The sequence below is a fragment of the Drosophila bipectinata genome, unplaced genomic scaffold, assembly GCF_030179905.1.
Source record: "Drosophila bipectinata strain 14024-0381.07 unplaced genomic scaffold, DbipHiC1v2 scaffold_176, whole genome shotgun sequence".
Taxonomy (NCBI): domain Eukaryota; kingdom Metazoa; phylum Arthropoda; class Insecta; order Diptera; family Drosophilidae; genus Drosophila; species Drosophila bipectinata.
Window position 1 is genome coordinate 64,108 of NW_027222817.1, and position 61,893 is coordinate 126,000.

Genomic DNA, 61,893 nt, shown 5'->3' on the forward strand with positions numbered 1-61,893 from the left:
TGAGCAAATGCAATTGACCAAACAATTGATAGTCTGTATCAATTGCAAAGGTAATCATACGGCCAATGCCAGAATTTGCCCAATAAGGCAACAACTAATCATCAAAAGGCAAAAAGCTAAAGAATTAAAAGAGGCTAAAAATATAAATAATAGCAAAATAAATCGTACCATTAAACATTATGCAAATATACAATCTAATATACCGTTTGCTCATTATTTAAGCAGCAACAACAGCAATCATCATCATCACCATCATCAATAATACCATTAACAATAACAAAACCTAACAAAAATAATATTAATATTAATCAACAACAACAACAACATAATAATATAAATAATATAAATAATAATCAACAAAAACAACAACATAATAATATAAATAATAATAATACAATTGCAGTTAATTTCAAACGTATCAATGATGATATTCGTGAATTATACGGCAAAGACTTAAACTCGTGCATCACATTGATGCGCAATTTAACAATTAAATACAATAATAAACAATTAACGACAAATGACAAAGGACAATTATTACTTGAATTTATATATAATATGTCAATATGAAATTAAAAATCATGGCCCTTAATGTTAACGGTATTTACACAATTCGTAAACGTACCGAATTTGTAAATTTCTTAGCCAAACATAATCCACATGTAATTGCAATAGCCGAACATCATTTAAATCCCAATATCATAATCAATTCAAAAACCCATAATATAATATATCAAACAACAAATGCCATACGACCAAATTTAAATAATAACAATAACAATAACAATAACAATATAAATAAAAATAAATATAAATCAACAGTTGCCATTTGTATAAGGAAAAATATAAATTATGAAATAATAAATATTAAACCACTAAAACATTTAGAAGTTTTAGCTATAAAAATCAAATATAAACAAAACAATAACCATAATCAAAAGAATAATAATCAAAATAATAATCAAAATATAATAATAGCTAGCATTTATAATAGGCCAAGAGATCCAATTGATATTAATGATTTTAATACACTTATGGATACACTAAGGCAAATACCAAATACCGATAATATCATCATTGGCGGTGATATAAATTCTAAACATCCCAGCTGGAATCTACCCGATAGAGATCCCATGCATATCAACACCAACGGTCGAACCTTATATAAATGGATTCTAGATAATCCAGATCTTATAATTGTTCCGTCCGATCGGCCAACAAGGCATACAATCAGGCAAAGGATGAGCTCATCCATTGATCTATTTATAACAACCTTAACGACCAAAATCGATATTAATACAATTAATAACGGATGCAAGACAATCGATGAATTCCCATCGGATCATCTCGCCATCCAAATTCAATTACAACTTAATAATCATAATTTAATCGCAAACAATAATAATAACAACAACAAGAAAGCAAAGCTAACTTCGGGCGGAGCCGAAGTTGATATACCCTTGCAGCTAAAACCAGATATATATCGCAAACATCGGATATAGTTGGCCGATCCTTATGATTACATCATAATAAAACCAATTAATTACAATAAAAAATCTAAAAAAAAGTCCCAAGCTTCTATCTTCAAAAATACGAAATTTAATATTTCTACCAAATACCATTTCCGATCGTTCAGTTATATGTCAGCTATAAGATATAGTCAACCGATCCTAATGAAACTTTGTAGGTCGGATTAACTGACCAAAAATAGAATGTGTACCAAAGTTGGGTCATTTCCGATCGTTCAGTTATATGGCAGCTATAGGATATAGTCGGCCGATCCTTATGAAATTTGGCATGTCATATTATTTTGCCAAAAATAGCTCTCATATCAAATTTGAACTCTCTAACTCTAAAAACACCGAAGTTATACCATTTCCGATCAATCAGTTATATGGCAGCTATAGGATATAGTCGGCCGATCCGGGCCGTTCCGACTTATATACTGCGTGCAAAGGAAAGAAGGGTGTGTGCAAAGTTTCAAGTCGATAGCTTTAAAACTGAGAGACTAGTTCGCGTAGAAACAGACAGACAGACAGACGGACAGACGGACATGCTCATATCAACTCAGGAGGTGATCCTGATCAAGAATATATATACTTTATAGGGTCGGAGATGTCTCCTTCACTGCGTTGCACACTTTTGGACAAAATTATAATACCCTCTGCAAGGGTATAATAATAATAATAAAGTAATATATCAATATAATAAAATTAATACAATTAAATATAATAAATTAATCCTTCATAATATCAATAAATTAAATATTAATAATATAAATAATAGAAATATAAATAATAATGAAATTGATCAACATATTAATAATATAACTAACGCTATACAAATGGCAACTGAAACGGACAAAGTAATACCTAAATTAAAAATTAAATTAAATCAATATAAACCAAATAAATATATTAAACCTAATCAGAAATTGGAAAATTTAATAAATAAACGCAATCTAATGAGACGATACGTCTATCGACATAAAAACCTAATTGACGAACTAATCGACAAAAAACCATCGAATACAATTGATTAAGCGTATAATCAAAGATCTCAATACACAAATTGAAAATATAATACAAAAGCAAAACGATAAGATAATATTCAATAAATTAGATAAATTAAAAATTAACAATTTAAGCCTCATTACCATCAAATATGACACTAACTAATGAACAAGCCAATAATATTGATATACCATTTAATAATAATACAAATAATAATATTACAAATAATAATAATATAAATAATAATAATATAAATAATAATAATATAAATAAATTAATATTAACTAATGAATTTGACAAAATTAATGCATTAGCATGGCATTTTGAACAAATACATAAACAAAGTTATACCATTTCCGATCAATCAGTTATATGGCAGCTATAGGATATAGTCGGCCGATCCGGGCCGTTCCGACTTATATACTGCGTGCAAAGGAAAGAAGGGTGTGTGCAAAGTTTCAAGACGATAGCTTTAAAACTGAGAGACTAGTTCGCGTAGAAACAGACAGACGGACAGACAGACAGACGGACAGACGGACAGACGGACATGCTCATATCAACTCAGGAGGTGATCCTGATCAAGAATATATATACTTTATAGGGTCGGAGATGTCTCCTTCACTGCGTTGCACACTTTTGGACAAAATTATAATACCCTCTGCAAGGGTATAACAATGGGTCCGGATCGTACCAGTAATTTCCTGCTAAAAAATCTCAATATATTTGTATTAAATTATATAACAAAAATTTTCAATCACTGTACAAACAATTCATATTTTCCAACCAGTTGGAAAAATATAAAAATCATACCCATTCTCAAGCCCAGAACGAATCCGACCCAATTAAAGAGTTACCGTCCCATTGCCATACTATCAGCATTGGCAATGCTATACGAGGCAATAATATTAAAACGCATTAATCAACATATCGACAATAATAATATATTAAAAAACAATCAATATGGTTTCCGTAAATTCACTAGCACCAATCATGCACTCTTAGCGGCCAATAATTTCATATACGACGGCATATATAACCGCAAGGCGTCCATCGCATGCGGTCTGGACTTTGAAAAGGCTTTCGATACAGTCTGGATCAAGGGTATCCTATATAAATTAAGTATAGGTTACAATTTTGATCCATCATTGGTCAGTCTCATATGCTGTTACCTCACCGATCGGACATTCTTCGTATCCTCTACGGATACGAATGAATGTTCGATCGTGAGGCATGTGACAGCCGGGGTGCCGCAGGGTTCTCTATTAGCCCCAACTCTATTCAATTTATATCTAGCCGATATACCCGAATATACCAATACCCGTACCACTCAGCTATTACAGCTATTATATGCCGATGACATACTTATACTATGCTCAAATGCCTCAATGGCACATGCACAAAACGCAATAAACTCACATCTAGATCAATTATCATATTATTTTCAATTATGGAAACTTAAAATCAATCCTAACAAATGTAATAGCATAATCCTCAAAGGTCCTAATATAAAACACATTTACAAAAATGCCAAACATTTTATACCAAAAATTTATATTAATCATAACGTATTATTGGAGAATAGAACCCAAATTAGATATTTAGGCATCACCTATGACACTCAGCTCAATTTTAATGAGCATATTAATCATCTACTAAATACCGTCAAAGGTAAAATTAAAGAATTAAAAATCATCTTCCAATTGCTAAAATCTACAGATTATAAAAATAAAATTACAATAATGGCATACAAAAAATTACTACAACCCCTATTATTATATGGCCATCCAGCTTGGATGAGCATTGCCTCGAAACAAATGGAAAAGATCAGACGTCTTGAACGTAAAATTATTCGTACAATTATAACAAAATACAATAATAATGATAATGACAATAATAATAATGACAACAATGAACCAAAACATAAAAAGATAAGCAATATAAAATTATATCACCGTACCAAAATCAAACCAATCGATATTAAAGCAATTAATATATTGGAAAAATATATAACAACTAACAATATCCCATACCTTATAATTACCCATTACAATTACTAACCCCCAATCATTATAATCATCTCAAAAACATACATAAAATCATATATGATGCTAACGATAAACTCATATTCTACAATCGTAAAAATAACTCTATTGACCCAAATCAAGGTCTAGTCTATGTTGCCAAACTATAAAATGAAATACTCTATATCCATTACTATACTATATCCTAAAAACTATACTCTATACTCTCTACTCTCTACTATAGAAATACTCTATACTATATATGTAACAAGTAAAAATATTAATAATTATTATTTATAACATAACAGCGGGTTGCTTTTAAGCGCCGATTTTTCCACTTCGGTATCGCGGGTTGAAAAGTAAGAGTAGAAGCCGTTTCTTTGGTTCACTGAACTTCTACGCTCGTTCTTTTGGTCGTTGCTCAATGAGCTCATTGCGTGGTACGTATTTTTTTTTTCAACAATGCACTAGTTTTGGTTTAGCACATTACAACTGTTATAAAAAAAAAAGCTTGTCTGTCGCTTTTAATAAATTGTATTTCAGTGTCTTTTCGCTTATATTGGCGATAATATAAGCGAAGTGAAGTTTTACCGGAGCTCGGACAAAGCACGTCCGCTCAGTTCGGTAGTTCGATCCTGAAATTGGAGGCAGAAAATATTTGGAAATTATATGGACATGCATGCAAGTAGGGCAAGGGCATGTGGGGCATATGATGGTACAGTAGAGCTTCGATAAGTGGACTGTATATGTTAAATTTTATCGGTTATATATTTCCTGGAATTGAAGGCAGAAAATATATGGACATGCATGCAGGTACGGATATATGTAAGGGCATGTGGGCATATGTTGGCACAGTAGAGCTTTGATAAGTGGACTGTATAATTGGGGGAACAGAAAAGTTATGTGGTGTAAAAAATGACACTGATTGAGGAAGATAAAAACAAATATTACGACAGCGGCGGACTGTTCGGTGAATTTGGAAATTCCGGAACAAATTCACACCGGTGGCCAATATTAATTATGCCTTCTTTTTGTCACCACACAATTTCACTGTTCACTTGCGAATTTTTCGCGGATTAATTGCACCAAAAAAATATGTATGTGCGTATGTATGTATGCGGATGCACATATGCCTCGACAGTTGGCAAGCGAATGGATAACGGAGAGGCCGAAAACGGCGAGGAATATGGGCAGCACACAAAACGGAGACGGATAGAAAAATTTGCCGAATTTTAAGATTATTATAAATTATTAGAAAATCTCAACCTGCCGTTGTGTCGGAAAACTCGGACTTGGAGTTGACACGGAGGGAAAAACAATCTTGCAGCAGTGTGAACGAAATTTAATGTTCGGATCACTGCTGAAGACCGGCAGAGAGATGGGGACGGAAAAATGTACTTATCTTTTGGCGGAACAATGCCGAGAACTGCTGGCAGAAGAAAATCCAGTAATTATCCGGCTCGAAGGACCAAAATGTGTAGGGGGCGTGGTTCCGCAAAAAGATTCCAGAAAAAATTAGAATGTTGAAATAAGAAGTCGGGGGCGTCTTTCGGATGGTATAACGCGGTCAGCTTTATTCGGCTGCTTACATGAGATTGACTTAAAAACTAGTACAAAAAGAGACGATCGACGACAACCAACGAGCGAGAAAGAGGGCACAGAGGGGCGAGTGTGGATGCGCTCTTCAGCGCGGGTGCGCTCTTTAGCGCGGGTGCGCTCTTCAGCGCGGATGCGCTCTTCAGCTGAGCGGCACGACGGCCCCTCACCTAAACAATATTGTCAAATGAAATTCATTAGTCCCAAGAACAAATTGTAGTTTATTTTTTGCGTTTTAATATGGTAACTAAAAGTTAAGTAAGAAAAGTTTATTGGTTATATGAACACATTCAGAATATAAATTACTAGCCTCAACGTATACCTTCGAGCTACCAGTGGAAAATATACAATCCATTTTTGAGACGAAAATGAATTTAGAATTTGTAAGATATGCAGAATGGGAAATAGATAAGATTTATTCAAATATTAAACATTTTAATTTATATTATTTTAGAAAAAGAATATTTTTTAGTACGAAAACAGTTTCTTAATGTCAAATGAAAGTTCATATTTTATCCAGGAAAGGGTCATTTTAAAAGCTATATTTAAGTATGAATACTTCATAAAAATATAATTACGTTTTGCATAGCTGGTAGTTGAAAGTTCAATTTAAGACTTTCAGTAGTAAATGAACAAAAAATACAACAATTTTATATTTTTAGATATTAAAATATTTAAGATATTAACATAAACGTGCACTTTCGGGTACCCAAAAAAAGTATCGCATCTATATACGGCAACTGAGAAAGGTTTATCTCAAATTTTGAATATTTAAGATTCAAACGCAATTAAAACAAACATTAATTTTATTATCATAAGAACAAAATAATGAAAAACAATTACACCCTTTGAAAAAACATTTGTAACACAAATGAACTGTGCCAAACACATAGTCAAACTGCTCTCCTCCTCGATTCTCATCCGAACAAGGGACTTTGGATGCGGGCTATTTTTTGCATAAAAAAAGTTTATTTTTGTGAATAAAAATTTAAAGAATGTCTGATTCAGCAGTAGCTACATCCGCGTCTCCTGTGGCAGCTCCACCGGCGCCGGCTGAGAAGAAAGTAGCAGCCAAAAAGGCAACTGGATCTGCTGCCACAAAAGCGAAGAAGACCGCAGCACCACCATCGCATCCGCCAACTCAACAAATGGTAGACGCTTCAATTAAGAATTTGAAGGAGTGTGGGGGCTCCTCGCTTCTAGCAATCAAGAAGTACATCACTGCCACATACAAGTGCGATGCTCAGAAACTGGCTCCTTTCATCAAGAAGTACCTGAAGTCTGCTGTGGCCAATGGTAAGCTGATCCAGACGAAGGGAAAGGGTGCTTCTGGTTCCTTTAAATTATCGGCTTCAGCCAAAAAGGAGCCCAAGCCGAAGCCTTCTTCTGTTGAGAAAAAAACTAAAAGCAAGAAGGTATCGACCAAGAAGACCGGAGCCACCACTAAGAAGGCCGCGGGAGCTGCCGACAAGAAGCCGAAAACTAAAAAAGCCGTGGCTACCAAGAAGACAGCTGAAAAGAAGAAAACCGAGAAGGCCAAGGCAAAGGACGCTAAGAAGTCTGGTACCGTTAAGGCTAAAACAGTAGCAACAAAAGTGAAGCCATCATCGGCGAAACCAAAGGCAGCTAAAGCCCCAAAGGCTAAACCAGCTGCATCCGCTAAGCCCAAGAAGACGGTAAAGAAAGCACCAGCTCCTACTACCGCAAAGAAGCCGAAAGCTAAGACCACGGCAGCGAAAAAATAAATTGTGATAATGTGCATTATAATTGTACAGTTTCGCAATCGCAATTTTAGATTTCGATATCTAAAATTACATTAAACAAGCCCTTTTCAGGGCTACAATACATTTTTTAAAGAGAAAAAATATCAATTTTGCTTAGCTTGACATTTTAGAAGAGTATCTTAATCCTAATTGGATTCAAAATAGCAATCGTAATTTTGAAAATTGTATTAATATAAGAATATAATATATTATATAAATGCTAATACAGTATAAATATAAATTCCATCCATCCTAATTGGATTTAAAATAGCGATCGCGAATTGGCTATTTATTATCAGAATATAATATAGTATATTAATACTAAAACAACATAAATTAAATTTCAGTTTCTTACAAAAACGATTTCGAACAATTAATTTATTTACTTTTATTGAAAAATGGGTGTCTTTGATGAAATAATGTTGTGGCCCTGAAAAGGGCCTTTTTTCGATCATTCTGCCCATCAAGCGAGAAATCTACTTGGAGCTTGTATACTTGGTGACAGCCTTGGTTCCTTCACTGACGGCGTGCTTGGCCAACTCTCCAGGCAGGAGAAGGCGAACAGCCGTTTGGGTTTCCCGACTGGTGATGGTCGAGCGCTTGTTGTAATGCGCCAGACGCGATGCCTCAGCAGCAATACGCTCAAAGATATCGTTCACGAAGCTGTTCATTATACTCATAGCTTTAGACGAAATTCCAGTGTCTGGGTGGACCTGCTTCAGAACCTTGTAGATGTAGATGGCAGAGCTTTCCTTCCTCTTGCGCTTCTTCTTCTTATCGTTCTTGGTTATATTTTTCTGAGCTTTGCCAGCCTTCTTGGCTGCCTTTCCACTGGTTTTCGGCGGCATTATTACTTCAAAATTCACTTCACTTCCACTTATACCAAAGTTTTAATTTTAATTTTAATTTTTATTGTCACAGATTTGTTACAGAGTTTCTTACTTATACTCTATGAGGTTAATTCTAAGGTTGACAAGTTCTTAGGATTATTATGATTAGGTTTACAAGTGTTTATTGCCCTGCGCTTGTTGCTTATCCGGGTTTTAAAGATTATAGTTTGTGTAATGTTTTTATTTTTAATATCATGTTGATGTTCAGTTGACTAGTGTTTATTATGAAGTAGATTGCGAGGGAAAAAAGAAAAACCTGGTGGCAGTTTAGATTCAGTTTTTATGTCTTACAGCTAGGGGGAGTATTTACATTAATGTGGGGGAGGGGGCTATTTACAGGGGAATAGGGTTATTGGCATGTGTTGTATATAAGGTGCCTTGGATCATCCATCACCAAATCACGATAGTAATTTTTGGCGATTGATTGATGTCGATGTTGGTGACGATCCAATGCCGACGACGATTGTTGCAACAACGGTGGCGGTGACGATGGCGTTTTTATTTTTGATTTTTTTATTAACTGAGGAAAGTCCTCATCTGAATCATTTGATTTATTATGTATACGTTTCCTAATAATGGGCATGTTGGATGTTATAATTGATTTATGTATATTATCATTATTGATATTATCATTATTATCATTTTCATTTAATTGGCTTTTCAATATTGTATTTTCAGTTCTCAATTGGTGCAGCTCATCGAGCAAGCCACCCAATTGATCTACATCCAATATGTCCATTAATTGGGCAGCCATATCATTGGTTTCTGTATTATGAACTGATTTTTGTTTTTGTTTTTGCTTCTTCTTAATATTATTATTATCATATTCATTTGTTTCCGAATCGGAAACTGAAGAGTTTGGTGAAAATATGCTTTTTATGCTATCTCTTTTATTGCTATTAATATTAGTATTGTTATTGTTATTTTTAATATTAATCTTGTCATTTGGATTAGTATCATTTTGTGTTGTATGATTTTGCAGTTGTTGTTGTTGTTGTTGCTGCTGCTGTCGTTGACGCAGCTGCTGCTGCTGCTGCTGCTGTCGTTGACGTGTTGTTGTTGATGTTGCATTTGTGATATGATATGTTGTTGGGGATGATTTGGTTCATTCATATAAATGAATGATGGTTGGTGTTGGGGATGAGATAATATAAGCTGATTAGCTTGTTGTTGTTGTTGTTGCTGTTGCTGTTGCTGGAGTTGCAACAATTGTAAATGTTGTTGATTTGTTATTGTTGCTGTGTCTGTTGTTAATGGTGCCAATGGTGGTGGTGGCGGGGGTGGTGGTGATATCGGCATCGACAGCGGCAGCGGTTGCTGTTGCTGTTGCTGTTGATTTTGATGATGTTGCCACCAAATTTGTTGTTGTTGCTGCTGTTGTTGCTGTTGCAACAATTGTGGCTGTTCTTGTTGATTTTGTTGATAATAACACCATTGTTGTCGATGTTGTTGTTGCTGTTGATCTAGTTGCTGTTTTTTATATTGTATATATTGTTGCTGCCATTGCTGTGGCGGCGGTGATGGTGACAATGTTAATAATTGTTCCAATGATGGTGATGTCGATATTGACAATGACGGTGACGGCGACTGTGACGGTGACGGTGACGGTGGCTGTGAACGTGATAATGGCATGGATGGTGGTGCCATTAACGTTGTCATTGCCGATGACGTCGTTGTCGTTGTCGTTGTCGTAGCCGTTGTCGTCGTCGTTGCCATTATTGTTGATGATGTTGTTATTAATTCTGATGTTGGTATATTTGATGATGCAGATGTTGTGGTCAATAAAAATAATTGATTTTGTTGATTTTGTTGTTCATCATGTTGTTGTATTATGAGATATTGATATTGAATTGGATTATTTACAATATCAATTGGTGTTTGTTGTTGTAATAATAATGGTGTTGATGTTGATGGATTAACATAATTATTATTATTGTTAATATTTGTGTTTGTAAAATTAGTGGTGGTGTTGGTATTGTTTGTAATAGTGGAATAGTGGAATAGCGGATCGGCCGACTATATCCTATAGCTGCCATATAACTGATTGATCGGAAATGGTATAACTTTGGTGTTTTTAGAGTTCATTAGGATCGGCCGACTATATCCCATAGCTGCCATATAACTGAACGATCGGAAATGGTATTTGGTAGAAATATCAACTTTCGTATTTTTAAAGATAGAAGTTTGGGACTTTTTTTAGATTTTGTATTGTAATAAATTGGATTATATATTCCTATTCCCATAAGGATCGGCCAACTATATCCGATGTTTGCGATATATATCCGGTTTTAACTGCAAGGGTATATAAACTTCGGCTCCGCCCGAAGTTAGCTTTCCTTTCTTGTTATTATTATTTTTGTTGCTATTATTTTTATTATTATCATCATCATTATCGTTGACGTCAGCAACGGCATGGATGTCTGCTGCCTTATAATGTTGAAGTTTAGCAGACAATACCGACGCTGGTGTCAATGATAAGGGTAGTTGTTTCTTATTTTTTGGCTGATTGCCTTTTTTATTATTTTTATTATTTGCATGATTTTTACTCATGATGTGATATAATTTAAAAAGTTTTCTATGAAGAATTTAAGAAATATAAGAAATATATATATATATACAAGAAAGAAATGAAATGAGAGAAAACAAGAAAGAGAAGCTAACTTCGGGCGGAGCCGAAGTTGATATACCCTTGCAGTTAAAACCGGATATATATCGCAAACATCGGATATAGTTGGCCGATCCTTATGAGAATATGATGGGATAATTGGGAATATAACCCAATTTATTATAATACAAAAACCAAACCTAAAAATGTCCCAAACTTCTATCTTCAAAAACACAAAAGTTGGGTCATTTCCGATCGTTCAGTTATATGGCAGCTATAGAATATAGTCGGCCTATCCTAATGAAATTTGGTAGGTTGGATCAACTGGCCAAAAATATAATCTGTATTAAGTTTCAGCTTTCTATCTTCAAAAACACGAAAGTTGGGTCATTTCCGATCGTTCAGTTATATGGCAGCTATAGGATATAGTCGGCCGATCCTTATGAAATTTGGCACGTCGTAATAGTTTGCCAAAGATAGCTCTCGTGTCAAATTTGAACTCTCTAACTCTAAAAACACCAAAGTTATACCATTTCCGATCAATCAGTTATATGGCAGCTATAGGATATAGTCGGCCGATCCGGGCCGTTTCGACTTATATACTGCGTGCAAAGGAAAGAAGGGTGTGTGCAAAGTTTCAAGACGATAGCTTTAAAACTGAGAGACTAGTTCGCGTAGAAACAGACAGACGGACAGACAGACGGACAGACGGACAGACGGACATGCTCATATCAACTCAGGAGGTGATCCTGATCAAGAATATATATACTTTATAGGGTCGGAGATGTCTCCTTCACTGCGTTGCACACTTTTGACCAAAATTATAATACCCTCTGCAAGGGTATAAAAAAGTCCCCAACTTCTATCTTCAAAAATACGAAAGTTGATATTTCTACCAAATACCATTTCCGATCGTTCAGTTATATGGCAGCTATGGGAAATAGTCGGCCGATCCTTATGAATCTTGGCATGACGTAATGTTTTGCCAAAAATAGCTCTCATGTCAAATTTGAACTCTCTAACTCTAAAAACACCAAAGTTATACCATTTCCGATCAATCAGTTATATGGCAGCTATAGGATATAGTCGGCCGATCCGGGCCGTTCCGACTTATATACTGCGTGCAAAGGAAAGAAGGGTGTGTGCAAAGTTTCAAGACGATAGCTTCAAAACTGAGAGACTAGTTCGCGTAGAAACGGACAGACAGACGGACAGACGGACATGCTCATATCAACTCAGGAGGTGATCCTGATCAAGAATATATATACTTTATAGGGTCGGAGATGTCTCCGTAACCTATAAAAAAAAAATTTAATAAATTTTGTTTGACCCTAATGCTGTATAAATTTGGTGTCGATTGTGCTGGCAGAGGGAGATATGATGTGCATAAATGAATATGCGCAACATAATCTACATGCGCATGCACATATACATACACGTATATGTGTACAGTCCAATAGAATGCGCAATATTATTAAGGGGTGGGATTTGATTTGATTTGAATTTAATTTCATTTGCAAAATTATACAAATGTTCTAATTCAGCTTTTTATTCTCTCTCTAAACAAAAAATCCTTTCTTCTTCTTCGTCTTCTTCTTCTTCTTCCTTTCGTTGGTTATTCTTATTGATTCTTAGTTAAATAGTATTAGTATATATTAAATTATTTTAGTAAAAGTAAATCAACAACTATTTATAGATATGTTTTTTTTTTTTTAGAAAATTTAAGTTTTTGATCTCTTTGCTTTTTGTTGTTGCACAATCCGCTCTTCTTCACTATTCTTTATATACACACACGCGCGTGCACCGCCACAACAACAACAGGGACACTGAGAACGCGCTTAAAATTTAAAAATTCAAAGCTAACGTAATAGTGTGTGTGTGTGTGTGTGCGTATGAGTGAAGGGGAATGGCTTATTATTATTAATTATTATCACTTTTTTTTGTGTTGAAATTTAGTTGGTTATTATTTAGGAACACTTGGATGTTCGCTCACCGGTGTGTTGTTGTTGTTATTCAGGATGCCACCAATTTTGGTGGTGGTGGTGGTAATTATCTATACCTATATATATATAGGACCCTACCTTTTGCCTAACAATAGTGCCGTCTCCTTCTCCTTTCTCCTTTCTCCTTCGACTCCTTCACTACGCCTTCACGCCTTCCTTGTCTTCTTTATCTTTTGTCTCTTTTACTCGTTGATTTGTTGGATTTATTGTTGTTGTTGTTTTTATAAATTTTTTTGCACTTTTTATTGTTTCAATATTGTTGTTTTTATTATTTTTAATTTTTGGTCTATTTTGGGACTTTTTCCACTGTTTTTATTGATTGTTACTTTTCCACTACTTTTTGATTTTTCCACTTTTTCACTATTTTTTAACTTTTTCACCACTTTAGAGTTTTTAGGGTCGGATCGTCCAACTGTGACCAATTGTCAGGATCAAGTGACGACGACCACCCAAAAAGTAGTGTTGGGTTGCTCATGAGTGAGTGAACAAAAAAGAGTTGTTCACTCAACTGAGTGAGCGAACTGGTTCCTTCCTTTTTGTTCTTTTTTGTTCACTTGCTCATTTTTGTTCACTTGCTCATTTTTGCTCATTTTTGTTCACTTGTTCATTTTTGTTCACTTGTTCACTTGCTCCCTTGTTCATTTGTGCTTAGTTACTCTTTTTTGCACATTTTGTTCTCATTCAATAAGTACAGAATTTAAACCAAAAATGGAATATTATGGATGGAATTCAATTATCCATGAAGGATTTCGTTTTACTATTTTTAAATGCCCAATGAAGGGAGCAAAAGTTTTGCCACAAATTAAAATGTAAAAATATCGGTAAGTTTGAAAATTAATTATGAAACATAATCTAATCATAATCATTGGCTTGGTAATTCACTGAGCAATGAGCAACTGAGCAATGAACAGTGAGCAAGTGAGCAACTGAGCAATGAACAGTGAGCAAGTGAGCAATATGAGTGAGTTGACTCTTTTGAAAAAAAAGAACAAGTGAACATGTTCACCTAAAAGAGCAGTATTTACACAACACTACCAAAAAGCGCTTCTTATATACACTTGTTACCACAACCCTTTCAATTCTAAGAATCAAAGTCTAACGGTATTTCTAACGCTCGCTCTCGCTCTAACTCTTATTGGCAAATGTAAATACCCAAACCTGAAAACATTGCACTTGTCATTTAGTATGGCTAACTTAACGCGGAAGGAGCCACCGCTCTTTATACCGATTCAACGAGAATTCGAAGAGTTCGGAGCGATATGCTTTTCCCGCTCTTCGTAAACCCAATAGACGAAATGGCATGTCGTTCTATCTCCCTCTTTTCAACCCTCGGCGTTTCTGGTATATAAAGAGGTAGCGAAACGGGCAGCACGTTTATTGTGTTATTAGAGGCGCGAAGAGAACAGTGAATTTGGAAATTGAAATGGCTCGTACAAAGCAGACTGCTCGTAAATCGACTGGTGGCAAGGCCCCACGCAAACAACTGGCTACAAAGGCCGCACGTAAAAGTGCGCCAGCCACCGGAGGAGTAAAGAAGCCCCATCGCTATCGCCCCGGAACTGTGGCTCTCCGTGAGATCCGTCGCTACCAGAAGAGTACTGAGCTGTTGATCCGTAAACTGCCATTCCAGCGGATGGTGCGTGAAATAGCTCAGGATTTCAAGACAGATTTGCGCTTCCAGAGCTCTGCTGTGATGGCTTTGCAGGAAGCTAGCTGAGGAAAACCAACCAGCCCAAGACACCGCAAAAAAACCCAAGCCCCCTCCAATCTATATTAGGGAAAAAAGCTCGAGTGCCCTGGTCAACAAAATTGCGTCGTTGATCGGGAACGGTGAAAACTTTCATGTTGTTCCGCTTATCAAAGGGAATATCCATGAAACAAAGGTGCAAACCAAGACTGAAGAGCACTCCGAATAGTGTCAAAATATCTGGACACTGTACAGAAAAAACTATTACACGTACCAGCTGAAAAGCAGTAAGGGCCTACAAGTGGTAGTAAAGGGAATAGAACCTGATGTTACCGCCGAGGAAATAAAAACCGCCCTTAAAGAAAAGGGCTTCGCCGCCAAGAATGTTATTAACATTCTAAATAAAGATAAAAAGCCACAACCCCTCTTCAAGGTCGAGCTCGAGCCTGAAAGCAGGTCGCTGAAGAAGAACGAAGTCCACCCAATCTACAACCTGCAATATCTTTTGCATCGGAAAATCACTGTTGAAGAGCCACATAAACGTAACGGTCCAGTGCAATGCACTAATTGTCAAGAGTATGGACACACAAGGTCTTACTGCACACTTCGGGCTGTCTGTGTAGTCTGCGGGGACGCCCACAAGTCCGCTTGCTGCACTACAAACAAGGACAGTACCGTGAAGAAATGTGGAAACTGCGGAGGCAGCCATACGGCAAACTATAGAGGATGTATTGTGTATAAGGATTTAAGGAGTCGCATGCGTCAAGCGACCGCAACGCGCAACCAAAATCCACAGAATGCGTACGTTTCGTCAAAAACCACGCCAGACGTCTTCTTCGCCAAAGCTGCGAGATCCTCATTCGGTCCACTAAACACCACCAACGGCTTCTCCTATGCCGATGCTCTACGATCTGGAAGGGAAATTCCAATTCAGCCTAACTCTCAAAGCGCTCAACAGGCCCCAGAACAGCCACACAGCAAAACGGAAACTATGATGCTTACCCTCCAACAAAGTATGATGGAGCTTATGTCATTCATGAAAACGACCATGCAAACGCTTGTTCAAAACCAGAACATGGTGATACAGCTGCTCGTAGCACAACAGTCCAAATAATCTATGCAGGCGCTACGAATATCAATGTGGAACGCCAATGGTGTCTCACGGCATAAACTAGAATTGTCACAATTCTTGACCGAAAACCATATTGACGTTATGCTACTGGTGGAAACGCATCTTACAAGCAAATACAACTTTCATATAAGAGGCTACACAATCTACCGCACAGATCATCCAGATGGGAAAGCCCACGGCGGAACTGGAGTTCTAATCAGAGAACGAATTAAACACCATTTTCACAAAAGGTTTGCAACAAACTTCTTGCAGGCCACATCGATACAAATTCAGTCAAGCAACGGAATCCTTTCAATTGCTGCCGTTTACTGCCCTCCTCGCTTCTCAATCTCGGAAGGACAATTTATGGACTTCTACAATTCACTTGGGGATCGATTTATAGCCGCAGGAGACTACAACGCCAAACATACGCACTGGGGATCACGTCTAGTGACTCCCAAAGGAAGACAATTGTACAATGCAATTATAAATGTGAAAAATAAACTGGACTACGTGTTCCCTGGAAGTCCCACATACTGGCCAACAGACTCACGAAAGCTCCCAGACCTTATTGATTTTGCAGTGACAAAAAACATACCTCGCAATCTAATAAGTGCCAAAGCAGTCTCGGACTTATCATCAGACCACTCGCCTGTGCTTCTAACGCTTCTTCAAAGCCCAGAAATAACCGAACACCCCTTCAGTCTGACGACGACAAAAACAAACTGGCTAAAATACAAAAAGTACGTGAGTGCCCACATAGAACTCGCCCCGGATTTTAACATGGAATCGGACATCGACTACACTACGAGCGCCCTGGAAGAAGTACTCGTTGCGGCAGCTAAAATCTCTACTCCTCATAGGAAAGAAGTAGACCGAAACAAACACTTCAAATCTAATCAGCAAATCGAACAGCTCGTGCGAGAAAAGAGGCGCACGCGTCGTGATTGGCAAAACAGCAGATCACCAGCTTCAAAACAACGCCTTAAGGAAGCAACCCGATCACTCGACCAGGCTCTTCACCAACAGGAAGAAAATGCACAGCTGAGGTACATCCAGAATCTCTCGCCAACAAGCACAAAGTACCCCCTGTGGAGGGCCCACCCAAATCTTAGTGCCCCAATTGAAACGACCACCCCGATAAGAAACTCTTCGGGATGCTGGGCTCGAAGCAACGAAGACCGAGCTGAAACATTCGCCACACATCTCCAAAGTGTCTTCCAGCCAAACCCAGCCTCAAATTCATTCCTCCTGCCAGTAATTCAGCCAGAGTCCTCCCCTCAGCCAGCCGCACCTCCATTCCGGCCGAACGAAATCGAAAAAGTCATAAGAGGGCTAAAACCAAAAAAGGCTCCCGGTGCTGACCTATTGACCCCAAAGATGCTGATCGAACTACCAAAATGCGCTATACAGGGCGTCTGCAAACTATTTAATGGAATCATTAATCTTAGCTATTTCCCAAAAAGTGGAAGAAATCCATTATTATAATGATACCGAAGCCTGGAAAAGACCACACAATTCCGTCATCATACAGACCAATAAGCCTTCTATCTTGTTTGTCTAAACTGTTTGAAAAATGCTTGTTAACTCGCATAATACCACATCTGGAAGCTTGCAATATCATCCCGGCACACCAATTTGGCTTTCGAAGAAACCATGGAACCATCGAACAAGTGAACAGATTAACATCCGAAATACGCTCAGCCTTCGAACAACGAGAATACTGCAGCGCTATTTTCCTCGACGTATCTCAAGCTTTCGACCGAGTTTGGCTCATCGGACTCATGCACAAAATTAAAACGTATTTGCCAACATACACCCACAAGCTACTGGAATCATACCTCTTCAATAGGGTATTCTCAGTGAGATGCAACGCAGCTACTTCGGGCGACTACACCATCGAAGCTGGAGTTCCACAGGGAAGCGCACTCGGGCCGTGTCTATATGTTTTGTATACTGCGGATATTCCTACGAGCGCACAACTAACAACGTCAACGTTCGCCGATGATACCGCTATTCTTAGTCGCTCCAGATGCCCAACGCAGGCAACAACCCAACTGGCTAATCATCTCACAATAGTGGAAAGGTGGCTGTCCGACTGGCGCATTAAAATAAACGAACAAAAGTGTAAACATATAACGTTTACTCTTAATAGACAAACATGCCCTCCGCTTTTACTAAACGGTATGCAGATCCCTCAAGCTAACGACATAACGTACCTTGGCGTTCACCTTGATAGACGACTTACCTGGCGTAAGCACATCGAATGCAAAAAGATGCATCTAAAACTGAAAGCCAGCAGCCTCCACTGGATCATAAACTCACGATCGCCACTGTGCCTGGACTACAAGTTACTACTGTACAATTCAGTCCTAAAGCCAATCTGGACGTATGGCTCCCAGCTGTGGGGAACGCGAGCAGCAGCAACATAGACATCATACAGCGCACACAATCAAAAATCTTGAGAACTATCACAGGGGCACCTTGGTATGTTCGCAACGAAAACATCCACCGAACATCCATTCAATTACAAATGCAACAGCAGCAGCAGCTGCGTCAACGACAGCAGCAGCAACAACAACAACAACAACTGCAAAATCATACAACACAAAATGATACTAATCCAAATGACAAGATTAATATTAAAAATAACAATAACAATACTAATATTAATAGCAATAAAAGAGATAGCATAAAAGCATATTTTCACCAAACTCTTCAGTTTCCGATTCGGAAACAAATGAATATGATAATAATAATATTAAGAAGAAGCAAAAACAAAAACAAAAATCAGTTCATAATACAGAAACCAATGATATGGCTGCCCAATTAATGGACATATTGGATGTAGATCAATTGGGTGGCTTGCTCGATGAGCTGCACCAATTGAGAACTGAAAATACAATATTGAAAAGCCAATTAAATGAAAATGATAATAATGATAATATCAATAATGATAATATACATAAATCAATTATAACATCCAACATGCCCATTATTAGGAAACGTATACATAATAATTCAAATGATTCAGATGAGGACTTTCCTCAGTTAATAAAAAATCAAAAATAAAAACGCCATCGCCGCCACCGCCATCGTCATCGTCGTTGTCGCCGTTGGGTCGTCATCGACAGCAACAGCGACAGCAGCACCAGCAGCAGCATCATCATCGTCATCAATCAATCACCAATAATTATTACCGTGATTTGGTGATGGATGTTGTTGAGGATGATGATGATGATGACGTTGCCGATGATGATTTAAATATAAATGATAGCTCCTGCAGTAATAATGCACTCGGCGTTGGCATTGGCGACGATGACAACAATGATAAAACTGATGCTGATGTTGATGATGATGGGGGAATTGATTTGGCAATGGGCCCATCAACATCAACAGCAGCAGCAGCAGCAGCAGCAGCATCATCCAAATCTGCTAAATCTAAACAAAATAAAAAGAATAATAATAAAAATCTAAAACTAATACTAATCTCAACACTAACATTAATAATAATAATATTAAGAATAAGAAAAATAATTCATCTACAACAACAACAATACCTGCCATAGCTGCTAAAACAGTAACAACAGCAACAACTCCAACAACAGCAACAGCTGCTGTAAATATAAATAGGAAAAATATTAAACCACCAATAATAGTAAGCTATAATCAAAATTTAAAAATTCTCAATACACAAATAGCAAACAAATTGAAACATAACAATTTCCTACTAAATATGATTAATAAAAATATCATAAATATACAAACAAATACATTTAACGATTCTGATTTAATAATTAATATGTTAAAAACTAATAATATTAAACATTTCACATTTACCCCAAAACATCTCAAACCCTATAATCTGATAATTAAAAATTACCATCTAACATCTATAATGCAGATGACATAACGATGGCTTTAAAACAAAAAATTAACAATATAAATATTACCAAATTGGTTGAATATAAGAATAATTTATGGCAACTTCAAGTGGCCAAAACAATTGATATCCAGCAAATTGTAAATATCAATTGTTTGCTCAATTGCCGCATCAGCATTGAACAATTTAAACCAAATCCCAAAGATATACTACAATGCCATAAATGCCAACGTTTTACACATGTGGCCGCCAATTGCAACATAGCATACAGATGTGTTAAATGTGCCGATGAGCATCTACCTGGCGAATGTAAAATTCAATTAAATTTAAATTCTAATGATAACAACAATGCTGAGCAAATGCAATTGACCAAACAATTGATAGTCTGTATCAATTGCAAAGGTAATCATACGGCCAATGCCAGAATTTGCCCAATAAGGCAACAACTAATCATCAAAAGGCAAAAAGCTAAAGAATTAAAAGAGGCTAAAAATATAAATAATAGCAAAATAAATCGTACCATTAAACATTATGCAAATATACAATCTAATATACCGTTTGCATCATTATTTAAACAGCAACAACAGCAATCATCATCATCACCATCATCAATAATACCATTAACAATAACAAAACCTAACAAAAATAATATTAATATTAATCAACAACAACAACAACATAATAATATAAATAATATAAATAATAATCAACAAAAACAACAACATAATAATATAAATAATAATAATACAATTGCAGTTAATTTCAAACGTATCAATGATGATATTCGTGAATTATACGGCAAAGACTTAAACTCGTGCATCACATTGATGCGCAATTTAACAATTAAATACAATAATAAACAATTAACGACAAATGACAAAGGACAATTATTACTTGAATTTATATATAATATGTCAATATGAAATTAAAAATCATGGCCCTTAATGTTAACGGTATTTACACAATTCGTAAACGTACCGAATTTGTAAATTTCTTAGCCAAACATAATCCACATGTAATTGCAATAGCCGAACATCATTTAAATCCCAATATCATAATCAATTCAAAAACCCATAATATAATATATCAAACAACAAATGCCATACGACCAAATTTAAATAATAACAATAACAATAACAATAACAATATAAATAAAAATAAATATAAATCAACAGTTGCCATTTGTATAAGGAAAAATATAAATTATGAAATAATAAATATTAAACCACTAAAACATTTAGAAGTTTTAGCTATAAAAATCAAATATAAACAAAACAATAACCATAATCAAAAGAATAATAATCAAAATAATAATCAAAATATAATAATAGCTAGCATTTATAATAGGCCAAGAGATCCAATTGATATTAATGATTTTAATACACTTATGGATACACTAAGGCAAATACCAAATACCGATAATATCATCATTGGCGGTGATATAAATTCTAAACATCCCAGCTGGAATCTACCCGATAGAGATCCCATGCATATCAACACCAACGGTCGAACCTTATATAAATGGATTCTAGATAATCCAGATCTTATAATTGTTCCGTCCGATCGGCCAACAAGGCATACAATCAGGCAAAGGATGAGCTCATCCATTGATCTATTTATAACAACCTTAACGACCAAAATCGATATTAATACAATTAATAACGGATGCAAGACAATCGATGAATTCCCATCGGATCATCTCGCCATCCAAATTCAATTACAACTTAATAATCATAATTTAATCGCAAACAATAATAATAACAACAACAAGAAAGCAAAGCTAACTTCGGGCGGAGCCGAAGTTGATATACCCTTGCAGCTAAAACCGGATATATATCGCAAACATCGGATATAGTTGGCCGATCCTTATGATTACATCATAATAAAACCAATTAATTACAATAAAAAACAAAAAGAAAAGCCCCAAGCTTCTATCTTCAAAAATACGAAATTTAATATTTCTACCAAATACCATTTCCGATCGTTCAGTTATATGTCAGCTATAAGATATAGTCAACCGATCCTAATGAAACTTTGTAGGTCGGATTAACTGACCAAAAATAGAATGTGTACCAAAGTTGGGTCATTTCCGATCGTTCAGTTATATGGCAGCTATAGGATATAGTCGGCCGATCCTTATGAAATTTGGCATGTCATATTATTTTGCCAAAAATAGCTCTCATATCAAATTTGAACTCTCTAACTCTAAAAACACCGAAGTTATACCATTTCCGATCAATCAGTTATATGGCAGCTATAGGATATAGTCGGCCGATCCGGGCCGTTCCGACTTATATACTGCGTGCAAAGGAAAGAAGGGTGTGTGCAAAGTTTCAAGACGATAGCTTTAAAACTGAGAGACTAGTTCGCGTAGAAACAGACAAACAGACAGACGGACAGACGGACAGACGGACATGCTCATATCAACTCAGGAGGTGATCCTGATCAAGAATATATATACTTTATAGGGTCGGAGATGTCTCCTTCACTGCGTTGCACACTTTTGGACAAAATTATAATACCCTCTGCAAGGGTATAATAATAATAATAAAGTAATATATCAATATAATAAAATTAATACAATTAAATATAATAAATTAATCCTTCATAATATCAATAAATTAAATATTAATAATATAAATAATAGAAATATAAATAATAATGAAATTGATCAACATATTAATAATATAACTAACGCTATACAAATGGCAACTGAAACGGACAAAGTAATACCTAAATTAAAAATTAAATTAAATCAATATAAACCAAATAAATATAATAAACCTAATCCGAAATTGGAAAATTTAATAAATAAACGCAATCTAATGAGACGATACGTCTATCGACATAAAAACCTAATTGACGAACATCGAATACAATTGATTAAGCGTATAATCAAAGATCTCAATACACAAATTGAAAATATAATACAAAAGCAAAACGATAAGATAATATTCAATAAATTAGATAAATTAAAAATTAACAATTTAAGCCACAAGGCAATTCAAAATCTAAATCCTAACATTAATCGTGCCTCATTACCATCAAATATGACACTAACTAATGAACAAGCCAATAATATTGATATACCATTTAATAATAATACAAATAATAATATTACAAATAATAATAATATAAATAATAATAATATAAATAATAATAATATAAATAATAATAATATAAATAAATTAATATTAACTAATGAATTTGACAAAATTAATGCATTAGCATGGCATTTTGAACAAATACATAAACAAAATGATAATATACAACCAAATAATAATAATAATAATAATAATAACAATAATAATAATATAAATTATAATCAATTTTTAAATAATATAAATAATAATTATAATAATCTAATACAGATGAATAATATAAATATTATAAATTTCGATAGCAATCGTACGGCTGATGGTAAATGGCGTAATGCCGATCCCAATGATTTTGGATTTACCACAGCCGATGAGCTGTTATCAATATTAAAAATGAAAAATAATAAAAAAACAATGGGTCCGGATCGTACCAGTAATTTCCTGCTAAAAATCTCAATATATTTGTATTAAATTATATAACAAAAATGTTCAATCACTGTACAAACAATTCATATTTTCCAACCAGTTGGAAAAATATAAAAATCATACCCATTCTCAAGCCCAGAACGAATCCGACCCAATTAAAGAGTTACCGTCCCATTGCCATACTATCAGCATTGGCAATGCTATACGAGGCAATAATATTAAAACGCATTAATCAACATATCGACAATAATAATATATTAAAAACAATCAATATGGTTTCCGTAAATTCACTAGCACCAATCATGCACTCTTAGCGGCCAATAATTTCATATACGACGGCATATATAACCGCAAGGCGTCCATCGCATGCGGTCTGGACTTTGAAAAGGCTTTCGATACAGTCTGGATCAAGGGTATCCTATATAAATTAAGTATAGGTTACAATTTTGATCCATCATTGGTCAGTCTCATATGCTGTTACCTCACCGATCGGACATTCTTCGTATCCTCTACGGATACGAATGAATGTTCGATCGTGAGGCATGTGACAGCCGGGGTGCCGCAGGGTTCTCTATTAGCCCCAACTCTATTCAATTTATATCTAGCCGATATACCCGAATATACCAATACCCGTACCACTCAGCTATTACAGCTATTATATGCCGATGACATACTTATACTATGCTCAAATGCCTCAATGGCACATGCACAAAACGCAATAAACTCACATCTAGATCAATTATCATATTATTTTCAATTATGGAAACTTAAAATCAATCCTAACAAATGTAATAGCATAATCCTCAAAGGTCCTAATATAAAACACATTTACAAAAATGCCAAACATTTTATACCAAAAATTTATATTAATCATAACGTATTATTGGAGAATAGAACCCAAATTAGATATTTAGGCATCACCTATGACACTCAGCTCAATTTTAATGAGCATATTAATCATCTACTAAATACCGTCAAAGGTAAAATTAAAGAATTAAAAATCATCTTCCAATTGCTAAAATCTACAGATTATAAAAATAAAATTACAATAATGGCATACAAAAATTACTACAACCCCTATTATTATATGGCCATCCAGCTTGGATGAGCATTGCCTCGAAACAAATGGAAAAGATCAGACGTCTTGAACGTAAAATTATTCGTACAATTATAACAAAATACAATAATAATGATAATGACAATAATAATAATGACAACAATGAACCAAAACATAAAACGATAAGCAATATAAAATTATATCACCGTACCAAAATCAAACCAATCGATATTAAAGCAATTAATATATTGGAAAAATATATAACAACTAACAATATACCACAATATCCCATACCTTATAATTACCCATTACAATTACTAACCCCCAATCATTATAATCATCTCAAAAACATACATAAAATCATATATGATGCTAACGATAAACTCATATTCTACAATCGTAAAAATAACTCTATTGACCCAAATCAAGGTCTAGTCTATGTTGCCAAACTATAAAATGAAATACTCTATATCCATTACTATACTATATCCTAAAAACTATACTCTATACTCTCTACTCTCTACTATAGAAATACTCTATACCATATATGTAACAAGTAAAACAAGAAAGCAAAGCTAACTTCGGGCGGAGCCGAAGTTTATATACCCTTGCAGTTAAAACCGGATATATATCGCAAACATCGGATATAGTTGGCCGATCCTTATGATTACATCATATTAAAACTAATTAACTAAAATAAAAATCTAAAAAAGTCCCAAGCTTCTATCTTCAAAAATACGAAAGTTGGTATTTCTACCAAGTACCATTTCCGATAGTTCAGTTATATGGCAGCTATAGGATATAGTCGGCCGATCCTAATGAAATTTGGTAAGTTGGATCAACAGGCCAAAAATATAATCTGTACCAAGTTTCAGCTTTCTATCTTCAAAAACACGAAAGTTGGGTCATTTCCGATCGTTCAGTTATATGGCAGCTATAAGATATAGTCGGCCGATCCTTATGAAATTTGGCATGTCGTAATTGTTTGCCAAAAATAGCTCTCGTGTCAAATTTGAACTCTCTAACTCTAAAAACACCAAAGTTATACCATTTCCGATCAATCAGTTATATGGCAGCTATAGGATATAGTCGGCCGATCCCGGCCGTTCCGACTTATATACTGCGTGCAAAGGAAAGAAGGGTGTGTGCAAAGTTTCAAGACGATAGCTTCAAAACTGAGAGACTAGTTCGCGTAGAAACGGACAGACAGACAGACAGACGGACAGACGGACAGACGGACAGACGGACAGACGGACATGCTCATATCAACTCAGGAGGTGATCCTGATCAAGAATATATATACTTTATAGGGTCGGAGATGTCTCCTTCACTGCGTTGCACACTTTTGGACAAAATTATAATACCCTCTGCAAGGGTATAAATATTAATAATTATTATTTATAACATAACAGCGGGTTGCTTTTAAGCGCCGATTTTTCCACTTCGGTATCGCGGGTTGAAAAGTAAGAGTAGAAGCCGTTTCTTTGGTTCACTGAACTTCTACGCTCGTTCTTTTGGTCGTTGCTCAATGAGCTCATTGCGTGGTACGTATTTTTTTTCAACAATGCACTAGTTTTGGTTTAGCACATTACAACTGTTATAAAAAAAAGCTTGTCTGTCGCTTTTAATAAATTGTATTTCAGTGTCTTTTCGCTTATATTGGCGATAATATAAGCGAAGTGAAGTTTTCCCGGAGCTCGGACAAAGCACGTCCGCTCAGTTCGGTAGTTCGATCCTGAAATTGGAGGCAGAAAATATTTGGAAATTATATGGACATGCATGCAAGTAGGGCAAGGGCATGTGGGGCATATGATGGTACAGTAGAGCTTCGATAAGTGGACTGTATATGTTAAATTTTATCGGTTATATATTTCCTGGAATTGAAGGCAGAAAATATATGGACATGCATGCAGGTACGGATATATGTAAGGGCATGTGGGCATATGTTGGCACAGTAGAGCTTTGATAAGTGGACTGTATAATTGGGGGAACAGAAAAGTTATGTGGTGTAAAAATGACACTGATTGAGGAAGATAAAAACAAATATTACGACAGCGGCAGACTGTTCGGTGAATTTGGAAATTCCGGAACAAATTCACACCGGTGGCCAATATTAATTATGCCTTCTTTTTGTCACCACACAATTTCACTGTTCACTTGCGAATTTTTCGCGGATTAATTGCACCAAAAAATATGTATGTGCGTATGTATGTATGCGGATGCACATATGCCTCGACAGTTGGCAAGCGAATGGATAACGGAGAGGCCGAAAACGGCGAGGAATATGGGCAGCACACAAAACGGAGACGGATAGAAAAATTTGCCGAATTTTAAGATTATTATAAATTATTAGAAAATCTCAACCTGCCGTTGTGTCGGAAAACTCGGACTTGGAGTTGACACGGAGGGAAAAACAATCTTGCAGCAGTGTGAACGAAATTTAATGTTCGGATCACTGCTGAAGACCGGCAGAGAGATGGGGACGGAAAAATGTACTTATCTTTTGGCGGAACAATGCCGAGAACTGCTGGCAGAAGAAAATCCAGTAATTATCCGGCTCGAAGGACCAAAATGTGTAGGGGCGTGGTTCCGCAAAAGATTCCAGAAAAATTAGAATGTTGAAATAAGAAGTCAGGGGCGTCTTTCGGATGGTATAACGCGGTCAGCTTTATTCGGCTGCTTACATGAGATTGACTTAAAAACTAGTACAAAAAGAGACGATCGACGACAACCAACGAGCGAGAGAGAGGGCACAGAGGGGCGAGTGTGGATGCGCTCTTCAGCGCGGGTGCGCTCTTTAGCGCGGGTGCGCTCTTCAGCGCGGATGCGCTCTTCAGCTGAGCGGCACGACGGCCCCTCACCTAAACAATATTGTCAAATGAAATTCATTAGTCCCAAGAACAAATTGTAGTTTATTTTTTGCGTTTTAATATGGTAACTAAAAGTTAAGTAAGAAAAGTTTATTGGTTATATGAACACATTCAGAATATAAATTACTAGCCTCAACGTATACCTTCGAGCTACCAGTGGAAAATATACAATCCATTTTTGAGACGAAAATTAATTTAGAATTTGTAAGATATGCAGAATGGGAAATAGATAAGATTTATTCAAATATTAAACATTTTAATTTATATTATTTTAGAAAAAGAATATTTTTAGTACGAAAACAGTTTCTTAATGTCAAATGAAAGTTCATATTTTATCCAGGAAAGGGTCATTTTAAAAGCTATATTTAAGTATGAATACTTCATAAAAATATAATTACGTTTTGCATAGCTGGTAGTTGAAAGTTCAATTTAAGACTTTCAGTAGTAAATGAACAAAAATACAACAATTTTATATTTTTATACCCTTGCAGAGGGTATTATAATTTTGGTCAAAAGTGTGCAACGCAGTGAAGGAGACATCTCCGACCCTATAAAGTATATATATTCTTGATCAGGATCACCTCCTGAGTTGATATGAGCATGTCCGTCTGTCCGTCTGTCCGTCTGTCTGTCCGTCTGTCTGTTTCTACGCGAACTAGTCTCTCAGTTTTAAAGCTATCGTCTTGAAACTTTGCACACACCCTTCTTTCCTTTGCACGCAGTATATAAGTCGGAACGGCCCGGATCGGCCGACTATATCCTATAGCTGCCATATAACTGATTGATCGGAAATGGTATAACTTTGGTGTTTTTAGAGTTAGAGAGTTCAAATTTGACACGAGAGCTATCTTTGGCAAACTATTACGACGTGCCAAATTTCATAAGGATCGGCCGACTATATCCTATAGCTGCCATATAACTGAACGATCGGAAAAGACCCAACTTTCGTGTTTTTGAAGATAGAAAGCTGAAACTTAATACAGATTATATTTTTGGCCAGTTGATCCAACCTACCAAATTTCATTAGGATCGGCCGACTATATTCTATAGCTGCCATATAACTGAACGATCGGAAATGACCCAACTTTTGTGTTTTTGAAGATAGAAGTTTGGGACATTTTTAGGTTTGGTTTTGTATTAGACTAAGTTGGGTTATCTCCCCAATTATCCCATCATATTCTCATAAGGATCGGCCAACTATATCCGATGTTTGCGATATATATCCGGTTTTAACTGCAAGGGTATATCAACTTCGGCTCCGCCCGAAGTTAGCTTCTCTTTCTTGTTAGATATTAAAATATTTAAGATATTAACATAAACGTGCACTTTCGGGTACCCAAAAAAGTATCGCATCTATATACGGCAACTGAGAAAGGTTTATCTCAAATTTTGAATATTTAAGATTCAAACGCAATTAAAACAAACATTAATTTTATTATCATAAGAACAAAATAATGAAAAACAATTACACCCTTTGAAAAACATTTGTAACACAAATGAACTGTGCCAAACACATAGTCAAACTGCTCTCCTCCTCGATTCTCATCCGAACAAGGGACTTTGGATGCGGGCTATTTTTGCATAAAAAGTTTATTTTTGTGAATAAAAATTTAAAGAATGTCTGATTCAGCAGTAGCTACATCCGCGTCTCCTGTGGCAGCTCCACCGGCGCCGGCTGAGAAGAAAGTAGCAGCCAAAAAGGCAACTGGATCTGCTGCCACAAAAGCGAAGAAGACCGCAGCACCACCATCGCATCCGCCAACTCAACAAATGGTAGACGCTTCAATTAAGAATTTGAAGGAGTGTGGGGGCTCCTCGCTTCTAGCAATCAAGAAGTACATCACTGCCACATACAAGTGCGATGCTCAGAAACTGGCTCCTTTCATCAAGAAGTACCTGAAGTCTGCTGTGGCCAATGGTAAGCTGATCCAGACGAAGGGAAAGGGTGCTTCTGGTTCCTTTAAATTATCGGCTTCAGCCAAAAAGGAGCCCAAGCCGAAGCCTTCTTCTGTTGAGAAAAAACTAAAAGCAAGAAGGTATCGACCAAGAAGACCGGAGCCACCACTAAGAAGGCCGCGGGAGCTGCCGACAAGAAGCCGAAAACTAAAAAGTCGTGGCTACCAAGAAGACAGCTGAAAAGAAGAAAACCGAGAAGGCCAAGGCAAAGGACGCTAAGAAGTCTGGTACCGTTAAGGCTAAAACAGTAGCAACAAAAGTGAAGCCATCATCGGCGAAACCAAAGGCAGCTAAAGCCCCAAAGGCTAAACCAGCTGCATCCGCTAAGCCCAAGAAGACGGTAAAGAAAGCACCAGCTCCTACTACCGCAAAGAAGCCGAAAGCTAAGACCACGGCAGCGAAAAATAAATTGTGATAATGTGCATTATATTTGTACAGTTTCGCAATCGCAATTTTAGATTTCGATATCTAAAATTACATTAAACAAGCCCTTTTCAGGGCTACAATACATTTTTTAAAGAGAAAAATATCAATTTTGCTTAGCTTGACATTTTAGAAGAGTATCTTAATCCTAATTGGATTCAAAATAGCAATCGTAATTTTGAAAATTGTATTAATATAAGAATATAATATATTATATAAATGCTAATACAGTATAAATATAAATTCCATCCATCCTCATTGGATTTAAAATAGCGATCACGAATTGGCTATTTATTATCAGAATATAATATAGTATATTAATACTAAAACAACATAAATTAAATTTCAGTTTCTTACAAAAACGATTTCAAACAATTAATTTATTTACTTTTATTGAAAAATGGGTGTCTTTGATGAAATAATGTTGTGGCCCTGAAAAGGGCCTTTTTCGATCATTCTGCCCATCAAGCGAGAAATCTACTTGGAGCTTGTATACTTGGTGACAGCCTTGGTTCCTTCACTGACGGCGTGCTTGGCCAACTCTCCAGGCAGGAGAAGGCGAACAGCCGTTTGGATTTCCCGACTGGTGATGGTCGAGCGCTTGTTGTAATGCGCCAGACGCGATGCCTCAGCAGCAATACGCTCAAAGATATCGTTCACGAAGCTGTTCATTATACTCATAGCTTTAGACGAAATTCCAGTGTCTGGGTGGACCTGCTTCAGAACCTTGTAGATGTAGATGGCAGAGCTTTCCTTCCTCTTGCGCTTCTTCTTCTTATCGTTCTTGGTTATATTTTTCTGAGCTTTGCCAGCCTTCTTGGCTGCCTTTCCACTGGTTTTCGGCGGCATTATTACTTCAAAATTCACTTCACTTCCACTTATACCAAAGTTTTAATTTTAATTTTAATTTTTATTGTCACAGATTTGTTACAGAGTTTCTTACTTATACTCTATGAGGTTAATTCTAAGGTTGACAAGTTCTTAGGATTATTATGATTAGGTTTACAAGTGTTTATTGCCCTGCGCTTGTTGCTTATCCGGGTTTTAAAGATTATAGTTTGTGTAATGTTTTTATTTTTAATATCATGTTGATGTTCAGTTGACTAGTGTTTATTATGAAGTAGATTGCGAGGGAAAAAGAAAAACCTGGTGGCAGTTTAGATTCAGTTTTTATGTCTTACAGCTAGGGGAGTATTTACATTAATGTGGGGAGGGGGCTATTTACAGGGGAATAGGGTTATTGGCATGTGTTGTATATAAGGTGCCTTGGATCATCCATCACCAAATCACGATAGTAATTTTTGGCGATTGATTGATGTCGATGTTGGTGACGATCCAATGCCGACGACGATTGTTGCAACAACGGTGGCGGTGACGATGGCGTTTTTATTTTTGATTTTTTATTAACTGAGGAAAGTCCTCATCTGAATCATTTGATTTATTATGTATACGTTTCCTAATAATGGGCATGTTGGATGTTATAATTGATTTATGTATATTATCATTATTGATATTATCATTATTATCATTTTCATTTAATTGGCTTTTCAATATTGTATTTTCAGTTCTCAATTGGTGCAGCTCATCGAGCAAGCCACCCAATTGATCTACATCCAATATGTCCATTAATTGGGCAGCCATATCATTGGTTTCTGTATTATGAACTGATTTTTGTTTTTGTTTTTGCTTCTTCTTAATATTATTATTATCATATTCATTTGTTTCCGAATCGGAAACTGAAGAGTTTGGTGAAAATATGCTTTTTATGCTATCTCTTTTATTGCTATTAATATTAGTATTGTTATTGTTATTTTTAATATTAATCTTGTCATTTGGATTAGTATCATTTTGTGTTGTATGATTTTGCAGTTGTTGTTGTTGTTGTTGCTGCTGCTGTCGTTGACGCAGCTGCTGCTGCTGCTGCTGCTGTCGTTGACGTGTTGTTGTTGATGTTGCATTTGTGATATGATATGTTGTTGGGGATGATTTGGTTCATTCATATAAATGAATGATGGTTGGTGTTGGGGATGAGATAATATAAGCGGGTTAGCTGGTTGTTGTTGTTGCTGTTGCTGTTGCTGGAGTTGCAACAATTGTAATGTTGTTGATTTGTTATTGCTGCTGTGTCTGTTGTTAATGGTGCCAATGGTGGTGGTGGCGGGGGTGGTGGTGATATCGGCATCGACAGCGGCAGCGGTTGCTGTTGCTGTTGCTGTTGATTTTGATGATGTTGCCACCAAATTTGTTGTTGTTGCTGCTGTTGTTGCTGTTGCAACAATTGTGGCTGTTCTTGTTGATTTTGTTGATAATAACACCATTGTTGTCGATGTTGTTGTTGCTGTTGATCTAGTTGCTGTTTTTATATTGTATATATTGTTGCTGCCATTGCTGTGGCGGCGGTGATGGTGACAATGTTAATAATTGTTCCAATGATGGTGATGTCGATATTGACAATGACGGTGACGGCGACTGTGACGGTGACGGTGACGGTGGCTGTGAACGTGATAATGGCATGGATGGTGGTGCCATTAACGTTGTCATTGCCGATGACGTCGTTGTCGTTGTCGTTGTCGTAGCCGTTGTCGTCGTCGTTGCCATTATTGTTGATGATGTTGTTATTAATTCTGATGTTGGTATATTTGATGATGCAGATGTTGTGGTCAATAAAAATAATTGATTTTGTTGATTTTGTTGTTCATCATGTTGTTGTATTATGAGATATTGATATTGAATTGGATTATTTACAATATCAATTGGTGTTTGTTGTTGTAATAATAATGGTGTTGATGTTGATGGATTAACATAATTATTATTATTGTTAATATTTGTGTTTGTAAAATTAGTGGTGGTGTTGGTATTGTTTGTAATAGTGGAATAGTGGAATAGCGGATCGGCCGACTATATCCTATAGCTGCCATATAACTGATTGATCGGAAATGGTATAACTTTGGTGTTTTTAGAGTTCATTAGGATCGGCCGACTATATCCCATAGCTGCCATATAACTGAACGATCGGAAATGGTATTTGGTAGAAATATCAACTTTCGTATTTTTAAAGATAGAAGTTTGGGACTTTTTTAGATTTTGTATTGTAATAAATTGGATTATATATTCCTATTCCCATAAGGATCGGCCAACTATATCCGATGTTTGCGATATATATCCGGTTTTAACTGCAGGGTATATAAACTTCGGCTCCGCCCGAAGTTAGCTTTCCTTTCTTGTTATTATTATTTTTGTTGCTATTATTTTTATTATTATCATCATCATTATCGTTGACGTCAGCAACGGCATGGATGTCTGCTGCCTTATAATGTTGAAGTTTAGCAGACAATACCGACGCTGGTGTCAATGATAAGGGTAGTTGTTTCTTATTTTTTGGCTGATTGCCTTTTTTATTATTTTTATTATTTGCATGATTTTTACTCATGATGTGATATAATTTAAAAAGTTTTCTATGAAGAATTTAAGAAATATAAGAAATATATATATATATACAAGAAAGAAATGAAATGAGAGAAAACAAGAAAGAGAAGCTAACTTCGGGCGGAGCCGAAGTTGATATACCCTTGCAGTTAAAACCGGATATATATCGCAAACATCGGATATAGTTGGCCGATCCTTATGAGAATATGATGGGATAATTGGGAATATAACCCAATTTATTATAATACAAAAACCAAACCTAAAAATGTCCCAAACTTCTATCTTCAAAAACACAAAAGTTGGGTCATTTCCGATCGTTCAGTTATATGGCAGCTATAGAATATAGTCGGCCTATCCTAATGAAATTTGGTAGGTTGGATCAACTGGCCAAAAATATAATCTGTATTAAGTTTCAGCTTTCTATCTTCAAAAACACGAAAGTTGGGTCATTTCCGATCGTTCAGTTATATGGCAGCTATAGGATATAGTCGGCCGATCCTTATGAAATTTGGCACGTCGTAATAGTTTGCCAAAGATAGCTCTCGTGTCAAATTTGAACTCTCTAACTCTAAAAACACCAAAGTTATACCATTTCCGATCAATCAGTTATATGGCAGCTATAGGATATAGTCGGCCGATCCGGGCCGTTTCGACTTATATACTGCGTGCAAAGGAAAGAAGGGTGTGTGCAAAGTTTCAAGACGATAGCTTTAAAACTGAGAGACTAGTTCGCGTAGAAACAGACAGACGGACAGACAGACGGACAGACGGACAGACGGACATGCTCATATCAACTCAGGAGGTGATCCTGATCAAGAATATATATACTTTATAGGGTCGGAGATGTCTCCTTCACTGCGTTGCACACTTTTGACCAAAATTATAATACCCTCTGCAAGGGTATAAAAAGTCCCAAACTTCGATCTTCAAAAATACGAAAGTTGATATTTCTACCAAATACCATTTCCGATCGTTCAGTTATATGGCAGCTATGGGAAATAGTCGGCCGATCCTTATGAATCTTGGCATGACGTAATGTTTTGCCAAAAATAGCTCTCATGTCAAATTTGAACTCTCTAACTCTAAAAACACCAAAGTTATACCATTTCCGATCAATCAGTTATATGGCAGCTATAGGATATAGTCGGCCGATCCGGGCCGTTCCGACTTATATACTGCGTGCAAAGGAAAGAAGGGTGTGTGCAAAGTTTCAAGACGATAGCTTCAAAACTGAGAGACTAGTTCGCGTAGAAACGGACAGACAGACGGACAGACGGACATGCTCATATCAACTCAGGAGGTGATCCTGATCAAGAATATATATACTTTATAGGGTCGGAGATGTCTCCGTAACCTATAAAAAAAATTTAATAAATTTTGTTTGACCCTAATGCTGTATAAATTTGGTGTCGATTGTGCTGGCAGAGGGAGATATGATGTGCATAAATGAATATGCGCAACATAATCTACATGCGCATGCACATATACATACACGTATATGTGTACAGTCCAATAGAATGCGCAATATTATTAAGGGGTGGGATTTGATTTGATTTGAATTTAATTTCATTTGCAAAATTATACAAATGTTCTAATTCAGCTTTTTATTCTCTCTCTAAACAAAAATCCTTTCTTCTTCTTCGTCTTCTTCTTCTTCTTCCTTTCGTTGGTTATTCTTATTGATTCTTAGTTAAATAGTATTAGTATATATTAAATTATTTTAGTAAAAGTAAATCAACAACTATTTATAGATATGTTTTTTTTTAGAAAATTTAAGTTTTTGATCTCTTTGCTTTTTGTTGTTGCACAATCCGCTCTTCTTCACTATTCTTTATATACACACACGCGTGCACCGCCACAACAACAACAGGGACACTGAGAACGCGCTTAAAATTTAAAAATTCAAAGCTAACGTAATAGTGTGTGTGTGTGTGTGTGCGTATGAGTGAAGGGGAATGGCTTATTATTATTAATTATTATCACTTTTTTGTGTTGAAATTTAGTTGGTTATTATTTAGGAACACTTGGATGTTCGCTCACCGGTGTGTTGTTGTTGTTATTCAGGATGCCACCAATTTTGGTGGTGGTGGTGGTAATTATCTATACCTATATATATATAGGACCCTACCTTTTGCCTAACAATAGTGCCGTCTCCTTCTCCTTTCTCCTTTCTCCTTCGACTCCTTCACTACGCCTTCACGCCTTCCTTGTCTTCTTTATCTTTTGTCTCTTTTACTCGTTGATTTGTTGGATTTATTGTTGTTGTTGTTTTTATAAATTTTTTGCACTTTTTATTGTTTCAATATTGTTGTTTTTATTATTTTTAATTTTTGGTCTATTTTGGGACTTTTTCCACTGTTTTTATTGATTGTTACTTTTCCACTACTTTTTGATTTTTCCACTTTTTCACTATTTTTTAACTTTTTCACCACTTTAGAGTTTTTAGGGTCGGATCGTCCAACTGTGACCAATTGTCAGGATCAAGTGACGACGACCACCCAAAACGTAGTGTTGGGTTGCTCATGAGTGAGTGAACAAAAAGAGTTGTTCACTCAACTGAGTGAGCGAACTGGTTCCTTCCTTTTTGTTCTTTTTTGTTCACTTGCTCATTTTTGTTCACTTGCTCATTTTTGCTCATTTTTGTTCACTTGTTCATTTTTGTTCACTTGTTCACTTGCTCCCTTGTTCATTTGTGCTTAGTTACTCTTTTTGCACATTTTGTTCTCATTCAATAAGTACAGAATTTAAACCAAAAATGGAATATTATGGATGGAATTCAATTATCCATGAAGGATTTCGTTTTACTATTTTTAAATGCCCAATGAAGGGAGCAAAAGTTTTGCCACAAATTAAAATGTAAAAATATCGGTAAGTTTGAAAATTAATTATGAAACATAATCTAATCATAATCATTGGCTTGGTAATTCACTGAGCAATGAGCAACTGAGCAATGAACAGTGAGCAAGTGAGCAACTGAGCAATGAACAGTGAGCAAGCAATATGAGTGAGTTGACTCTTTTGAAAAAAAAAGAACAAGTGAACATGTTCACCTAAAAGAGCAGTATTTACACAACACTACCAAAAAGCGCTTCTTATATACACTTGTTACCACAACCCTTTCAATTCTAAGAATCAAAGTCTAACGGTATTTCTAACGCTCGCTCTCGCTCTAACTCTTATTGGCAAATGTAAATACCCAAACCTGAAAACATTGCACTTGTCATTTAGTATGGCTAACTTAACGCGGAAGGAGCCACCGCTCTTTATACCGATTCAACGAGAATTCGAAGAGTTCGGAGCGATATGCTTTTCCCGCTCTTCGTAAACCCAATAGACGAAATGGCATGTCGTTCTATCTCCCTCTTTTCAACCCTCGGCGTTTCTGGTATATAAAGAGGTAGCGAAACGGGCAGCACGTTTATTGTGTTATTAGAGGCGCGAAGAGAACAGTGAATTTGGAAATTGAAATGGCTCGTACAAAGCAGACTGCTCGTAAATCGACTGGTGGCAAGGCCCCACGCAAACAACTGGCTACAAAGGCCGCACGTAAAAGTGCGCCAGCCACCGGAGGAGTAAAGAAGCCCCATCGCTATCGCCCCGGAACTGTGGCTCTCCGTGAGATCCGTCGCTACCAGAAGAGTACTGAGCTGTTGATCCGTAAACTGCCATTCCAGCGGATGGTGCGTGAAATAGCTCAGGATTTCAAGACAGATTTGCGCTTCCAGAGCTCTGCTGTGATGGCTTTGCAGGAAGCTAGCTGAGGAAAACCAACCAGCCCAAGACACCGCAAAAAAACCCAAGCCCCCTCCAATCTATATTAGGGAAAAAAGCTCGAGTGCCCTGGTCAACAAAATTGCGTCGTTGATCGGGAACGGTGAAAACTTTCATGTTGTTCCGCTTATCAAAGGGAATATCCATGAAACAAAGGTGCAAACCAAGACTGAAGAGCACTTCCGAATAGTGTCAAAATATCTGGACACTGTACAGAAAAACTATTACACGTACCAGCTGAAAAGCAGTAAGGGCCTACAAGTGGTAGTAAAGGGAATAGAACCTGATGTTACCGCCGAGGAAATAAAAACCGCCCTTAAAGAAAAGGGCTTCGCCGCCAAGAATGTTATTAACATTCTAAATAAAGATAAAAAGCCACAACCCCTCTTCAAGGTCGAGCTCGAGCCTGAAAGCAGGTCGCTGAAGAAGAACGAAGTCCACCCAATCTACAACCTGCAATATCTTTTGCATCGGAAAATCACTGTTGAAGAGCCACATAAACGTAACGGTCCAGTGCAATGCACTAATTGTCAAGAGTATGGACACACAAGGTCTTACTGCACACTTCGGGCTGTCTGTGTAGTCTGCGGGGACGCCCACAAGTCCGCTTGCTGCACTACAAACAAGGACAGTACCGTGAAGAAATGTGGAAACTGCGGAGGCAGCCATACGGCAAACTATAGAGGATGTATTGTGTATAAGGATTTAAGGAGTCGCATGCGTCAAGCGACCGCAACGCGCAACCAAAATCCACAGAATGCGTACGTTTCGTCAAAAACCACGCCAGACGTCTTCTTCGCCAAAGCTGCGAGATCCTCATTCGGTCCACTAAACACCACCAACGGCTTCTCCTATGCCGATGCTCTACGATCTGGAAGGGAAATTCCAATTCAGCCTAACTCTCAAAGCGCTCAACAGGCCCCAGAACAGCCACACAGCAAAACGGAAACTATGATGCTTACCCTCCAACAAAGTATGATGGAGCTTATGTCATTCATGAAAACGACCATGCAAACGCTTGTTCAAAACCAGAACATGGTGATACAGCTGCTCGTAGCACAACAGTCCAAATAATCTATGCAGGCGCTACGAATATCAATGTGGAACGCCAATGGTGTCTCACGGCATAAACTAGAATTGTCACAATTCTTGACCGAAAACCATATTGACGTTATGCTACTGGTGGAAACGCATCTTACAAGCAAATACAACTTTCATATAAGAGGCTACACAATCTACCGCACAGATCATCCAGATGGGAAAGCCCACGGCGGAACTGGAGTTCTAATCAGAGAACGAATTAAACACCATTTTCACAAAAGGTTTGCAACAAACTTCTTGCAGGCCACATCGATACAAATTCAGTCAAGCAACGGAATCCTTTCAATTGCTGCCGTTTACTGCCCTCCTCGCTTCTCAATCTCGGAAGGACAATTTATGGACTTCTACAATTCACTTGGGGATCGATTTATAGCCGCAGGAGACTACAACGCCAAACATACGCACTGGGGATCACGTCTAGTGACTCCCAAAGGAAGACAATTGTACAATGCAATTATAAATGTGAAAAATAAACTGGACTACGTTTCCCCTGGAAGTCCCACATACTGGCCAACAGACTCACGAAAGCTCCCAGACCTTATTGATTTTGCAGTGACAAAAAACATACCTCGCAATCTAATAAGTGCCAAAGCAGTCTCGGACTTATCATCAGACCACTCGCCTGTGCTTCTAACGCTTCTTCAAAGCCCAGAAATAACCGAACACCCCTTCAGTCTGACGACGACAAAAACAAACTGGCTAAAATACAAAAAGTACGTGAGTGCCCACATAGAACTCGCCCCGGATTTTAACATGGAATCGGACATCGACTACACTACGAGCGCCCTGGAAGAAGTACTCGTTGCGGCAGCTAAAATCTCTACTCCTCATAGGAAAGAAGTAGACCGAAACAAACACTTCAAATCTAATCAGCAAATCGAACAGCTCGTGCGAGAAAAGAGGCGCACGCGTCGTGATTGGCAAAACAGCAGATCACCAGCTTCAAAACAACGCCTTAAGGAAGCAACCCGATCACTCGACCAGGCTCTTCACCAACAGGAAGAAAATGCACAGCTGAGGTACATCCAGAATCTCTCGCCAACAAGCACAAAGTACCCCCTGTGGAGGGCCCACCCAAATCTTAGTGCCCCAATTGAAACGACCACCCCGATAAGAAACTCTTCGGGATGCTGGGCTCGAAGCAACGAAGACCGAGCTGAAACATTCGCCACACATCTCCAAAGTGTCTTCCAGCCAAACCCAGCCTCAAATTCATTCCTCCTGCCAGTAATTCAGCCAGAGTCCTCCCCTCAGCCAGCCGCACCTCCATTCCGGCCGAACGAAATCGAAAAAGTCATAAGAGGGCTAAAACCAAAAAAGGCTCCCGGTGCTGACCTATTGACCCCAAAGATGCTGATCGAACTACCAAAATGCGCTATAGAGGTCGTCTGCAAACTATTTAATGGAATCATTAATCTTGGCTATTTCCCAAAAAAGTGGAAGAAATCCATTATTATAATGATACCGAAGCCTGGAAAAGACCACACAATTCCGTCATCATACAGACCAATAAGCCTTCTATCTTGTTTGTCTAAACTGTTTGAAAAATGCTTGTTAACTCGCATAATACCACATCTGGAAGCTTGCAATATCATCCCGGCACACCAATTTGGCTTTCGAAGAAACCATGGAACCATCGAACAAGTGAACAGATTAACATCCGAAATACGCTCAGCCTTCGAACAACGAGAATACTGCAGCGCTATTTTCCTCGACGTATCTCAAGCTTTCGACCGAGTTTGGCTCATCGGACTCATGCACAAAATTAAAACGTATTTGCCAACATACACCCACAAGCTACTGGAATCATACCTCTTCAATAGGGTATTCTCAGTGAGATGCAACGCAGCTACTTCGGGCGACTACACCATCGAAGCTGGAGTTCCACAGGGAAGCGCACTCGGGCCGTGTCTATATGTTTTGTATACTGCGGATATTCCTACGAGCGCACAACTAACAACGTCAACGTTCGCCGATGATACCGCTATTCTTAGTCGCTCCAGATGCCCAACGCAGGCAACAACCCAACTGGCTAATCATCTCACAATAGTGGAAAGGTGGCTGTCCGACTGGCGCATTAAAATAAACGAACAAAAGTGTAAACATATAACGTTTACTCTTAATAGACAAACATGCCCTCCGCTTTTACTAAACGGTATGCAGATCCCTCAAGCTAACGACATAACGTACCTTGGCGTTCACCTTGATAGACGACTTACCTGGCGTAAGCACATCGAATGCAAAAAGATGCATCTAAAACTGAAAGCCAGCAGCCTCCACTGGATCATAAACTCACGATCGCCACTGTGCCTGGACTACAAGTTACTACTGTACAATTCAGTCCTAAAGCCAATCTGGACGTATGGCTCCCAGCTGTGGGGGAACGCGAGCAGCAGCAACATAGACATCATACAGCGCGCACAATCAAAAATCTTGAGAACTATCACAGGGGCACCTTGGTATGTTCGCAACGAAAACATCCACCGAACATCCATTCAATTACAAATGCAACAGCAGCAGCAGCTGCGTCAACGACAGCAGCAGCAACAACAACAACAACAACTGCAAAATCATACAACACAAAATGATACTAATCCAAATGACAAGATTAATATTAAAAATAACAATAACAATACTAATATTAATAGCAATAAAAGAGATAGCATAAAAAGCATATTTTCACCAAACTCTTCAGTTTCCGATTCGGAAACAAATGAATATGATAATAATAATATTAAGAAGAAGCAAAAACAAAAACAAAAATCAGTTCATAATACAGAAACCAATGATATGGCTGCCCAATTAATGGACATATTGGATGTAGATCAATTGGGTGGCTTGCTCGATGAGCTGCACCAATTGAGAACTGAAAATACAATATTGAAAAGCCAATTAAATGAAAATGATAATAATGATAATATCAATAATGATAATATACATAAATCAATTATAACATCCAACATGCCCATTATTAGGAAACGTATACATAATAATTCAAATGATTCAGATGAGGACTTTCCTCAGTTAATAAAAAAATCAAAAATAAAAACGCCATCGCCGCCACCGCCATCGTCATCGTCGTTGTCGCCGTTGGGTCGTCATCGACAGCAACAGCGACAGCAGCACCAGCAGCAGCATCATCATCGTCATCAATCAATCACCAATAATTATTACCGTGATTTGGTGATGGATGTTGTTGAGGATGATGATGATGATGACGTTGCCGATGATGATTTAAATATAAATGATAGCTCCTGCAGTAATAATGCACTCGGCGTTGGCATTGGCGACGATGACAACAATGATAAAACTGATGCTGATGTTGATGATGATGGGGGAATTGATTTGGCAATGGGCCCATCAACATCAACAGCAGCAGCAGCAGCAGCAGCAGCAGCATCATCCAAATCTGCTAAATCTAAACAAAATAAAAAGAATAATAATAAAAAATCTAAAAATAATACTAATCTCAACACTAACATTAATAATAATAATATTAAGAATAAGAAAAATAATTCATCTACAACAACAACAATACCTGCCATAGCTGCTAAAACAGTAACAACAGCAACAACTCCAACAACAGCAACAGCTGCTGTAAATATAAATAGGAAAAATATTAAACCACCAATAATAGTAAGCTATAATCAAAATTTAAAAATTCTCAATACACAAATAGCAAACAAATTGAAACATAACAATTTCCTACTAAATATGATTAATAAAAATATCATAAATATACAAACAAATACATTTAACGATTCTGATTTAATAATTAATATGTTAAAAACTAATAATATTAAACATTTCACATTTACCCCAAAACATCTCAAACCCTATAATCTGATAATTAAAAAATTACCATCTAACATCTATAATGCAGATGACATAACGATGGCTTTAAAACAAAAAATTAACAATATAAATATTACCAAATTGGTTGAATATAAGAATAATTTATGGCAACTTCAAGTGGCCAAAACAATTGATATCCAGCAAATTGTAAATATCAATTGTTTGCTCAATTGCCGCATCAGCATTGAACAATTTAAACCAAATCCCAAAGATATACTACAATGCCATAAATGCCAACGTTTTACACATGTGGCCGCCAATTGCAACATAGCATACAGATGTGTTAAATGTGCCGATGAGCATCTACCTGGCGAATGTAAAATTCAATTAAATTTAAATTCTAATGATAACAACAATGCTGAGCAAATGCAATTGACCAAACAATTGATAGTCTGTATCAATTGCAAAGGTAATCATACGGCCAATGCCAGAATTTGCCCAATAAGGCAACAACTAATCATCAAAAGGCAAAAAGCTAAAGAATTAAAAGAGGCTAAAAATATAAATAATAGCAAAATAAATCGTACCATTAAACATTATGCAAATATACAATCTAATATACCGTTTGCATCATTATTTAAACAGCAACAACAGCAATCATCATCATCACCATCATCAATAATACCATTAACAATAACAAAACCTAACAAAAATAATATTAATATTAATCAACAACAACAACAACATAATAATATAAATAATATAAATAATAATCAACAAAAACAACAACATAATAATATAAATAATAATAATACAATTGCAGTTAATTTCAAACGTATCAATGATGATATTCGTGAATTATACGGCAAAGACTTAAACTCGTGCATCACATTGATGCGCAATTTAACAATTAAATACAATAATAAACAATTAACGACAAATGACAAAGGACAATTATTACTTGAATTTATATATAATATGTCAATATGAAATTAAAAATCATGGCCCTTAATGTTAACGGTATTTACACAATTCGTAAACGTACCGAATTTGTAAATTTCTTAGCCAAACATAATCCACATGTAATTGCAATAGCCGAACATCATTTAAATCCCAATATCATAATCAATTCAAAAACCCATAATATAATATATCAAACAACAAATGCCATACGACCAAATTTAAATAATAACAATAACAATAACAATAACAATATAAATAAAAATAAATATAAATCAACAGTTGCCATTTGTATAAGGAAAAATATAAATTATGAAATAATAAATATTAAACCACTAAAACATTTAGAAGTTTTAGCTATAAAAATCAAATATAAACAAAACAATAACCATAATCAAAAGAATAATAATCAAAATAATAATCAAAATATAATAATAGCTAGCATTTATAATAGGCCAAGAGATCCAATTGATATTAATGATTTTAATACACTTATGGATACACTAAGGCAAATACCAAATACCGATAATATCATCATTGGCGGTGATATAAATTCTAAACATCCCAGCTGGAATCTACCCGATAGAGATCCCATGCATATCAACACCAACGGTCGAACCTTATATAAATGGATTCTAGATAATCCAGATCTTATAATTGTTCCGTCCGATCGGCCAACAAGGCATACAATCAGGCAAAGGATGAGCTCATCCATTGATCTATTTATAACAACCTTAACGACCAAAATCGATATTAATACAATTAATAACGGATGCAAGACAATCGATGAATTCCCATCGGATCATCTCGCCATCCAAATTCAATTACAACTTAATAATCATAATTTAATCGCAAACAATAATAATAACAACAACAAGAAAGCAAAGCTAACTTCGGGCGGAGCCGAAGTTGATATACCCTTGCAGCTAAAACCGGATATATATCGCAAACATCGGATATAGTTGGCCGATCCTTATGATTACATCATAATAAAACCAATTAATTACAATAAAAAATCTAAAAAAAAGTCCCAAGCTTCTATCTTCAAAAATACGAAATTTAATATTTCTACCAAATACCATTTCCGATCGTTCAGTTATATGTCAGCTATAAGATATAGTCAACCGATCCTAATGAAACTTTGTAGGTCGGATTAACTGACCAAAAATAGAATGTGTACCAAAGTTGGGTCATTTCCGATCGTTCAGTTATATGGCAGCTATAGGATATAGTCGGCCGATCTTTATGAAATTTGGCATGTCATATTATTTTGCCAAAAATAGCTCTCATATCAAATTTGAACTCTCTAACTCTAAAAACACCGAAGTTATACCATTTCCGATCAATCAGTTATATGGCAGCTATAGGATATAGTCGGCCGATCCGGGCCGTTCCGACTTATATACTGCGTGCAAAGGAAAGAAGGGTGTGTGCAAAGTTTCAAGACGATAGCTTTAAAACTGAGAGACTAGTTCGCGTAGAAACAGACAAACAGACAGACGGACAGACGGACAGACGGACATGCTCATATCAACTCAGGAGGTGATCCTGATCAAGAATATATATACTTTATAGGGTCGGAGATGTCTCCTTCACTGCGTTGCACACTTTTGGACAAAATTATAATACCCTCTGCAAGGGTATAATAATAATAATAAAGTAATATATCAATATAATAAAATTAATACAATTAAATATAATAAATTAATCCTTCATAATATCAATAAATTAAATATTAATAATATAAATAATAGAAATATAAATAATAATGAAATTGATCAACATATTAATAATATAACTAACGCTATACAAATGGCAACTGAAACGGACAAAGTAATACCTAAATTAAAAATTAAATTAAATCAATATAAACCAAATAAATATAATAAACCTAATCCGAAATTGGAAAATTTAATAAATAAACGCAATCTAATGAGACGATACGTCTATCGACATAAAAACCTAATTGACGAACATCGAATACAATTGATTAAGCGTATAATCAAAGATCTCAATACACAAATTGAAAATATAATACAAAAGCAAAACGATAAGATAATATTCAATAAATTAGATAAATTAAAAATTAACAATTTAAGCCACAAGGCAATTCAAAATCTAAATCCTAACATTAATCGTGCCTCATTACCATCAAATATGACACTAACTAATGAACAAGCCAATAATATTGATATACCATTTAATAATAATACAAATAATAATATTACAAATAATAATAATATAAATAATAATAATATAAATAATAATAATATAAATAATAATAATATAAATAAATTAATATTAACTAATGAATTTGACAAAATTAATGCATTAGCATGGCATTTTGAACAAATACATAAACAAAATGATAATATACAACCAAATAATAATAATAATAATAATAATAACAATAATAATAATATAAATTATAATCAATTTTTAAATAATATAAATAATAATTATAATAATCTAATACAGATGAATAATATAAATATTATAAATTTCGATAGCAATCGTACGGCTGATGGTAAATGGCGTAATGCCGATCCCAATGATTTTGGATTTACCACAGCCGATGAGCTGTTATCAATATTAAAAATGAAAAATAATAAAAAAACAATGGGTCCGGATCGTACCAGTAATTTCCTGCTAAAAAATCTCAATATATTTGTATTAAATTATATAACAAAAATGTTCAATCACTGTACAAACAATTCATATTTTCCAACCAGTTGGAAAAATATAAAAATCATACCCATTCTCAAGCCCAGAACGAATCCGACCCAATTAAAGAGTTACCGTCCCATTGCCATACTATCAGCATTGGCAATGCTATACGAGGCAATAATATTAAAACGCATTAATCAACATATCGACAATAATAATATATTAAAAAACAATCAATATGGTTTCCGTAAATTCACTAGCACCAATCATGCACTCTTAGCGGCCAATAATTTCATATACGACGGCATATATAACCGCAAGGCGTCCATCGCATGCGGTCTGGACTTTGAAAAGGCTTTCGATACAGTCTGGATCAAGGGTATCCTATATAAATTAAGTATAGGTTACAATTTTGATCCATCATTGGTCAGTCTCATATGCTGTTACCTCACCGATCGGACATTCTTCGTATCCTCTACGGATACGAATGAATGTTCGATCGTGAGGCATGTGACAGCCGGGGTGCCGCAGGGTTCTCTATTAGCCCCAACTCTATTCAATTTATATCTAGCCGATATACCCGAATATACCAATACCCGTACCACTCAGCTATTACAGCTATTATATGCCGATGACATACTTATACTATGCTCAAATGCCTCAATGGCACATGCACAAAACGCAATAAACTCACATCTAGATCAATTATCATATTATTTTCAATTATGGAAACTTAAAATCAATCCTAACAAATGTAATAGCATAATCCTCAAAGGTCCTAATATAAAACACATTTACAAAAATGCCAAACATTTTATACCAAAAATTTATATTAATCATAACGTATTATTGGAGAATAGAACCCAAATTAGATATTTAGGCATCACCTATGACACTCAGCTCAATTTTAATGAGCATATTAATCATCTACTAAATACCGTCAAAGGTAAAATTAAAGAATTAAAAATCATCTTCCAATTGCTAAAATCTACAGATTATAAAAATAAAATTACAATAATGGCATACAAAAAATTACTACAACCCCTATTATTATATGGCCATCCAGCTTGGATGAGCATTGCCTCGAAACAAATGGAAAAGATCAGACGTCTTGAACGTAAAATTATTCGTACAATTATAACAAAATACAATAATAATGATAATGACAATAATAATAATGACAACAATGAACCAAAACATAAAACGATAAGCAATATAAAATTATATCACCGTACCAAAATCAAACCAATCGATATTAAAGCAATTAATATATTGGAAAAATATATAACAACTAACAATATACCACAATATCCCATACCTTATAATTACCCATTACAATTACTAACCCCCAATCATTATAATCATCTCAAAAACATACATAAAATCATATATGATGCTAACGATAAACTCATATTCTACAATCGTAAAAATAACTCTATTGACCCAAATCAAGGTCTAGTCTATGTTGCCAAACTATAAAATGAAATACTCTATATCCATTACTATACTATATCCTAAAAACTATACTCTATACTCTCTACTCTCTACTATAGAAATACTCTATACCATATATGTAACAAGTAAAACAAGAAAGCAAAGCTAACTTCGGGCGGAGCCGAAGTTTATATACCCTTGCAGTTAAAACCGGATATATATCGCAAACATCGGATATAGTTGGCCGATCCTTATGATTACATCATATTAAAACTAATTAACTAAAATAAAAAATCTAAAAAAAGTCCCAAGCTTCTATCTTCAAAAATACGAAAGTTGGTATTTCTACCAAGTACCATTTCCGATAGTTCAGTTATATGGCAGCTATAGGATATAGTCGGCCGATCCTAATGAAATTTGGTAAGTTGGATCAACAGGCCAAAAATATAATCTGTACCAAGTTTCAGCTTTCTATCTTCAAAAACACGAAAGTTGGGTCATTTCCGATCGTTCAGTTATATGGCAGCTATAAGATATAGTCGGCCGATCCTTATGAAATTTGGCATGTCGTAATTGTTTGCCAAAAATAGCTCTCGTGTCAAATTTGAACTCTCTAACTCTAAAAACACCAAAGTTATACCATTTCCGATCAATCAGTTATATGGCAGCTATAGGATATAGTCGGCCGATCCCGGCCGTTCCGACTTATATACTGCGTGCAAAGGAAAGAAGGGTGTGTGCAAAGTTTCAAGACGATAGCTTCAAAACTGAGAGACTAGTTCGCGTAGAAACGGACAGACAGACAGACAGACGGACAGACGGACAGACGGACAGACGGACAGACGGACATGCTCATATCAACTCAGGAGGTGATCCTGATCAAGAATATATATACTTTATAGGGTCGGAGATGTCTCCTTCACTGCGTTGCACACTTTTGGACAAAATTATAATACCCTCTGCAAGGGTATAAATATTAATAATTATTATTTATAACATAACAGCGGGTTGCTTTTAAGCGCCGATTTTTCCACTTCGGTATCGCGGGTTGAAAAGTAAGAGTAGAAGCCGTTTCTTTGGTTCACTGAACTTCTACGCTCGTTCTTTTGGTCGTTGCTCAATGAGCTCATTGCGTGGTACGTATTTTTTTTTTCAACAATGCACTAGTTTTGGTTTAGCACATTACAACTGTTATAAAAAAAAAAGCTTGTCTGTCGCTTTTAATAAATTGTATTTCAGTGTCTTTTCGCTTATATTGGCGATAATATAAGCGAAGTGAAGTTTTCCCGGAGCTCGGACAAAGCACGTCCGCTCAGTTCGGTAGTTCGATCCTGAAATTGGAGGCAGAAAATATTTGGAAATTATATGGACATGCATGCAAGTAGGGCAAGGGCATGTGGGGCATATGATGGTACAGTAGAGCTTCGATAAGTGGACTGTATATGTTAAATTTTATCGGTTATATATTTCCTGGAATTGAAGGCAGAAAATATATGGACATGCATGCAGGTACGGATATATGTAAGGGCATGTGGGCATATGTTGGCACAGTAGAGCTTTGATAAGTGGACTGTATAATTGGGGGAACAGAAAAGTTATGTGGTGTAAAAAATGACACTGATTGAGGAAGATAAAAACAAATATTACGACAGCGGCAGACTGTTCGGTGAATTTGGAAATTCCGGAACAAATTCACACCGGTGGCCAATATTAATTATGCCTTCTTTTTGTCACCACACAATTTCACTGTTCACTTGCGAATTTTTCGCGGATTAATTGCACCAAAAAAATATGTATGTGCGTATGTATGTATGCGGATGCACATATGCCTCGACAGTTGGCAAGCGAATGGATAACGGAGAGGCCGAAAACGGCGAGGAATATGGGCAGCACACAAAACGGAGACGGATAGAAAAATTTGCCGAATTTTAAGATTATTATAAATTATTAGAAAATCTCAACCTGCCGTTGTGTCGGAAAACTCGGACTTGGAGTTGACACGGAGGGAAAAACAATCTTGCAGCAGTGTGAACGAAATTTAATGTTCGGATCACTGCTGAAGACCGGCAGAGAGATGGGGACGGAAAAATGTACTTATCTTTTGGCGGAACAATGCCGAGAACTGCTGGCAGAAGAAAATCCAGTAATTATCCGGCTCGAAGGACCAAAATGTGTAGGGGGCGTGGTTCCGCAAAAAGATTCCAGAAAAAATTAGAATGTTGAAATAAGAAGTCGGGGGCGTCTTTCGGATGGTATAACGCGGTCAGCTTTATTCGGCTGCTTACATGAGATTGACTTAAAAACTAGTACAAAAAGAGACGATCGACGACAACCAACGAGCGAGAGAGAGGGCACAGAGGGGCGAGTGTGGATGCGCTCTTCAGCGCGGGTGCGCTCTTTAGCGCGGGTGCGCTCTTCAGCGCGGATGCGCTCTTCAGCTGAGCGGCACGACGGCCCCTCACCTAAACAATATTGTCAAATGAAATTCATTAGTCCCAAGAACAAATTGTAGTTTATTTTTTGCGTTTTAATATGGTAACTAAAAGTTAAGTAAGAAAAGTTTATTGGTTATATGAACACATTCAGAATATAAATTACTAGCCTCAACGTATACCTTCGAGCTACCAGTGGAAAATATACAATCCATTTTTGAGACGAAAATTAATTTAGAATTTGTAAGATATGCAGAATGGGAAATAGATAAGATTTATTCAAATATTAAACATTTTAATTTATATTATTTTAGAAAAAGAATATTTTTAGTACGAAAACAGTTTCTTAATGTCAAATGAAAGTTCATATTTTATCCAGGAAAGGGTCATTTTAAAAGCTATATTTAAGTATGAATACTTCATAAAAATATAATTACGTTTTGCATAGCTGGTAGTTGAAAGTTCAATTTAAGACTTTCAGTAGTAAATGAACAAAAAATACAACAATTTTATATTTTTATACCCTTGCAGAGGGTATTATAATTTTGGTCAAAAGTGTGCAACGCAGTGAAGGAGACATCTCCGACCCTATAAAGTATATATATTCTTGATCAGGATCACCTCCTGAGTTGATATGAGCATGTCCGTCTGTCCGTCTGTCCGTCTGTCTGTCCGTCTGTCTGTTTCTACGCGAACTAGTCTCTCAGTTTTAAAGCTATCGTCTTGAAACTTTGCACACACCCTTCTTTCCTTTGCACGCAGTATATAAGTCGGAACGGCCCGGATCGGCCGACTATATCCTATAGCTGCCATATAACTGATTGATCGGAAATGGTATAACTTTGGTGTTTTTAGAGTTAGAGAGTTCAAATTTGACACGAGAGCTATCTTTGGCAAACTATTACGACGTGCCAAATTTCATAAGGATCGGCCGACTATATCCTATAGCTGCCATATAACTGAACGATCGGAAAAGACCCAACTTTCGTGTTTTTGAAGATAGAAAGCTGAAACTTAATACAGATTATATTTTTGGCCAGTTGATCCAACCTACCAAATTTCATTAGGATCGGCCGACTATATTCTATAGCTGCCATATAACTGAACGATCGGAAATGACCCAACTTTTGTGTTTTTGAAGATAGAAGTTTGGGACATTTTTAGGTTTGGTTTTTGTATTATAATAAATTGGGTTATATTCCCAATTATCCCATCATATTCTCATAAGGATCGGCCAACTATATCCGATGTTTGCGATATATATCCGGTTTTAACTGCAAGGGTATATCAACTTCGGCTCCGCCCGAAGTTAGCTTCTCTTTCTTGTTAGATATTAAAATATTTAAGATATTAACATAAACGTGCACTTTCGGGTACCCAAAAAAAAGTATCGCATCTATATACGGCAACTGAGAAAGGTTTATCTCAAATTTTGAATATTTAAGATTCAAACGCAATTAAAACAAACATTAATTTTATTATCATAAGAACAAAATAATGAAAAACAATTACACCCTTTGAAAAAACATTTGTAACACAAATGAACTGTGCCAAACACATAGTCAAACTGCTCTCCTCCTCGATTCTCATCCGAACAAGGGACTTTGGATGCGGGCTATTTTTTGCATAAAAAAAGTTTATTTTTGTGAATAAAAATTTAAAGAATGTCTGATTCAGCAGTAGCTACATCCGCGTCTCCTGTGGCAGCTCCACCGGCGCCGGCTGAGAAGAAAGTAGCAGCCAAAAAGGCAACTTGATCTGCTGCCACAAAAGCGAAGAAGACCGCAGCACCACCATCGCATCCGCCAACTCAACAAATGGTAGACGCTTCAATTAAGAATTTGAAGGAGTGTGGGGGCTCCCCGCTTCTAGCAATCAAGAAGTACATCACTGCCACATACAAGTGCGATGCTCAGAAACTGGCTCCTTTCATCAAGAAGTACCTGAAGTCTGCTGTGGCCAATGGTAAGCTGATCCAGACGAAGGGAAAGGGTGCTTCTGGTTCCTTTAAATTATCGGCTTCAGCCAAAAAGGAGCCCAAGCCGAAGCCTTCTTCTGTTGAGAAAAAAACTAAAAGCAAGAAGGTATCGACCAAGAAGACCGGAGCCACCACTAAGAAGGCCGCGGGAGCTGCCGACAAGAAGCCGAAAACTAAAAAAGCCGTGGCTACCAAGAAGACAGCTGAAAAGAAGAAAACCGAGAAGGCCAAGGCAAAGGACGCTAAGAAGTCTGGTACCGTTAAGGCTAAAACAGTAGCAACAAAAGTGAAGCCATCATCGGCGAAACCAAAGGCAGCTAAAGCCCCAAAGGCTAAACCAGCTGCATCCGCTAAGCCCAAGAAGACGGTAAAGAAAGCACCAGCTCCTACTACCACAAAGAAGCCAAAAGCTAAGACCACGGCAGCGAAAAAATAAATTGTGATAATGTGCATTATATTTGTACAGTTTCGCAATCGCAATTTTAGATTTCGATATCTAAAATTACATTAAACAAGCCCTTTTCAGGGCTACAATACATTTTTTAAAGAGAAAAAATATCAATTTTGCTTAGCTTGACATTTTAGAAGAGTATCTTAATCCTAATTGGATTCAAAATAGCAATCGTAATTTTGAAAATTGTATTAATATAAGAATATAATATATTATATAAATGCTAATACAGTATAAATATAAATTCCATCCATCCTAATTGGATTTAAAACAGCGATCGCGAATTGGCTATTTATTATCAGAATATAATATAGTATATTAATACTAAAACAACATAAATTAAATTTCAGTTTCTTACAAAAACGATTTCGAACAATTAATTTATTTACTTTTATTGAAAAATGGGTGTCTTTGATGAAATAATGTTGTGGCCCTGAAAAGGGCCTTTTTTCGATCATTCTGCCCATCAAGCGAGAAATCTACTTGGAGCTTGTATACTTGGTGACAGCCTTGGTTCCTTCACTGACGGCGTGCTTGGCCAACTCTCCAGGCAGGAGAAGGCGAACAGCCGTTTGGATTTCCCGACTGGTGATGGTCGAGCGCTTGTTGTAATGCGCCAGACGCGATGCCTCAGCAGCAATACGCTCAAAGATATCGTTCACGAAGCTGTTCATTATACTCATAGCTTTAGACGAAATTCCAGTGTCTGGGTGGACCTGCTTCAGAACCTTGTAGATGTAGATGGCAGAGCTTTCCTTCCTCTTGCGCTTCTTCTTCTTATCGTTCTTGGTTATATTTTTCTGAGCTTTGCCAGCCTTCTTGGCTGCCTTTCCACTGGTTTTCGGCGGCATTATTACTTCAAAATTCACTTCACTTCCACTTATACCAAAGTTTTAATTTTAATTTTAATTTTTATTGTCACAGATTTGTTACAGAGTTTCTTACTTATACTCTATGAGGTTAATTCTAAGGTTGACAAGTTCTTAGGATTATTATGATTAGGTTTACAAGTGTTTATTGCCCTGCGCTTGTTGCTTATCCGGGTTTTAAAGATTATAGTTTGTGTAATGTTTTTATTTTTAATATCATGTTGATGTTCAGTTGACTAGTGTTTATTATGAAGTAGATTGCGAGGGAAAAAAGAAAAACCTGGTGGCAGTTTAGATTCAGTTTTTATGTCTTACAGCTAGGGGGAGTATTTACATTAATGTGGGGGAGGGGGCTATTTACAGGGGAATAGGGTTATTGGCATGTGTTGTATATAAGGTGCCTTGGATCATCCATCACCAAATCACGATAGTAATTTTTGGCGATTGATTGATGTCGATGTTGGTGACGATCCAATGCCGACGACGATTGTTGCAACAACGGTGGCGGTGACGATGGCGTTTTTATTTTTGATTTTTTTATTAACTGAGGAAAGTCCTCATCTGAATCATTTGATTTATTATGTATACGTTTCCTAATAATGGGCATGTTGGATGTTATAATTGATTTATGTATATTATCATTATTGATATTATCATTATTATCATTTTCATTTAATTGGCTTTTCAATATTGTATTTTCAGTTCTCAATTGGTGCAGCTCATCGAGCAAGCCACCCAATTGATCTACATCCAATATGTCCATTAATTGGGCAGCCATATCATTGGTTTCTGTATTATGAACTGATTTTTGTTTTTGTTTTTGCTTCTTCTTAATATTATTATTATCATATTCATTTGTTTCCGAATCGGAAACTGAAGAGTTTGGTGAAAATATGCTTTTTATGCTATCTCTTTTATTGCTATTAATATTAGTATTGTTATTGTTATTTTTAATATTAATCTTGTCATTTGGATTAGTATCATTTTGTGTTGTATGATTTTGCAGTTGTTGTTGTTGTTGTTGCTGCTGCTGTCGTTGACGCAGCTGCTGCTGCTGCTGCTGCTGTCGTTGATGATGATGCTGCTGCTGCTGCTGCTGTTGTTGCAGCTGCTGCTGCTGGTGTTGTTGTTGATGTTGCATTTGTGATATGATATGTTGTTGGGGATGATTTGGTTCATTCATATAAATGAATGATGGTTGGTGTTGGGGATGAGATAATATAAGCTGATTAGCTTGTTGTTGTTGATTTGTTATTGTTGCTGTTGCTGTTGTTAATGGTGCCAATGGTGGTGGTGGCGGGGGTGGTGGTGGCATCGGCATCGACAGCGGCAGCGGTTGCTGTTGCTGTTGCTGTTGATTTTGATGATGTTGCCACCAAATTTGTTGTTGTTGCTGCTGTTGTTGCTGTTGCAACAATTGTGGCTGTTCTTGTTGATTTTGTTGATAATAACACCATTGTTGTCGATGTTGTTGTTGCTGTTGATCTAGTTGCTGTTTTTTATATTGTATATATTGTTGCTGCCATTGCTGTGGCGGCGGTGATGGTGACAATGTTAATAATTGTTCCAATGATGGTGATGTCGATATTGACAATGACGGTGACGGCGACTGTGACGGTGACGGTGACGGTGGCTGTGAACGTGATAATGGCATGGATGGTGGTGCCATTAACGTTGTCATTGCCGATGACGTCGTTGTCGTTGTCGTAGCCGTTGTCGTCGTCGTTGCCATTATTGTTGATGATGTTGTTATTAATTCTGATGTTGGTATATTTGATGATGCAGATGTTGTGGTCAATAAAAATAATTGATTTTGTTGATTTTGTTGTTCATCATGTTGTTGTATTATGAGATATTGATATTGAATTGGATTATTTACAATATCAATTGGTGTTTGTTGTTGTAATAATAATGGTGTTGATGTTGATGGATTAACATAATTATTATTATTGTTAATATTTGTGTTTGTAAAATTAGTTTTGGTGTTGGTATTGTTTGTAATAGTGGAAGTGAAAGAAGTGGTAAAAGTAGTGGCAGAAGTAGTAGTAGTAATATTATTGATAATTGAATTTTTCTCAATTATATCATCGATATTGATTATATTCGGATAAGAAATATCGGTTATGATGACAGTATTAGCATTATTATTATCGATGCTAGTGTTGTCGTTATTATTATTGTTGTTATTATTATTGTTATTGTTATTGGCCGCAGCAGTGTTTATTGTTGTTGCAGCATATATGGCGGAAGTATCAATGTTGCCCACATCAGTAGTGGTGGTGGTGGTGGTAGTAGTAGCCACAACATTGATAGCAGCAAAGTTGCTGATGGCAGTGGTTGAGATTGAAGTAGGGGTGGTAATGGTGGTAATAGTAGGAGGAGTGGCATTGTCATTGGCAATGACGGCGTCAATGGCGATGGTGGTAGTGTTGCCAATGTCAGTGTCATTATTATTGGTGGTAGTGGCGGTGGTATCAGTGATATAATTATTATCATCATTATTTATATTTGATGAGATTTTAAATTTTCTATCATTATTATTATCTTTATCGTTGTCAATAGTTGTTGGTTTAATTTTATTATTATTATTTTTTGTATTTTTTGTATTAGTATTAGTATTTTTATTATTATTTTTGTTGCTATTATTTTTATTATTATCATCATCATTATCGTTGACGTCAGCAACGGCATGGATGTCTGCTGCCTTATAATGTTGAAGTTTAGCAGACAATACCGATGCTGGTGTCAATGATAAGGGTAGTTGTTTCTTATTTTTTGGCTGATTGCCTTTTTTATTATTTTTATTATTTGCATGATTTTTACTCATGATGTGATATAATTTAAAAAGTTTTCTATGAAGAATTTAAGAAATATAAGAAATATATATATATATACAAGAAAGAAATGAAATGAGAGAAAACAAGAAAGAGAAGCTAACTTCGGGCGGAGCCGAAGTTGATATACCCTTGCAGTTAAAACCGGATATATATCGCAAACATCGGATATAGTTGGCCGATCCTTATGAGAATATGATGGGATAATTGGGAATATAACCCAATTTATTATAATACAAAAACCAAACCTAAAAATGTCCCAAACTTCTATCTTCAAAAACACAAAAGTTGGGTCATTTCCGATCGTTCAGTTATATGGCAGCTATAGAATATAGTCGGCCGATCCTAATGAAATTTGGTAGGTTGGATCAACTGGCCAAAAATATAATCTGTATTAAGTTTCAGCTTTCTATCTTCAAAAACACGAAAGTTGGGTCTTTTCCGATCGTTCAGTTATATGGCAGCTATAGGATATAGTCGGCCGATCCTTATGAAATTTGGCACGTCGTAATAGTTTGCCAAAGATAGCTCTCGTGTCAAATTTGAACTCTCTAACTCTAAAAACACCAAAGTTATACCATTTCCAATCAATCAGTTATATGGCAGCTATAGGATATAGTCGGCCGATCCGGGCCGTTCCGACTTATATACTGCGTGCAAAGGAAAGAAGGGTGTGTGCAAAGTTTCAAGACGATAGCTTCAAAACTGAGAGACTAGTTCGCGTAGAAACGGACAGACAGACGGACAGACGGACAGACGGACATGCCCATATCAACTCAGGAGGTGATCCTGATCAAGAATATATATACTTTATAGGGTCGGAGATGTCTCCTTCACTGCGTTGCACACTTTTGGACAAAATTATAATACCCTCTGCAAGGGTATAAATATGAAGAAAAATATATATATTCAAGTAAAGAGAGAAAATATATATATATTATAATAATAATAATTTGTATAAATTTATAATTTATATAAAAAAAATTTGGTGTATAAATTTGGTGTCGATTGTGCTGGCAGAGGGAGATATGATGTGCATAAATGAATATGCGCAACATAATCTACATGCGCATGCACATATACATACACGTATATGTGTACAGTCCAATAGAATGCGCAATATTATTAAGGGGTGGGATTTGATTTGATTTGAATTTAATTTCATTTGCAAAATTATACAAATGTTCTAATTCAGCTTTTTATTCTCTCTCTAAACAAAAATCCTTTCTTCTTCTTCGTCTTCTTCTTCTTCTTCCTTTCGTTGGTTATTCTTATTGATTCTTAGTTAAATAGTATTAGTATATATTAAATTATTTTAGTAAAAGTAAATCAACAACTATTTATAGATATGTTTTTTTTTTTTTAGAAAATTTAAGTTTTTGATCTCTTTGCTTTTTGTTGTTGCACAATCCGCTCTTCTTCACTATTCTTTATATACACACACGCGCGTGCACCGCCACAACAACAACAGGGACACTGAGAACGCGCTTAAAATTTAAAAATTCAAAGCTAACGTAATAGTGTGTGTGTGTGTGTGTGCGTATGAGTGAAGGGGAATGGCTTATTATTATTAATTATTATCACTTTTTTTTGTGTTGAAATTTAGTTGGTTATTATTTAGGAACACTTGGATGTTCGCTCACCGGTGTGTTGTTGTTGTTATTCAGGATGCCACCAATTTTGGTGGTGGTGGTGGTGGTAATTATCTATACCTATATATGTATATATAGGACCCTACCTTTTGCCTAACAATAGTGCCGTCTCCGTCTCCTTCTCCTTTCTCCTTTCTCCTTCGACTCCTTCACTACGCCTTCACGCCTTCCTTGTCTTCTTTATCTTTTGTCTCTTTTACTCGTTGATTTGTTGGATTTATTGTTGTTGTTTTTATAAATTTTTTTGCACTTTTTATTGTTTCAATATTGTTGTTTTTATTATTTTTAATTTTTGGTCTATTTTGGGACTTTTTCCACTGTTTTTATTGATTGTTACTTTTCCACTACTTTTTGATTTTTCCACTTTTTCACTATTTTTTAACTTTTTCACCACTTTAGAGTTTTTAGGGTCGGATCGTCCAACTGTGACCAATTGTCAGGATCAAGTGACGACGACCACCCAAAAAGTAGTGTTGGGTTGCTCATGAGTGAGTGAACAAAAAAGAGTTGTTCACTCAACTGAGTGAGCGAACTGGTTCCTTCCTTTTTGTTCTTTTTTGTTCACTTGCTCATTTTTGTTCACTTGCTCATTTTTGTTCACTTGCTCATTTTTGCTCATTTTAGTTCACTTGTTCATTTTTGTTCACTTGTTCACTTGCTCCCTTGTTCATTTGTGCTTAGTTACTCTTTTTTGCACATTTTGTTCTCATTCAATAAGTACAGAATTTAAACCGAAAATGGAATATTATGGATGGAATTCAATTATCCATGAAGGATTTCGTTTTACTATTTTTAAATGCCCAATGAAGGGAGCAAAAGTTTTGCCACAAATTAAAATGTAAAAATATCGGTAAGTTTGAAAATTAATTATGAAACATAATCTAATCATAATCATTGGCTTGGTAATTCACTGAGCAATGAGCAACTGAGCAATGAACAGTGAGCAAATGAGCAACTGAGCAATGAACAGTGAGCAAGTGAGCAATATGAGTGAGTTGACTCTTTTGAAAAAAAAGAACAAGTGAACATGTTCACCTAAAAGAGCAGTATTTACACAACACTACCAAAAAGCGCTTCTTATATACACTTGTTACCACAACCCTTTCAATTCTAAGAATCAAAGTCTAACGGTATTTCTAACGCTCGCTCTCGCTCTAACTCTTATTGGCAAATGTAAATACCCAAACCTGAAAACATTGCACTTGTCATTTAGTATGGCTAACTTAACGCGGAAGGAGCCACCGCTCTTTATACCGATTCAACGAGAATTCGAAGAGTTCGGAGCGATATGCTTTTCCCGCTCTTCGTAAACCCAATAGACGAAATGGCATGTCGTTCTATCTCCCTCTTTTCAACCCTCGGCGTTTCTGGTATATAAAGAGGTAGCGAAACGGGCAGCACGTTTATTGTGTTATTAGAGGCGCGAAGAGAACAGTGAATTTGGAAATTGAAATGGCTCGTACAAAGCAGACTGCTCGTAAATCGACTGGTGGCAAGGCCCCACGCAAACAACTGGCTACAAAGGCCGCACGTAAAAGTGCGCCAGCCACCGGAGGAGTAAAGAAGCCCCATCGCTATCGCCCCGGAACTGTGGCTCTCCGTGAGATCCGTCGCTACCAGAAGAGTACTGAGCTGTTGATCCGTAAACTGCCATTCCAGCGGTTGGTGCGTGAAATAGCTCAGGATTTCAAGACAGATTTGCGCTTCCAGAGCTCTGCTGTGATGGCTTTGCAGGAAGCTAGCGAAGCCTATCTGGTTGGTCTGTTTGAAGATACCAATTTGTGCGCCATCCATGCTAAGCGTGTTACTATTATGCCCAAAGACATCCAGATGGCCCGTCGTATCCGTGGAGAGCGCGCTTAAATTGAACAATTGTCAATTGGCAGCCCTTAAATTTAAACTCAAAAATCGGTCCTTGTCAGGACCACAAAGCTTTTTATACCCTTGCAGAGGGTATTATAATTTTGTCCAAAAGTGTGCAACGCAGTGAAGGAGACATCTCAGACCCTATAAAGTATATATATTCTTGATCAGGATCACCTCCTGAGTTGATATGAGCATGTCCGTCTGTCCGTCTGTCCGTCTGTCTGTCTGTCCGTCTGTCCGTCTGTCTGTTTCTACGCGAACTAGTCTCTCAGTTTTAAAGCTATCGTCTTGAAACTTTGCACACACCCTTTTTTCCTTTGCAAGCAGTATATAAGTCGGAACGGCCCGGTTATGATCCTATAGCTGCCATATAACTGATTGATCGGAAATGGTATAACTTTGGTGTTTTTAGAGTTAGAGAGTTCAAATTTGACATGAGTGCTATTTTTGGCAAAACAAGCTACCAAGAAGACAGCTGAAAAGAAGAAAACCGAGAAGGCCAAGGCAAAGGACGCTAAGAAGTCTGGTACCGTTAAGGCTAAAACAGTAGCAACAAAAGTGAAGCCATCATCGGCGAAACCAAAGGCAGCTAAAGCCCCAAAGGCTAAACCAGCTGCATCCGCTAAGCCCAAGAAGACGGTAAAGAAAGCACCAGCTCCTACTACCGCAAAGAAGCCGAAAGCTAAGACCACGGCAGCGAAAAAATAAATTGTGATAATGTGCATTATATTTGTACAGTTTCGCAATCGCAATTTTAGATTTCGATATCTAAAATTACATTAAACAAGCCCTTTTCAGGGCTACAATACATTTTTTAAAGAGAAAAAATATCAATTTTGCTTAGCTTGACATTTTAGAAGAGTATCTTAATCCTAATTGGATTCAAAATATTATATAAATGTTAATACAGTATAAATATAAATTTCATCCATCCTAATTGGATTTAAAATAGCGATCGCGAATTTTCTATTTATAATATAGTATATTAATACTAAAACAACATAAATTAAATTTCAGTTTCTTACAAAAACGATTTCAAACAATTAATTTATTTACTTTTATTGAAAAATGGGTGTCTTTGATGAAATAATGTTGTGGCCCTGAAAAGGGCCTTTTTTCGATCATTCTGCCCATCAAGCGAGAAATCTACTTGGAGCTTGTATACTTGGTGACAGCCTTGGTTCCTTCACTGACGGCGTGCTTGGCCAACTCTCCAGGCAGGAGAAGGCGAACAGCCGTTTGGATTTCCCGACTGGTGATGGTCGAGCGCTTGTTGTAATGCGCCAGACGCGATGCCTCAGCAGCAATACGCTCAAAGATATCGTTCACGAAGCTGTTCATTATACTCATAGCTTTAGACGAAATTCCAGTGTCAGGGTGGACCTGCTTCAGAACCTTGTAGATGTAGATGGCATAGCTTTCCTTCCTCTTGCGCTTCTTCTTCTTATCGTTCTTGGTTATATTTTTCTGAGCTTTGCCAGCCTTCTTGGCTGCCTTTCCACTGGTTTTCGGCGGCATTATTACTTCAAAATTCACTTCACTTCCACTTATACCAAAGTTTTAATTTTAATTTTAATTTTTATTGTCACAGATTTGTTACAGAGTTTCTTACTTATACTCTATGAGGTTAATTCTAAGGTTGACAAGTTCTTAGGATTATTATGATTAGGTTTACAAGTGTTTATTGCCCTGCGCTTGATGCTTATCCGGGTTTTAAAGATTATAGTTTGTGTAATGTTTTTATTATACCCTTGCAGAGGGTATTATAATTTTGTCCAAAAGTGTGCAACGCAGTGAAGGAGACATCTCCGACCCTATAAAGTATATATATTCTTGATCAGGATCACCTCCTGAGTTGATATGAGCATGTCCGTCTGTCCGTCTGTCCGTCTGTCCGTCTGTCTGTTTCTACGCAAACTAGTCTCTCAGTTTTAAAGCTATCGTCTTGAAACTTTGCACACACCCTTCTTTCCTTTGCACGCAGTATATAAGTCGGAACGGCCCGGATCGGCCGACTATATCCTATAGCTGCCATATAACTGATTGATCGGAAATGGTATAACTTTGGTATTTTTAGAGTTAGAGAGTTCAAATTTCACATGAGAGCTATTTTTGGCAAAATATTACGACATGCCAAATTTCATAAGGATCGGCCGACTATATCCTATAGCTGTCATATAACTGAACGATCGGAAATGACCCAACTTTCGTGTTTTTGAAGATAGAAAGCTGGAATTTAGTACAGACTCTATTTTTGGTCAGTTGATCCAACCTACCAAATTTCATTAGGATCGGCCGACTATATCCTATAGCTGCCATATAACTGAACGATCGGAAATGGTATTTGGTAGAAATATCAACTTTCGTATTTTTGAAGATAGAAGCTTGGGACTTTTTTTAGATTTTGTATTGTAATAAATTGGAGTATATATTCCTATTCCCATAAGGATCGGCCAACTATATCCGATGTTTGCGATATATATCCGGTTTTAACTGCAAGGGTATATAAACTTCGGCTCAGCCCGAAGTTAGCTTTCCTTTCTTGTTTTTAATATCATGTTGATGTTCAGTTGACTAGTGTTTATTATGAAGTAGATTGCGAGGGAAAAAAGAAAAACCTGGTGGCAGTTTAGATTCAGTTTTTATGTCTTACAGCTAGGGGGAGTATTTACATTAATGTGGGGGAGGGGGCTATTTACAGGGGAATAGGGTTATTGGCATGTGTTGTATATAAGGTGCCTTGGATCATCCATCT

At 36.4% G+C, this 61,893-nt stretch overlaps 8 protein-coding genes and 2 pseudogenes across 8 annotated transcripts; 4 read left to right on the forward strand and 6 right to left on the reverse strand.

The window, feature by feature from the left end:
- The first annotated feature begins 7,096 nt into the window (after nt 1-7,096).
- On the forward strand, nt 7,097-7,885 carry LOC122321131 (histone H1-like). Its single transcript, XM_043210560.2, has one exon. The coding sequence runs from the start codon at nt 7,126-7,128 to the stop codon at nt 7,873-7,875; it is 750 nt and encodes a 249-aa protein (XP_043066495.2). The 5' UTR covers nt 7,097-7,125; the 3' UTR covers nt 7,876-7,885.
- Nucleotides 7,886-8,369: 484 nt separating this feature from the next.
- LOC122321228 (histone H2B-like) lies at nt 8,370-8,741 on the reverse strand. The gene has a single exon (XM_043210801.2). The coding sequence runs from the start codon at nt 8,739-8,741 to the stop codon at nt 8,370-8,372; it is 372 nt and encodes a 123-aa protein (XP_043066736.1).
- Nucleotides 8,742-9,659: 918 nt separating this feature from the next.
- On the reverse strand, nt 9,660-14,693 carry LOC138927160 (putative mediator of RNA polymerase II transcription subunit 15). Its single transcript, XM_070282679.1, has 3 exons — nt 14,617-14,693; nt 10,312-10,525; nt 9,660-10,253 (listed from the first exon to the last, which is right to left on the reverse strand). The coding sequence occupies exons 1-3, from the start codon at nt 14,691-14,693 to the stop codon at nt 9,660-9,662; spliced, it is 885 nt and encodes a 294-aa protein (XP_070138780.1).
- Nucleotides 14,694-29,112: 14,419 nt separating this feature from the next.
- On the forward strand, nt 29,113-29,894 carry LOC138927161 (histone H1-like; annotated as a pseudogene).
- A 485-nt stretch (nt 29,895-30,379) lies between these two features.
- On the reverse strand, nt 30,380-30,751 carry LOC138927162 (histone H2B-like). The gene has a single exon (XM_070282680.1). It carries the CDS (start codon nt 30,749-30,751, stop codon nt 30,380-30,382), a length of 372 nt encoding a protein of 123 aa, XP_070138781.1.
- Nucleotides 30,752-51,129: 20,378 nt separating this feature from the next.
- On the forward strand, nt 51,130-51,989 carry LOC122321217 (histone H1-like; annotated as a pseudogene).
- Nucleotides 51,990-52,396: 407 nt separating this feature from the next.
- LOC122321227 (histone H2B-like) lies at nt 52,397-52,768 on the reverse strand. The gene has a single exon (XM_043210800.2). The coding sequence runs from the start codon at nt 52,766-52,768 to the stop codon at nt 52,397-52,399; it is 372 nt and encodes a 123-aa protein (XP_043066735.1).
- Nucleotides 52,769-53,159: 391 nt separating this feature from the next.
- LOC138927163 (myb-like protein Q) lies at nt 53,160-55,234 on the reverse strand. Its single transcript, XM_070282681.1, has 3 exons — nt 55,053-55,234; nt 54,337-54,544; nt 53,160-54,278 (listed from the first exon to the last, which is right to left on the reverse strand). The coding sequence occupies exons 1-3, from the start codon at nt 55,232-55,234 to the stop codon at nt 53,160-53,162; spliced, it is 1,509 nt and encodes a 502-aa protein (XP_070138782.1).
- Nucleotides 55,235-58,699: 3,465 nt separating this feature from the next.
- LOC122321222 (histone H3-like) lies at nt 58,700-59,179 on the forward strand. The gene has a single exon (XM_043210795.2). It carries the CDS (start codon nt 58,725-58,727, stop codon nt 59,133-59,135), a length of 411 nt encoding a protein of 136 aa, XP_043066730.1. The 5' UTR covers nt 58,700-58,724; the 3' UTR covers nt 59,136-59,179.
- Nucleotides 59,180-60,284: 1,105 nt separating this feature from the next.
- LOC122321226 (histone H2B) lies at nt 60,285-60,656 on the reverse strand. Its single transcript, XM_043210799.2, has one exon. The coding sequence runs from the start codon at nt 60,654-60,656 to the stop codon at nt 60,285-60,287; it is 372 nt and encodes a 123-aa protein (XP_043066734.1).
- Nucleotides 60,657-61,893: the final 1,237 nt, after the last annotated feature.

Coding starts and splice junctions, on each gene's coding strand:
- LOC138927160 (XM_070282679.1), bottom strand. CDS start 14,693: ATGCCATTTCGTCTATTGGGTTTACGAAGAGCGGGAAAAGCATATCGC. Junction 10,526..14,616: donor TTCGAATTCTCGTTGAATCG/GTATAAAGAGCG, acceptor TACCAACATCAG/AATTAATAACAACATCATCA. Junction 10,254..10,311: donor TTGGAACAATTATTAACATT/GTCACCATCACC, acceptor TATAAAAAACAG/CAACTAGATCAACAGCAACA.
- LOC122321222 (XM_043210795.2), top strand. CDS start 58,725: ATGGCTCGTACAAAGCAGACTGCTCGTAAATCGACTGGTGGCAAGGCC.
- LOC122321228 (XM_043210801.2), bottom strand. CDS start 8,741: ATGCCGCCGAAAACCAGTGGAAAGGCAGCCAAGAAGGCTGGCAAAGCT.
- LOC138927162 (XM_070282680.1), bottom strand. CDS start 30,751: ATGCCGCCGAAAACCAGTGGAAAGGCAGCCAAGAAGGCTGGCAAAGCT.
- LOC122321227 (XM_043210800.2), bottom strand. CDS start 52,768: ATGCCGCCGAAAACCAGTGGAAAGGCAGCCAAGAAGGCTGGCAAAGCT.
- LOC138927163 (XM_070282681.1), bottom strand. CDS start 55,234: ATGACACTGACATTGGCAACACTACCACCATCGCCATTGACGCCGTCA. Junction 54,545..55,052: donor CCACCACCACCACTACTGAT/GTGGGCAACATT, acceptor TACCAACATCAG/AATTAATAACAACATCATCA. Junction 54,279..54,336: donor TTGGAACAATTATTAACATT/GTCACCATCACC, acceptor TATAAAAAACAG/CAACTAGATCAACAGCAACA.
- LOC122321131 (XM_043210560.2), top strand. CDS start 7,126: ATGTCTGATTCAGCAGTAGCTACATCCGCGTCTCCTGTGGCAGCTCCA.
- LOC122321226 (XM_043210799.2), bottom strand. CDS start 60,656: ATGCCGCCGAAAACCAGTGGAAAGGCAGCCAAGAAGGCTGGCAAAGCT.